The following is a 72,089-nucleotide window of genomic DNA, read 5'->3' on the forward strand; positions in this document are numbered from 1 at the left end:
CTAACCTATTGGCTAGGTTGTTGCTAACCCTTTGGCTAGGTTGTTCCTAACCCATTGGCTAGGTTGTTCCTAACCCAGTAACTAACCCTGCAGTTGATTTACATAAAAAACCTAAACAAACAAGCATTTGATACTTGAGTGAAATACTCATCTATACATTAAGTACACAATACAATTACAGTGAAGTATTTCCACCCCTGAATACAACATCTCCCCTTCTGTGTCTTGTTTCCTAGCAGTGTCTAAATGTTACGTAGGGCTGAGACTCTAGTGTACCAGTCCTCATCAGGCTAAAATTCCCCTGCAGGTCCAGAAAAACATGCTCCTCTCAGGTCCTCTTCCACACACTGGCCTGAATGGACAATGCGCTGCTCCTCGGACTTATCAAAGAATTCCATCAAAGGCTTTTGACACTGGCATAGAAGTGGATGAAAGAGCTGTTTTCCAGCCGTTTATTAAACACTTATTAAATGCTTCATGAATACCAGAGAGAGGAGAAGAAAGAGGTAGAAAGTGCGACTGTGAGATTCGGAACAGTGAGGAAACAAGTGAAAGGAGAGGAAAATAAGAGAAAGAAAGAAAGAAGGAAGTGCCTCGGAAAAGAAACGGCTTTTTAATGTGCTTCAATGATCTCTCTCCCAAATCAGATACTCTAACCTTGTTAGCATCTGCACTGATTTCCATATTAATGACCCCTTCTGAACCTTCAAAGTAATGAATAATTGACAACAAATGAAATGTTTTGATTGTCGTTGGCACAAAGCGTGTTTAATGTTTTATACGTTGCTTCCTAGCTAATTGCGCGGATGATGCGTACGAGCTGAGTGTGGGTCCTGGGTTGCTGGGTTGGGGTGCGTGTTGTGTGTATCCAGAGGCATGGATAGAGACAGAGAGAGAGAGAGAGAGAGAGAGAGAGAGAGAGAGAGAGAGACAAAAGAAATAATACACTGATAGAAAAAGAATGGAAAAAGCAACAATGGAAAACAAGAGAGAGAGAGAGAGAGAGAGAGAGAGAGAGATGGAGTTATAGAAGAGGAAGAGAGAGAGAGAGAGAGAGAGAGAGAGAGAATGAATAAGAGAGGGAAAAAGAAAGGGTGAGTGAGAAGGAGAGAGAAAGAGAAAAGAGAGAGATACCGAAGGAGAGGGAGAGACAGAGATGAAAGAGATGGAGGGAGTGAAAGCAGAGTTCTCGAAAAATGGAAAGAGAAAGTAGAGAGAAAGAAAGAGGGCGAGAAAAAATGTGAAAGGAGAGAAAGAGTAATGAAGTGACACAGAGAGAGAGAGAGATAAAGAAAGAGATATAGAGAGAAAGGATGGAGGAGAGAGGTACAGAAAAGATGTAGAAAGTGCAATAGGAGAGAGAGTGAGAGAGAGAGAGAGAGAGAGAGAGAGAGAACGAGATAGAAAGAGAGAGGGAGAGAGAACGAGATAGAAAGAGAGAGGGAGAGAGAGAGAGAGAGAAAGAGAGAGAGGGAGAGTGAGAAGGAAAGAGCGCAGAAAAAGAGAGAAAAGAGAGAGGGCGAGTAATAGGAAGACAGAAAAAAAGAGAGAGAGAAATAAATAGAAAGAGAGATATAGAGGGAGAGAGAGAGATAGTAAGAGAGATAGAGAGGGAGAGTGAGAAGGACAGAGAAAGAGAAAAGAAGAGAGAGAGAGAAAAAGAAATAGAAAGAGAGATAGAGAGAGAGAGATAGAGTGAGAGGGAGAGTAAGAGAAAAAAAGGAGCGAGACAAAACAAAGGGAGGTATAGAAACAGAAAGAGATGGAGGGAGTGAGAGCGATGGAGGTCTGAACAAATTCAAAAGGCGCGCGAGAGAGAGAAATTGAGTGGGAGACAGAAAAACAACAGAGAGCGAGGGAGAGAGCGAGGGAGAGACAGAGATGGGGGCAGAAGGTACGAGTGGTCAGTGATTAACTGTGTGTGTGTTGAAGCTCACTGACCTGAGTGAAGAGCAGAATGCCGGCTTTAACGGCTGTTTGGGCTTCAGTTAACGGGCTGCTAATGAAAAGTGTGAGGAGTGTGGAGATCAGGGCCTCCTGCTCTGCAGCCTCGGAGCCGACTGAAGGCCAGAGAGCAGCTCTGCTCCGCTTGCTGCTGCTGCTGTTGCTGTTGTTGTTTTTGTTGTTGTTGTTGTTGTTGTTGTCGTCAGTGTTGTTATTGTCGCTCTGTGGGTGGGCTAAACCTGAGGCGAAATGAACCACAGCCGGGGCCCCACCGAAGACACGGAGCAGGTTGTGCATGTGTGTGTGTGAGAGAGAGGGAGAGACACTACCAGGGCCTGTCTCCATAAAGCCTAATAATGACATAAAAGGAGGCCTGTCTTTATTGTCCCTCCTTTGGCTTTGCTCGCAGCCAGCCGGCGTCTGCGCGGTGGTAATTACGCTTTTTGAAGGCGATCACACACAGGTAGCGAGCGCTCTGACACCGCTGACAGAGGAGCTGACATTGACGTTGACTAGACGCAGATTTATTTTTGTCTGTTTATTCTTTTACCTTGCAGGGACTGCAGACTGACTGATAGGAAGCAACAGCATCCATCCTTAGCACTCCTGCTGGGCCGAAGGTGTGTGCGTATGTGCGTGTGTGTGAGTCCGGGTGTCAAAACCTCAGCATGTGAGTGTGTCAAGTGTGTGTCGAGTGTGTATTTGTGACTTTATGTAGGCTGTGGGTCTGTTAGAACCACACTGCCTCCATCATGTACCCGATTCAGATGGCAGTATCAGCTCTTAGCCTGGGTCTGATTGAATGGGTTTACAGCTCCTTGCCTAGGTCCCCAGCACCATCAGGGGCCCCCTTTCGTACTTCATGTATTATATATATTAAACATATTAATATGTATTGTTGACTTTAGATAGAAATTGATAAAAAATAAAGTAATCTAAACAGTAGTAGGAATAACCACCCTTGGCTCGGTTGATACTAGCGAGACGATGCCATGGCATGGACTGTTTTAGGGTAATGGAAGGTGTTTATTATGGAGGTTAGCGGATCGTCGGTTATTCTGTACCACTTGCCGAAGTCGTCTGTTCCCTCTGGAATCAGTGGGCTCCACTGCTATGCCGCTGGGAGGCGCTCACAATGTGCGAGGAGTCCCGCCTCTGTACACCTTTACTACAGCAGTTCTAGAAGTTTAGCGTTTTCTGAAATGCTACCAGCCATCACCCACTGTCACGGTCAAATCCCAATATCATGCCCTTCCCTACTTTAGAAGGAACTCTGGAACCCGGGCTGTAAAGGATGCCACATGACAGGGTTTGCAGCAGGTAAAAACAAATAAGCGGGCACACCAGTCAGTTGTAGCAGAGTGCAATATGATTAAAATGGGTAAATGAGGTGATTTGGCTGATGTACAAAAGGGCATAGTCTAATAGGCTAATGGGGAAGAGCATCTTGGACACCGCTAACTTGGTGGGGAATGTTCTAGAGCAGCCGTAGTGAAGGTGTACCTGGAATTCTGTAAAGGCCTTCTACAGGACTTGTAGAGTCTTGAGAGTTTGTAGAGTGTGTATGTAGGAATTTTCGGGCCTGGCTCTCAATCTCTGTCCTGGTTCATTCCAAAGGTGTTCGATAGGGTTGGGGTCAGGGCTCTGTGCTCAGTCAGTCATGCTGGAAGTCAAGTAAAGTCAAGTCAATTTATTTGTATAACTGTTGTTGTCACAAAGAAGCTTTACATAATTAGTAATTAGTAAAAGACAAAATGACATAAGAAGACATAAAGGATCCAAGACCCCCAGTGAGCAGCCAACGGCGACAGTGGCAGCGAAAACTCCCTCAGAGCTGGAGGAAGAAACCTTGGGAGGAACCAAGACTCACAAGACCCGACCCATCCTCCTCTGGTCAGAACTACTTATAAATTATTGATACAAGTCATAAAAGTCTGTTGAACTGCTCTGATCATAACCATAATATATTAATCATGGTGCAGTAGAACTTAATATAGTCAAGGCAGTGATGGTCAGAGTAATGATAGTTAATAGTGGTGATATTAACAGTGGCAGATAGTCAAGAGTCCATTTAGGTTTGAACATGGTCATAGACTGGTAGCAGTGGTAGGAGGGTGTGCCGCTGGTCTGACATGGGTGGTGGTGGGCAGAAAAGGGCCTTTTTCAAGCTGCTTCCACAAAGTTGTAAGCGTCCAACATTCTCTATACACCAAATCCCCGGAAAACAACCTCATGTCATTATCCCTTCTCCACCAAACTTTGCAGTTGGCACAATGCAGTCAGGCAGGCCATTGTCGACCCAGACTCATCCGTCAGACTGCCAGATACATAATTCCACTGTTCCAGAGTCCAGTGGTGGTGGGCTTTACATTACTCCACTTCTGGGCTGAGTTGCTGAAGTTCCTAAACGCTTCCACTGTTCAATAATAATACCACTCACAGCTGATGGGGGAAGATCTAGGAGGGAGGCGATACATTACTATTACTTTACTATTACGTGCAGAACCACGCTGGAGTTCAGTGAGCTCTTCAGAACCCACACCCGTTCTTTCACTAATGTGTGGAAGAAAGGCAGACTGCATGACTAGGGGCTCGATTTTATACACCTGTGGCAATGAGACTGAATAAAATCTTTGAATTCACTGATTAAGAAGAGTGTCCAAATACTTTAGTCCATTTAGTGTATGTTAGGTCAGATGGGCTCATGTTTACGAAGTGCATCAGATGCAGGCAGATTTATAAGAATGTGAACTGGCCTTCAAAATACCTCTCATTTCAGTCCAGCTGTGCCTAGTGTGTGTGTGTGTGTGTGTGTGTGTGTGTGTGTGTGTGTGTGTGTGTGTTCTAGTGTCCAAACCATAGTTTCCAAGTATGCTTAGTGTATATTTGTTATCTTATGCATATATGTGTATTTAGTATGTCTTTGTGTGTGTGTGTGGGTATGTGTGTGATTTTGATTTGTCTGTGTGAGTGTGTGTGTGTGTGTGTGTGCATGTGTGTGTGAGACAGTTGACAGCCGGTGCAGACTCAGGTCTGTCTGTCCTGAAGTGACTGTCATGCTGGATTGATTTCCTCGGTGCTGATGTGTGTTTAAGTGTCCATGCTTCTGTGTGTGTGTGTGTGTGTGTCTATGAATGTGTGTTTGTGCATGTGCGTGTGTGTGTGTGTTCCCGTAATCCAGCTGGCCGCGGCAAGCGTTACCTTGTCATCCTGCAACACGGATCAAAAACCAGACATGCTGGAAATAAACCCAACCCTGACCTTGAGTTCACACCGGAGACAAGTCGACTGACAGGGCCACACACACATACACACACATACATCAAAGACATACACACACACACACACACATATGAGGGGACGGAGGGTTCATTGCAGTGGTAGGACAGTAGAGGGCAGGCCAGTACTGCGAAAAAGAGAGGAAACTGTACAAACTGTTGAGAGACAAGACCATAAAAAGAGACAGTGGACTGCATCAACAGATCACTTCCAAACAAAAGACTGAATGAAGAAGAACATATGTACACACATATATATATATATATATATATATATATATATATATATATATATATATATATATATATATATAAGTAATTATTTATTTGTTTGTATGTTTGCTCCATTTATGTAGCAGCTTTCACACTCCCAGTGTCACTTTACTAAGAATTACTAATAAAGGAAAACTATAACGAACTATAAAAATGCATAAATCAAACCTAAACATTTTCCTTCTCCTATACCTTTTTCTTCTCCTATATGTTATCCTCATATACCTTTTAAGTTTCCTATTTTATCCCCCTATACCTTTAACATCTCTTACACATGACCCTCCTATAGATTTTTCTTCTTCTACCGTCCTATAGTACTTCCTTCTCTTGTTTTCCTCATATACCTTTTTCTTCTTCTATATGTTATCCTCCTATACATTTCCCTCCTTTACCTTTTATCTTCTGCTATATATTATTCTATATATGTTGCTTCTCTTGTATTTTCCTTCTTTTATACCTTTCTTTTTCTCGTATACGTTAGCTTTCTTTATCAGTATCCTATGTGATCTTTCTATGCATTTTCCTTCTCCTATACCTTCTCCTTCTCCTATACATTATCCATCTATACCTTCTCCTTCTCCTATACATTATCCCTCTATACATTCTCCTTCTCCTATACATTACCCTCTATACCTTTTTCTTCTCCTATACATTACCCTCTATACCTTTTTTCATTCCTACACATCATCTTTCTCCTGTCTTCTGTTATCCTCCTATGCATTTTCCTTCTCCTATACATTTCCCCCTATACATTATCATTATATACCCTTTCAGTCTCTTATATATGACCCTCCTATACATTGTCCTTCTCCTGTTTTCCTCATATACCTTTTTACTCCTCTATAAGTTATCCTTGTACACCTTTTCCTCCCCCTATACATGAGCCCCCTGCACCTTTTCCTTTCGTATACCGATTCCTTCTCCTATATATTGTCCTCCGAAACCTCTTCCTTCTTTCTTCTTCCTTCTTCTTCCGACTGCTGTTTTTCTCCTACACCTTTTTCATCTCCTATTTAATTCTCCTATTCTCTCTAAACTTTTTCCCCCTACACCTTTCCATCTGCTATACCTTGTCCTCCTATACATTTTTCTTCTATAATGTATCTTCTATACCTTTTCCTTCCCATACACCTTTTCACTCCAATACTTTACTTTTTTCTTCTTCTATATTATATATGTATTTTTTCTTATATTACCCCCTTTTGCCATACATTACCCTCCTATACCATTTCTTTCTCTACATTACCGTTCTGGAGATTTCCCCATCGATGACATTTAACTTTGCCACTTTACAGGACAACACTTGAGGTTTTCCTTTATGCCATTTCGGATCAGAACTAAAATCCTGCACCACGACAGTAGCAGTAAACTCACACAGCGAACGCTTTTCCTCTTTCTGAGCTTTTCTTTCTGGTCAGCGTTTGGAGGTACGAGTGTTTTCCTGATGCTTTTCTTTCCTCCCTCCACTTTGGTAAGACAATCGAGGCAGATTTGATCTTTTGTTCGCGCCTCAGCCCTTTACGGACTTTAATACTTTAATGCAAGCCGAGAGACCGGAGTGTGTTTTGGAGAAGGGCTCATAAATAATGAACTGGGGTGAGTCTGCAGCGGCCAAGCGGAATTTTGCGGCTTTTGAAATCTGCACGATTGTTCTTCACTCCCCCCCACTATTGTTTTTTTTCGGACGGAGAGAGGGAATGCATGGAGACCGCTTTGTAGAACAGAGGATGATCTGATAGCTCTGGAAATATGAGAGAAAAAGAGAGAGAGGGTGAGCTAACGAGAGCGAGAGCGAGAGAGGGAGAGAGAGAACGCACACATAAAGAATACACAAGTTGCGTCCACTGAGACATGAATACAATTACAGCTCGTTTACAGATGTAGAATTGTTGCTGGGTTTCTGAAATCTACGAATCACACTCAGAGCTAACGTTTGAGGCTACAGTTAATAATGATCCATGTGTCGTTAATAATAATCCGCTACATATTAACCCATGTACAGTCCCCGGTTTGACCCGGCTTATTATTCACTCATTAATCTGAATGCAGTTATGATTCAGTAACTGGTGTGAATGACTGGGTAATTACTGTGACAGTGAGGGATAGAAGCCTTCATCATTTCAGGGGTTTATTTTGTAGCATGGTAAAGAACTTCACTCAGCGCTACTGAGTGGAGAAGGTGAACACCAGCTTTCCTCTCTTCTCTTCTCCTCTCTTCTCTTCTCCTTTCCTCTCTTCTCTTCTGCTCTCTTCTCTTCTCCTTTCCTCTCTTCTCTTCTGCTCTCTTCTCTTCTCCTTTCTTCTCTTCTCTTCTCTTCTCTTCTCTTCTCCTCTCATCTCTTCTCTTCTCTTCTCTTCTCCTCTCATCTCTTCTAATTTCATCTCTCTTCTCCTCTCATCTCTTCTCTTCTTTTCTCCTTTCATCTCTTCTCTTCTCTTCTCTTCTCTTCTCTTCTCTTCTCTTCTCTTCTCATCTCATCTCACCTCTTCTCATCTCATCTCTTCTCCTCTCTTCTCATCTCATCTCTTCTAATTTCATCTCTCTTCTCTTCTCCTCTCATCTCTTTTCTTCTTTTCTCCTTTCATCTCTTCTCTTCTCTTCTCTTCTCTTCTCTTCTCTTCTCTTCTCTTCTCATCTCATCTCACCTCTTCTCATCTCTTCTCCTCTCTTCTCTTCTCTTCTCTTCTCCTCTCCTCTCTTCTCATCTCTTCTCTTCTCTCATCTCTCTTCTCTTGTCTTCTCTTCTCTTCTCTTCTCTTCTCATCTCTTCTCTTTTCTTCTCCTTTCATCTCTTTTCTCCTCTTCTCCTCTCATCTCTTCTGCTCTCTTCTCTTCTCCTTTCCTCTCTTCTCTTCTCTTCTCTTCTCCTCTCTTCTCTTCTCCTCTCCTCTCCTCTCTTCTCCTCTCCTTTCTTCTCCTCTCTTCTCTTCTCATCTCTTCTCTTTTCTTCTCCTTTTATCTCTTTTCTCCTCTTCTCTTCTCCTCTCCTCTTCTCTCTTCTCCTCTCCTTTTTTCTCCTCTCTTCTCCTCTCTTCTCTTCTCTTGTCTTCAGTTCTCTTCTCCTTCATTCTTTTTCTATTTTCTTCTTCTTTGTTCTCCTTTATCTTCTCTTCTCGCCTCCTTTGTTCTCCTCTTTGATCTTCTTCTACGGTCACATTTTTTGCCTTTCACATTTTCTCTTTCCTCTAATCTCTACTCTTCTCATCTCTCCTCATCCTTCTTCTCTCCTCATCTCTCCTCATCCTTCCTCTCTCCTCATCCTTCTTCTCTCCTCATCTCTCCTCTCTCCTTGTCTCTCCTCTCTCCCTTTCAAAGTTTAACCTCTTGAATTCTTAATTCCCCCCACTCTTAGAACTTAGGGACAACTCCACAAAAGGCAGTTAACAGTTACCTATCTTTAGTAATCCTTAGTCCCAGAGCACAAGGAGTTAAAAAACCTTTACTTGATGTCAACTGAAGGCTTTTACCCCATGTTGTTCCCTTTCTCTCTCTAGGAGCAGTACAGGCCTTCAGTCTCTGGTTTCGCTGAGTGCCTGCTAGGCTTCTAGCCCCTCCCCTCTCCTCCCCTTTCCTCCCCTCTCCTCCCAGGACAGGTGGCCAAACTCACTCAGCCTGCTCGGCCGTATCCACGACAACAGCCTCCGTCCTGTCACATGGCCAAGCCTGGCAGCCAATCTGTGACCCCGCAACCCTTTTCACTCGACCGTACGTGCACACATACAGTCGCTCGCTCGCACGCACACTCACATACACACACACACACTGCTCACAAACACACACACACACACACACACACTCTCGCAAATAAACTCATTCCTCCTCCCCAGCTTCTCTGCTTCTTCTCCTCTGACCTATTTTGTGGAAGTATCTCTTAACAGAAGTATTAAGTCTGTTTAATAGTAGGTGACAGAGCAGTATCCTGCAGTGCTTTCTCCCTCCTAATCCCCCCCCCCCAATACAAACACACACACACACACACACACACACACAAACACACACTATCTGCCGTAAAAGAGCTTTCACAAGAAATATTGTACTTTTTGGCACAGGCTCCTTAAGGGAAGGCAAGATTGTCAGAGTGCATTTTTCCCCTCCTCCCGAGCGCTTCCCCAGGAGAGACACCCACCCAGCCTGCCCCCGCACACACACACACACACACACACACACACACACACAGACACGCAGTGAGGTAGAGCGGGCCGCCGTCCAGAAGAATTCCACCTAAAGCTCTGTTGGAAATTACTAAATTTTTCTTGTGTATGATTCTGTCACCTTGCCTTAAACACTTCTGCAAACATGCTCTTACTCACCGAGCCAGGGATGGAGAGGAGAGATAGTCGAGATCGAGAGAGAGAAGAAAAGGAGAGAGAGAGAAAGAGAGAGAGAGAAAGCAACAGAGAACGACGGAAGAAGGGAAGAAAGAGGAGAAGTCTGGAGGCGATGGCTGGTGCCGTCAAAAAAAAAAAAACCCCGCAACAGGCCCCGAGGTCGCCTAACTAACCCGACACCAACGCTCGGAACGTCTGGCCAGTAGATGAGCTCCTAAGTCTCCGCAGCCAAGAAGAGACATCAGACAGCGTCCGAAGATGAATACATCGTTTTCAGAGCGATTGTTCTCTGGGAAATAAAAGGGGAAACGACAGTAAAACAGCTTCAAATCTATATTTCATGCTGGAACTTCATCACAGGCCAGACTCACTTTACTCTCAAACTCTCAGCAGATGTGAAAAAACTGACCGTCGCTATTCAAAAGGTAGCAAATATCAGCAATGACAGCAGCTCTAGTCAAGCAGTAAACTTAAAGGTACCCCACAAGTAGAACGGTTAAGGGTTCTTCACTTTTACAACTGTCCAGGAACCTCTTAAGGTGCTTTTCTTAAAGGTTCCTCAAAGCACCTTAAGAGGTTCCTCCACCGTTTCAAATGGAAGAACCTCCAGAATTTTCTCAAGGAACTTATCCTTTCATCAGTGCATGGCCCTCAAGGTCAGATATTCAGGAAGATTTGATTCATCAATGTATTTCTAATTTGACCCCATTGACCCCACACATCATCCATCACTAGGACTAAGACCAGCAGACTGAAGCACAGCTCCCCAGCTCCATACAACAGCTAACAGACGCCTGTTCTGACCAACATCACACTAGAAGTAAGTGACGTGGGTTAGGAAGTGCCATCAGCCCACCCCTTGTTTGTAGCATGTGTTTAATTACCTGTCGGACTCCTCCATTGGCTACAACCATACGTGCGTTTTGAGTCAATGGGTTTCCTTAATTCTTCATATTATGAAGCACAAATAGATATGCTAATATCCTCGGAGTGCAAACAGGCCTCTGTTTATTGATTTCTTTATTGTAGGCAGGTGAAATTAGGGAAGCCGGTGTCTCTGTGTTGTGCTGGATGGCCTCTTCTGCCTCACTGACTCCACAACTGCTCCTCTTTGGCACGTGTTGGCGAGTCCGTGACCCATAAGCGGACGGCGGTCGGAGGTTCTTGAGCCTAATTTGTCCAAGGTTGGCGCCTTTCCTGTTGACCAGATACGCTATTGGAAATTGGGGTCATGTTTACGCAGACACAGGGGTTTGTTAATGCGCTTATTATTTTCCCAGTTGAGTCGAATCAAAGCTAAGCTGCAACTGTACTGGTTTTAGCTGGGAAGAAAATATCAGAGGCAACCTGTCTTTCCTCCAAAACTACAGGACTGGCAGTTGTCCATCATGATGAATGGACCAATAGAAATGCTCCACAGTTTTTTTCGTTTGACGAAGACTTTCATTGGAGGTTAGGCAGGATTTTTCCTTCTGCTGTAAAGTTGCCATTTGGCATTGTTAGGTTTTTGCATGACAGTAATGATATGTATTGTCACAGTAGCAATTAAAGCACAATTAACATATGAAATCAGAAATTGGGGTCATGTTTATGTGGGATGCAGGGTTTTGAAACATGCCTATTATTTTCTCAATTCATTCAAATCAATACAAAACTTCTACTACACTGAATTTATACTTTTAGCTGTAAAGAAGCAGCAACTAACAGCAACCTGAATTTCCGAAGCTCCAAAGCTGTAGTGCTGGCAGCTGTTCTTTATACTGAATCAACATTTCATGATGAATGGGCCAATAGAATTGCTCCACAATGACCTGCAAAATTATGTAATTTTTGCCATTTTTCACTTTCACAATTCAATTTCACAAAACAACAGCTAGCCTTTTCATTATAAATGTACCAATAGAAATGCTCCAACTGACTTGAAATAAAAGCTTTTTCCTTTGACTTCCATTGAAAAGTTATGATTATTTTTCCTTTTGTTATAAAGAAAACCTAAAAAATTCACTACTGTTTTCCTCAAAGTTGTAGGACAGCGTTACCCCTACATACGGGGGCAACCTACATATGGCAATCATCGCCAGCAATAACAAAAGCATTGCAATCCTATTAGTACTTCTTTCTCAATAGTTCTTTCTCATATATATATAATGTCTAAAATCTATAATGTTTTCAAACATGTTTGGTTACACAGGCAAGTATTTATGCATGTGCACAATCTGTTGGATAAACTGGACACAGTAAAAAGCTATTTTTTGTTGTTTAGCTAATCAGTTCCTTTTGGATTGAGCATTTGGATAGACTGTAGCTCAGCCAATCAGCCAGAGTGTGGATAGACAATTCTATTTTGACAGCCAAACAGTCATTAGTGGAGTTCTGAAAGTTATGGAGGAGGAACATGCCTGAGGCCCCTCCTCTTCCCAATCTAACGTCCAATAAGTTCCACCTCTACCTTATTTCCAGGTTCACGAGAAATTCTTGGCAACCACCTCCTTTTAGCTCAGCCATATCTTATATCTTATATTATCAGAGTGAGGTCTGGTCTTCTACCAAAGCAGAAGTCACCTGAACTCCAGCCCAAAGTTCATTAGCAAAACATGCAGTTAGAATGGGATACGTATGAGGCCAGTGAGGAATTAGCCAAAGATTTAGGCATGGCCTTTCCCTCAGACTTAGACGTTACTATCCTGATATGACTATCACTTTAGAGTCTGACATATTTACAGTTTTATTTGTTATGATGACATTAATCAGACCTAAAATTTAGTCATGTGACATAAGTGAAAGTACCCTTATGAGCCCTGCCCAAGGAATTTCACTGTTATAAAAGTCATGTGCTGGCTAGAGCTGGTCTGCTGTGTTATCCACTACCCTGTACTCTACTACCAAGCCTAATGCCCTGTCACAGTTCTGTCCACAAATCGAACCTGGACATCCAGTGGCAACAAACACTGCTGTGTCCATAAACTGCAGAGAAAGAAGGTGAGAGAAAGGGAAAAGAAAAGGGAAGAGAAAGAAAGAAGGCAGCCTTGCTGTGGAATTGTGGGTGAGTTTATAAAAAGAGGGCCCTGGATTACTGGATTCATTTCTGGCCCACCGTGTCAGTCAGGAGATAAGCCTGTGCTTGGCCTTTTAAACCCCATTACCCCCTCAGCTCTCTCTTTCCGAACTCGCACTTCCCCTATCATCAGCACTTCTCTTCCACCCACCCACACCGACCCAATTCAGGCCGGCTCCAGCCCCATGCATCATCCTGCCACGGACCTGAAACCTCCCCGTCCCTGCCATGCCGTATCGCCCTCCGCATAGCGCTCTGCTTATTGGCTAATAACACTCCCATCTGATAACAATGAAAGATAGATGGCGGAGACTGTATTTTGCTTTTTAGATAATGTTGAGGTGGACGGCATTCAGGTTCGAATATCAGTCTATCCACATTCATTCCAGTTGTCTCCTCAGACTCCACAGGCTGAATGCTGCATTGTTTAGTGCAAATTCATGCCTTTTTCCCTTTGATGGAGCAATTTTTATTGATTTATTTAATTTTTAAATACATTTTAAAAGTTTTATTATTCATTTTACACCCATTTTCCCACTAATTAGGATCAACCCATTCAAATTCTCCCCCTATCACATGCAATGCTCTTGACACTGGGAGGGTGAGGGCCGACACATGCCTCCTCCGCTACTTAGCACCTCTTTTTCTGAACTGCCGACGATGCAAAGTTACTGGGCAACCAACGCGCTCTGAGAAAAGCGCTGCGTACCTGGCCAGCAGATGCCAGTGCCAGCCAGAACTGCACTTGAGTAAGGTGATGTGGGAAGAAAGTGCCATCAACCCACCCTGGAGAGAGCAAGGCCAATTGTGCTCTCTCAGACTCCGGCTGCCGATGGCTAGCAGCATGACCGGGATTCAGACTAGCGATCCTCTGGTCAGCGCCTTATTCTGCTGGACCACTCAGGGCCTCTGTGAAGTTTTAATGGGATTTTTATGAGAAATGTAATGGCATACAGCATACTGGGAGATGTGTGGTTTTGACTGGTGTGCACTGTCTCCCAACAATGTTAATGTTGCAGTATTAGCAGTATTGCTAAATCACAGATATTATGGCCATGACAACATTCTATTTTCTGCACAGACAAAAGAAACATGTTGCATAAGTTTCTTTTATGAAAATCTGAAAATGAAACGGTCCAATTACAACCAATTAAGAGTTCTGAAACCATGGAAGCTTGGATTAATGCAAATGTGCAAATCAAATACAGTGAAATTGTGTTGAGCTTGGAAAATATTATGGAGAATGTAATCAAAACCATGCAGTACTCTGTATACGAATACATAATTATATTAATAAACGAGCAGATAATGTGGATATCATGCAAAAACCTTGCATCTCCAACATGTCATTTTTACAGGAGAAGGGGAAAAAACATAGCTTTTTAACTTTCTGTGTAAAAAGATGTTATTCCAAGTCATTTTAGAGCATTTCTATTGGTCCATTCATTATGAAAATGATGCGAGGATCGCTGGTTCGAATCTGAAGTCATGCTGCTTGCCATCAGCAGACGGAGTCTGAGGGAGCACAACTGGCCTTGCTTTCTCAGGGCTGGCTAATGGCCCGTCCTTCCCACATCACTCACTCCCAGTGTGATGTTGGTCAGCACAGGCATCTGTTAGCTGTTATATCCGAGCTGGGGAGCCGAGGTTTCTTCCTAAAAAGGGGCGGTGGCTGGTTTCACATGTGTCGGAGAAGAATCCTAGCGTGCTAGTCTTCGCCCTCCTAGTGTTGGGGGGCATTGCTAGTGATAGGGGGAGTTCACATTGGGCAATTGGCCTTTCAAATTGGGAACAAAATGGAAATAAATAATTGTAAAATGTGAAAAACAGCAAAAAATTAAGATTCCATTCCAATCTACAAGGTCATGTATAATGTTGTTGTCACGCAAAAAAACATTTTGGGGCATTCCTATTGGTCCATTTATCCTAAACGTTTGAAATAAGGTGAAGCTGGTAGATTTAAACCACGTCAAAAAGTAAAAATAGGCAGAAATGTTTCGCTTTGCCTCAGCACTTAGACTGCTGTGCCTCTCGGGTTTCTAAACCTCCCAGCTCATCACTGTTTTTTTTAGCTACCTCTACCTCTAACTCTAACAAACTAACCTAGGAGCTTTGTTTGCGTTATTTCGATCGAGTGTTTACATCTCAGCTCATAATGTAAGATGTCGTAAGATATAAGCTACAATTGCTCGGCTAATGCAGGACGTGCTCCTATAATCCGAATTTGTGGAAAATCTTATCTTCAGCTCGTCAGATCTTAACTTAGGCCTACAGATGGCACTTTTCTAGGTCTCTTGCAATTAAACCTCATACAGAAGGCGCTGTAAATATTCCGATTCCCCTTTTTTATGGCTTGAAAGAGCCCATTAGCTGGCTGGTGAGTGGCTATTCTGAGGTGCTAGGACGGCGAATTTAATGTGAGCGCTATCTGAAGCAGGAGGTTAAGATGGCCTAAGCTGTGATGAATGGGCGTAAGCAGAGCGCGTGGAAGTGCGTTAACTTTTGTTCATCATAATCCGTGCTCTCCGCGAGAAGAGGTCACGACTGTCAAGACGAAACGAAGGGGCGAAGGCGCGCTCTCGCCTTTTCTCCTGGCTTAATTTGGAATTAAAAATACATGCGCTTCCCTTTCCCTCTCATCTCGGCAAAGAGGCGTAAACAAGTATGAAATTAAGCGTCTTTTCAAAGTCTGGGGAGGAAGACGTGGATGGCATGGAGAAACGCAACATTATTCAGGTTACAAACCTCCAACCGAGCAACCCTTCCACACACACACACACACACTACAAAGTGCTTTGGGCCTGCTGGTATGTGACATAAAGGCAGACTGCTAATGTCTAGAGCTGAGACGTTGGGCTGGAATGATATTTAGATGAATGCATGAGTGTATTAGCGCTCTAAAAGAGCACATTAGCCTCTCCTGATAAGTGTTTGCCTGCGTTTCTTGCCTCGCGTCTGCTTCATCTTGATTTGCTCCGTCTTTCCTCATGCTGTGAGAAGCCTCCATTTGCATTGTGGTGCGGATCCGCCTGCGCCCTGGCACTGGTATTAGGTTAGGTGAAATGTGTGCCTTGTCCTGTGTCAAATTTTCAACGTTTTCATCAAGAGCAAACACTGCGACTTTTACAAAATCCACAGCTTTAAAGATATGGTCATCCTCTGTAAAAAAAACAAAAACAACAAAAAAACACTGTCCCATCTCATGCATAGGATTCTTATTAAAATGATCGTTTTTATTCAGACATGGGAGCCACAGTCACAATGAAACGTGACGGGGTGGTAAAAGTCATCTTTAAATGCCAGAAATTGTCCATGTGGTCCAGTCAAGCAGTTTGCATTGCATGCATTTGCAGTGTAAGAATTTTGCGTGACGGGGTGGTTGATTAGGCTGAGCTTGACAGACCCTGTCTAACATAAAAAGGCAACCAAAAAAACATCAAAAAACAAACAAAAAACAACAACAACAATGTAAACAAACATCAGAACATCTGTCTGTTTGATCCCGGGTTGTTCCTAAGAGTCATTATTTATGGACACAACGAGCTATTGTGACGGGGTGGTAGGTCAAACTGAGAAACGCACCCAAATCAGGCTTTTTTCTTTTTCTTTTTTATTTTATTTTTAGGTTATTATTTTGAATACATCGTCGCTGTCCTATGAAAACATATATCTTCAAAATGATAACTTCACTTTAAGGTATTAACTCTGAATGGAAGTCAGTGTAAAATAAGAGTTTAGTCCAAGTCAATTTGGAGCGTTTCTATTAGTCCATTTATCCAGAATTCTTGACACAGGGTACAGAAGCAGCTACAGGGTTCAAACCATAGAGAAAGCTAAAAACGGACAAATGAAAAATGGAGATACATGGTTTTCACTGGACAGCAGCTATATATCATTTATGTAAACATGGACAGACATATGAACCATAGCAATTCTAAAAAAAAGTTATTAGGACATTTTAGATGCAAATGTCATGTTGGTAAAAAGGTAAAGGTGCACGTATTTGTCACTGTACACTGTACAGCAAAATGTGCCCTCTGCATTTGACCCATCTGTGGTAGTGAACACACACATACACACACACACACACACACTATTGAACTAGGGAGCACACACACACACACACACCCAGAATAGTGGGCAGCCAACTCCAGGCAGCACCTGGGGAGCAGAGATGGGGAAAGGCCTTGCTAAAGGGCCCAACAGTGGCAGGTGGCCGAGCCCGGGTATCGAACCCACACCCCTGTCATCAATAGACTGGAGCTCTAACCACTGAAAAAAGATTAAAAATAGCAGGTTACTTTTTACAAAATGGCAATTTCTCATATATCATGTCAACAAGAACACTTCGAATGATTTTTCTGCTCAAAGTATCCCATCAAACCCTGCAGACGCCGGTTTCGTAAAATGACTCCTGTACATTTCTTCCCCCCTGTCTGCTAAAAGCCTTAATGTTTGCTAGATTTCAAGAATCCGCTTCTTCTTCTGCTATTTGTTTACCCGAATCCGAGCCGGAGCGTAATGATATTCTTGGTGCTTTTCCAGTTGTTTGGGGCTGGCATTTGTGCCTTTGTTTGGTCTGTGTGTTGCGTCTGAAAAGCTGCGAGTGAGAACTCTGTTTGTCCTTGTTTTCTGAGCCCGGGGTTCACGCGTGGGTCACAGCCAGTACCTCCAGTTAAAATAATAAACGCACGCCCGCCCGCGTCCCAGAGGCACCGGTGTATCATCATCTGCATATCCAAAGCACATCTGCATCACAATCACAGATTAATATTCATTTTCCGGCCTTGATTTGCATGGCTCCAGCTAATGCCGCTGTTGCCAGTACGTCTCCGAATGGCCAGGACTCCTCCAGTTCCTCGTCTCCTGCTCTACGTGAGGCGTTTACGGGAGCTGTAGCTTGATTTACGGCGGGATCATGATTTAATTCGGTTGGATGTTCGTGGAAGTGGTGGAGCTCCAGGGCAGTGGTGTGCGAAAGTTGGGCAGCCACCGCCGAAATTCAGGTCAAACAGGTCATATTCTCTGCAACAGTTAGGACGTGTTAAAGGGGAATTCCATCAAATATTTTACATTTCTGCATAGTGAAGTGGTTGGGGTCTGTAAGTCATGTAGTTATTTTTGATGTGAAGTGCTGAGTTGTGGAGATATTCAACGAGGAATTGACCTGAAACATATGTTAAAAGCTGTGCAGTGGGGAGAGGTACATGCGGGGTGTTTTAAGGCAAATTAGGAAGGGATGTATCACTATTTTAGCAGTATCAGCATTTTAAATATAATCTCAGAAGACGTATGTAGGTGTTAGTGGTGATTTTAGAGGGTTGAATGGTAAATACATTAGTTTGATTTGCTTTGGAAACTTCACGACTCCTGGTTCCATTCACCTATCACTGCTACGGCATCTGAATTAAGATTTTTTAGGTTTTTCTTCTCTGAATGTCTCTAAATAAATAAAATCTCATCAACTGACTGTAAAACATCAGTAGATTTCTCATTTAAACGGGGCATTCAGTAACATGACACATAACAATCGTAATTATGACTGATTACCTTACCCAGTCACAAATTTGTAACTTGGTTTCTCTTTCGTCACACCATTTGCCAACAAATAGACCAATAGGAATAGTCAGATATCACTTGCATTAGCATACAGCTTGTTATGAAGTTCTCTGCCCTAAAGTCAAAAGGTTAAGCTCAGTGGAAGCCCCAGAATCTCCCTTACTCCATGTTTGCTAGTTTCAACCATTTACACATTCAAATTGAGAATCCACTTTCAGAATTCAGACTTACTGGAACCTTTGGCTAACCACGCCCAAATTGTTTAGAAATGTTTATGTAGTTAGATACAGCACATCTATGGCTGATTTTTATTTATTTACATCTCTTGGACGCAACCGTGGCCTTACAGATGGTCCAATCAAGGTGGATGTCAAACAAATGGCACCAAACCCGTGATACTGAGCAGATAAAATCTCTCAGCCTCGGTTTCAGCTTCCAAAAAGCCTCGTAATGCTCAGAATCTGATCTCTGTACCGCACACAGGTTAGTTTTAGCTAGCTACCTTTACTCGTATAGTCATCAAGTGCAATTTTTATGGACTTGTACTCTTCAAGTGATGGGAGTTTCACATCTACTCAAGTCATATGTCCTCCAGATCCCTTTGAATCTTTTACATTTATTCACTGTTTGCATTTCATTGTAAGTTTCCAGCTAAGCGCAGCACCTAGACTTCTCCAAAAAGGGAAGAAGGTCCTGTCAGACTTCGGAGAAGATGCCAAAACGTGATCTTTAGAGCAAGTCCATAGATGAACCACTCTTCATTCTTCTTTAACACACTCAGGGAAAAAATTGCAGACCATTGAATTAAAATTAGGAACTAAGAATTTGGGTGTAATGTTTTGTTTTTAGGTGCTGAGGTCATTTCTGAGGTGGTTTCTATGGTTTCTATGAGTTACTATGGTGCATTAAGTGATAGAATCACGTCTTTGTGAGGTTGATGCACATCCAACAAGAAACTGCTCTTAGTAAGTACATTTTATAAGAGAGGGCCAATAATCTTGAGATTAGGGGGACTTGTGAGAGACACCTGTGAGAATGGTGATTCCTATAAAAGCTTTCAATGGTAGCAGGCTGGAAGGTTTCAGGTTCAGGGACCGTTAGTTTATGAGATCCTCATAAAAAGCCCACTGGTCTGGTCAATTCATGGGTGCTAGCAGGGCCGGATACAATGTTACGCTGTCGAACCACCAATTTGTAGCCTCTACTTTACATGTTTGCAGTGGTTCGTAGGGCAAACCAGCACATTTTGGCCCTATAAAATATTTCTATAGGTTTTTAATTATTAATTATTAGTTTGGTTAGCAGTTTGGGACAGGCTCCTCCGTTTACCATGTAGAACCAGCTTTGGAGAAAAACTAGAGTTCTTACATCACTTCCTGTGTGCTACTTTTTTTTAGCTATGCCCAAAAATAACGAAATATGTATTTTTTAAATATAAAATTTTCTGTTTCTGTTTAAACACCAATGCAAAGTGGTTCTCTACAGTGACCACCATGCCTTAAAGGGCTAAAGCACAGTGGTCTTCCACCCTTAAGTCCAACCCAACCTGGTCCAACATTTGTTTACCTTCACAAAGTCCTTCATTAACTATAATTAACATGTGCCAGATTTGGGTTGGACGTGAAACCTGCTGGAAGGTACTGTAAATGTCCAACAGGAGTGCTAGTGACCACAGATCATAGTCATGCCAGGCTGGGCTGGGCTTTGATTCTCCACCCAAACAAGCACTCAAGCAAGAATACTAAAGCTATATTCCCCTCCTTCTGTATCAAGATCTAATTGCCAGTTGTTCTAGATATCACTCTGCTAAATGCTGTGAATCTAAATGTACCCTAAAGACCCTAAAACCCTAAAGAACGGTACAAGTTTTTTTCTTTCCTAGAACCGTCTTAGAAAGTCCAAGCCTACAGTTTACCATTTAGGAAACTTTACTTTTTAAGAGCGTACCTCTTGCTCCTCGTTTCCCGGGGTACTGATGGGATCGCTCAGAGGTCGCTGATGGTTTGACCATGGGCTGCTCAGTGAGGAAGACTATGACAGAAGGCAGGAAGCTGGCACGTTTATCAGACGCATTACGCCACCGCTGTGATACGGACAGCGCTGATCCCTATCAGAGTCGATTGGGTCTGGTCATTTCCTCAGCAAGACAAACTGCCCCTGATAGGCCGTTTATTGTGTATGACCCCTGCAAGGACCTTTGGGATTATTACTTATGATCCATTTACCATTTGGGGAGGCCTGACATGTTTGCTGCTCCTCTTGCTCTCTCTCTCTCTCTCTCTCTCTCTCTCTCTCTCTCTCTCGCACCCTTCTGATTGTCCCACCCTCTGATTGAGAGAGTCAGGGTTATTAACTCCTGTGGAGAAGCTGCCCTAGTAAAGGCCAGGCCCTTCATACACAAACACACACCAGACTTGGGCAGTATATCACTCAGTAATCATTACTGCAGTGCTGATATTGCAGAAAACTGCAATGTGCAAACAAAATGGTAATGTTACCAGAGAAGGGGAAAAGCTTCTTAACTTTCAATGGAAGTCAATGTAAGATTTTTTCCAGGTAATTTTGGAACATTTTTATTGGTCCATTCACCATAAAGTTTTGACACAATGTAAAAAACAACAGATTCATATTATGTCAAAAAGTTAAAAATAATTAAATAAGTTATATATAGTTTTATTAATTAAGTTATATATATAATTTTATTTTAATGTATTTATTATTTATTTTAAAAATAATTCACATTTTTCTTTATTGATATTTTAGCTCATTGTAAACTTAGTGTGTTTTTTATGTATTGCAGGACTAATTGTAGTCACATCAGGTAGCAAGGAAACTTATCTATCCATGCTCTGTCCACACAAGTAGAAATTAAAATGAATAAAATCACAAAAATGTTAAATAACCAATATTTTAATGTTTTTATTATTGCATTCTAACTTAGCATTAAACACAATTAAATAAGGTTGTTAATTCAGTTAACTGTTCCTGTTTGTTTTGAATATTAAATATATTTATATAATGGATAACCTATTTTCCTTCCTTTTTTTAAGCATAAAACTTTGATGTAGTATGTAAATATTGTTTGAAACAAACGAACCTATCCGTACAATCCATATGTAAAAGTTACCATATGGACATCCATGTTTTCATGTCACAAACCAATGCATTAACATATATCTGTTGAGCCCACTAGTTAAAGTTATAACGTGTATAACATGTTTTAGCCTTGATTGCTTTTTGAATGAGGTAAAATTCAGGGTAGCCAATCAGAATGGAGCTCCTAACAGAGTAACCAGAAAAGAAAAAAGAACAAGAAGGGTCTGGACAGCGGTTGTATAGAAACAAACTGTTTTCAGTACATAAACACATAGAAGCACCATAAGTGAAGCTCTGAAAGCAACAATAAACATGCCTGCCTGTTTGTCTAATGCATACTTAAACATAACGAGGTCTTATGATGAGGAAATGTCTCTTTTCTTCATCCATGAACTGAAATGAAGCCACATATTGCTATAGCCTGTGGTAAACAGTGTGTGAAAAATGATACACTGTATGAAATTATGCCAGACTTGACTTTGGACTTAAAATATTTAAGAAGCAGGACATAAACAATGATCTAGGTTGCTATACATAATAAAAATAATATTTTTGAGTTATTAAGAGATTTGAATGGAATGTTTGTGTTCCAGAACAGTTGAGTATATAGTGATTATATTATTAAAAATATAATTATATCAGCACATCTGAACAGAAGAACAGTCAAACATACAGTTACTTTTTTATTAATAATGAATGAGTCGTTTTTCTTGCCACTGTTACACTTTGGCCTGCTCATCATGTTGTAAAATGTTTTTGTTAACATTAAAAATAATAATAATTATTTATGTATTATTTATATTTAACTTTTTTTTCAACTGGTAAAATATCATTTCCAGTTTTTTTTTTGCATTCCCTGAACCAGTTTTGTTTTATGCATAACATATTTTGTAATACTTGAACCATAATTAAACCATGATTCCTGCATTCATGAGATATAATTTGTTTATAATGTATTGTACAGTATTATGAATAGCTTGGCATAGATCTGTATGAATGTTATATGAATGTTCATATGAAATTATAGTTACAAACAAAACTTTATTTGGCTTAAAATGTATATCATATATTATAAATTGTTCTATATAATATAATCATGTATACTATGTAATAATAATATATAATATAAAGTATAATAATTATGAATATATTATATGAAAGTATGACATTTATATATATATATTCTTGCTTTATGAAGTAAGTTAAATTGCATATGCTGTTATGCTGTAAGATTTGTTATATAGTTTCAAATTAGCGGTTAAGCTTTTTCACAGAGCAGTTTATTGTGTGTAAAGTAAAGTACAGTAAAGGTACAGTTATTCTTTCTCTTCTATACATTTATTATATTACAAACTGTGTTATTGTCATTTCCAACCTGTTTACAGTACGACTACATAGTCCAGCTTGATAATGTAGTATTTTAGCTCAACTGTATGCAGTTACACTAAGCAAACACTCGAGTGGTTCAATGTAAATAATTTAGATATTCGTACAGAACCAAGCTGTTGGGATTTTTGCCAACATTTAGTAAAATCTGAACCTGTCCGATCTGAGAACGGAAATGTTGCTAATCCCCCCCCCCATACCTTCACATGCACTCACAGGCCCCCAGTTTCCAAACAACATTCAGGAGGACGCCCACTTTGGTGAAACAGTTGTGACTGTACCGCAAGTGAACAGCTATCATTTAAAAACAGATGTGCAGTTTTTTTTTATCCTGTGGAAACCAGCCTTCTAAAAGCCACACTATTTACAAACACAGCCCAGCAGTAGCAGTGCGATAGCCAACTGGGCAAGAAAAAGAGTGGGGAATTTCTACAGAGGAGTCATACTGCTTCCAGGCACAAGCTAATGCATTACCTGCCTCACACTCCAGCGCATGTGTGTGTATACAACTCTGCGGGGCGAAAAAAACACCTTCTGGAAACACTCACGTTAAAGCACCTCTTTAGTGAAGGTATGTCTGGTAAATAGAAAGGGTAGGAAGGGAGAGAGATAGTTTATTCAGTTCCTTAGGCCATGCTGTGAGAAAGAGAGCAATATAGAGTCAGAGAGAGAGAGAGAGAGAGAGAGAGGGTGAAAGTGAGGGGGGGAGCTCCACTGTGACAAACCTATGTAAGCTCAAAGAGAAGCTAAGCAGCGGCGGCAGGCTAAACTCACCTTGTAGCTAGAGCAGAGAGGCTCACCTCTCAGATTGAGCGGAGAGTGGAAAGGGGAGCCCAGCAGCCCTCTAAGTGTGTGTGTATGTGTGTTGATCTGTGTGTTTGTTTTGCATACATTTTCAGGGCAAAAATGTCTTGACTTTGTAGCAAAGTCATAGAAATCCCTGCAGTGTGAGTACCAACAATGTGTCAACTAACAATGTGATGACCGGCACTATGATTACCAACATTGTGAGGACCAGCACAATGATTACAACAATGTGAGGACCGGCACTATGATCACCAACACTATGGGGGATCAACACTGTAAGCACCAACAATGTGAGGACCAACACTATGATTACCAACAATGTGAGGACCAACACTATGATTACAACAATGTGAGGACCGACACTATGATTACCAACAATGTGAGGACCAACAATGAGAGGCAGTGGTGGCTAGAGAGGTGGCTCAGCGGTTAGAGCACCGGGATATCGATAACAGGGTTGTGGGTTCGATTCCCGGGCTCGGCAAGCTGACACTGTTGGGCCCTTGAGCAAGGCCCTTTACCCTCTCTGCTCCCCGGGCGCTGGAGTTGGCTGCCCACCGCTCTGGGTGTGTGTCTGTACTCACTGCCCCTAACACGTGTGTGTGTGAGTGTGTGTTCACTACCAGATGGGTTAAATGCGGAGGACACATTTCGCTGTACACTGTACAGTGACAAATACGTGCACCTTTCACCTTTCACCTTTCACCAACAATGTGAGGACCAACAATGTGAGGACCGACACTATGATTACCAACAATGTGAGGACCAATGTGAGGACCAGTGCTATGAGGATCAACACTGAGTAGCAACAACATGAAGACCAACACCAGTAGAATGGACAGTATGAGCATATTTGACAATGAACGAACCAACCAAATTTCAACAAAATCAAGTACCAACAATCTGAAGACCAATGTGAGGACCAACACTATGGGGGATCAACACTGTAAGCACCAACAATGTGAGGACCAACACTATGGGGGATCAACACTGTGATTACCAACATTGTGAGGACCAACACTATGGGGGATCAACACTGTAAGCACCAACAATGTGAGGAACAACACTACGATTACCAACATTGTGAGGAACAACACTACGATTACCAACATTGTGAGGACCGACACTACGATTACCAACATTGTGAGGACCAACACAATGATTACCAACAATGTGAGGACCAACACAATGATTACCAACATTGTGAGGACCAACACTATGGGGGATCAACACTGTAAGCACCAACAATGTGAGGACCGACACTATGATTACAACATTGTGAGGACCGACACTATGATTACCAACATTGTGAGGACCAACACAATGATTACCAACAATGTGAGGACCGACACTATGGGGGATCAACACTGTAAGCACCAACAATGTGAGGACCGACACTATGATTACAACATTGTGAGGACCAACACAATGATTACCAACAATGTGAGGACCAATGCGAGGACCAGTGCTATGAGGATCAACACTGAGTAGCAACAACATGAAGACCAACACCAGTAGAATGGACAGTATGAGCATATTTGACGATGAACGAACCAACCAAATTTCAACAAAATCAAATTAAATAGCATCAAAGCTAACCTTTGTTTTCTACCTACAAAGTTACATTTATGGAGACTGAATTCTGGCCACATAAAACATGCACAGGACATAAGCATGACCCCATGTCCTGACATTGAATGAAAAACAGCCGTGTGTGTGTGTGTGTGTGTGTGTGTGTGTGGTGACATTGCAGCCTGGGCAGAGAGCAGGAGGTCTGGGGCGAATGACAAACGTGTCCCCCCCTTTCCGTTCCTGCTGTGAGGGATCTGTCAGGAGCTGGTGTGTGTGTGTGTGTATGTGTGTGTTTGTGTGTGGCCCTGCCAGGTCGTATTGAGCTGACGGGGGACTGGGAAGGTACACTGCGAGCACACGTCAGTAGTAATAAGCAGCAAGGCTAGGTGACATGCAGGCTAGCTACACAGCCACAGAGGGGACTTGTCACCTACAGTCGTTTATACAGGAGGTGTGTGTGTGTGTATAAATGTGTGCAGTGGTGAGCATGTGTGTGTGCTGGGGGTGGGGATTACAGGCATTTGGACCAAAGGGGGGGTCTGGGAAGGGGGTTGGTGTATTATGCACTTGGAGAGTAGATCATGGATGATGGTTATTTCGGAGTAAACAAAGTTTCGCAGATTAGGGTTGAGTGATCTGTTCTAAAGGGTTCTAGATATCATGCAGACTGTTTTATTCTGTTAAAAAAAGTTTGGAACCCAGGTTCGTTCTAGGTACATGCACTCTGAAAAATTAGTGCTTTAGCTTAAAAATATTAATAAAAAATCCAAATAAATGAAAGTAATTATTATTGTTATACTTATTATTATAATATAATGATAACAATAATTGATATATATATATATATAATTTTATTATTATTATTATTATATGTCCCTTTTTAACATATTACTTCTAACTTTTTAAATAAAATGTTTGTGTTAAGTGTGTATGTTCATATTATTTATAATATGATATGATATAAGCATATTGACATGTGGTGTCAATTCTCATCATTTTTTATAGGGATTATTTTTTATTGTTCATAAGAAACTTGAGACTTGAGACAAAGACCCAAAGGAGTCACAACTACAGAGTGGAGACTCGACTCACACCCACACCTGGACACTAGAGACTCAACTTAGACTCCTACTCAGAGACTCAACTCAGACTCCTACTCAGAGACTCAACTCAGACACATATCTAAGAGATATCTAGACTCACATCCAGACTTGCAGCTTGACTCAGGCTCATACCCACAGAATCAACTCAGACTCTTATTCAGAGACTCAACTCAGAGACTCAACTCAGACTGGTACTCAGAGACTCAACTCAGACTCCTACTCAGAGACTCAACTCAGACTCATACTCAGAGACTCAACTCAGACTCTTACTCAGAGACTCAACTCAGACTCTTACTCAGAGACTCAACTCAGAGACTCAACTCAGACTGGTACTCAGAGACTCAACTCAGACTCTTACTCAGAGACTCAACTCAGAGACTCAACTTATACTCACACTCAGAGACTCAACTCAGACTCCTACTCAGAGACTCAACTCAGACTCCTACTCAGACTCCTACTCAGAGACTCAACTCAGACTCCTACTCAGAGACTGAACTCAGACTCCTACTCAGAGACTCAACTCAGACTCACACTCAGAGACTCAACTCAGACTCCTACTCAGAGACTCAACTCAGACTCACACTCAGAGACTCAACTCAGACTCACACCCAGAGACTCAACTCAGACTCCTACTCAGAGACTCAACTCAGACTCACACTCAGAGACCTAACTCAGACTCATGCTCAGGGGATCAACTCAGACTCACACTCAGAGACTCAACTTAGACTCACCCTCACAGATTCAACTCAGACTCATAATTAGAGGATCAACTCAGACTCACACTCACAGACTCAACTCCGACTCACACTCAGAGACTCAACTCAGACTCACACTCAGAGACTCAACTCCGACTTACACTCAGAGACTCAAGTCAGACTCACCCTCACAGACTCAACTCAGACTCGTACTTAGAGGATCAGCTCAGACTCACACTCAGAGACTCAACTCAGACTCACACTCAGAGACTGGAGATTTGATTCAGATTCCCACCCAGAGACTTGGGTTCCAGCTTGGACTTTGTGTGTTGTATAGTGAATTATTGATTATTGTATGAGGTATTAATAAATGCAATTACTGTCAATTAAATAATCAAGTGATTCAGAAAGTGTGAAAAGCAGAGTGTAGTTTTTATTTACGCTTCAAATATGATATCATACAATATTGAGTGTATATTTAGGCAAGTGTGTGTGTGTGTGGTGTAGTGCACACTGATACACTATAGATCCTCAGCACCAGAGCTGTTTAAAGAATGATAGGGATCAATTTCAGTTGTCTTGCACTTCCCAGAAAGAAAGTGAGAAAATCATCCTCTGTGTGTGTGTGTGTTTGTGTGTGTGTGTGTGTGTGTGTGTATGTATGTATGCATGTGAGTGCATATGTGTGTGTGTATTCCTGGCACATCCGTGGTTCCTTGACTGACTGACTGCCTGGCGGCACGCGCACACGCACACACACCACACACACACACACACACACCCCCCACACACACAGTCAGTAAGTGGAGAGAATGTCAATAAGGGCCGGCCTGCTCGGATCAATAAGTGACATTTACTCTGTGCTGTGCGACAGCCTCGCTGCTTATGCACAAATTACTGAGCGGCCCTGTTCTGATCATCAATCACAGCAGCGCTGTGCGTAACCTCTCCTCACTGCTGGGTCCAAACCCGGCCTGCGCTGGACGTCCCCTCTTCCTCGCTTACCATCAGCGTCACCCCTTTAACAGGCCTGAGCAGGTCAAAAGGCCGGGACCCTGAAAAGAGTTGCAGAGCTCATTTCCCTCATTACAGACTACAGTCTGCTATCTCAGTTCGTTTGAAGGCAGTGTATGTTTATGTAAACAGTGCTTTTTATTCATGAATTAAAAATAAAATATGAATTAAATGAGCATAAAGAACAAAAGAAGTAAATGGAAGAAGGTGTTTTATATTAAATAAACCAAAAAAAAAAAAAATCAGTTTAAATAGCTTTATTGGCAAGACTGTATGAAGGCCAATACGGTCAAAGTGTCAACACTAACAGCATCATCATCATCAACAACAATAATAACACAAATAAAATAATGAATATCAATAATAAATAATGAAGCATCATATCTAGTTGCGGCAATAGAGAATAACCAGTTCTTAGGACGTTCCATCTGTCAAGTTTTCGGGCCAAGGCGTTGTTTTGAACTCTGGGTCATGCTTTATGCCATCAGCTGCCGGAATCAAAGAGAGCACAATTGGCCTCGCTCTCTTTTAGTCTGCACCCTCCTTGTGTTGGGGGCATTGCTAGTGATAGGGGGAGTGAACATAAACAGGTATTGGGTGATTGGTCTTTTACATTTCGACTTTCTCAGAAGATCATGAATAACATTAAATACACATGTAGAGTAATAACCTGACCAGGGATTGATTAATTATCCTTCATAATTGGATAGAAATGGAGTGAATTTAGACTTACATTACAATAATAACATGAATAACATGCAATAAATGTGTAATAATAACATAAGCCGGGATTGGGTAATTGGGTAAAAAATAATCTAACTAAAGTAACTGGCCTTCCCAACTGGGTAGAACATGGAGTAAAATATTAAAACAAATCATAATAATAACATAATTGTTTTTTTATAATAATAACATGAACAGGGTTTGAGTAATTTACTTTATTTTCAAATTAGGTAGAAAATGGAGTAAATTAGAAAAACATTTTAAATAATAACATGAATAATATGAAATAAATGAGTAATAATAACATGAACATTGATTTGATAATTAGCCTTTCAAATTGGGTAGTACAAGTACGATTTGAAAAAATCATAATAATAACACACATTTCTTTAAAATAATGATAACATAAACAGGGGCTGAGTAATTAGCCTTCCCAAATAGGTAGAAAATGGAGTAAAATTGGAAATAAATCATTGTTTTTAATAAGAACATGGACAGGGATTGACCTTGGCCTTCCAAAATTAAAATAAATAAGTAAAATTATAAATAAATTCTAATAATATCTTGAACAGGGATTGAATAATTGGCCTTCAAAAATGGGAAGAAATTGAGTAAATTAGAAATGAATTTTAAATAATAACATAAATAAAGTGTAATACATGTATAATAATAACATTAACAGTGATTGGGTAATTAGCCTTCCTAATTGGATAGAAATGGAGTACATTTAGATATAAATGATAATAATAACACAAATAATATAAAATAAATGTGTAATAATAACATGAGCAGGGTTTGAGTTATTGGGTAAACCATAATAAAAAGTTCTGACTCTGTATGACTCACCTACAGCTTCTCTCCTTAGCATCCCTAAGCAGTTAAAAGTATTAGGTTGGTCCAGAAACCAGACGTGAACTTTACTTAAGTAACCAAACGTGGAATTATACTTTAATATGCAATTTAAATTCAAGATTTAAATTGCACATCTTTACCCCCCCCTCCTCTAAACTGTTGAATGACTGATATAGCCAATTAATTCTATTGGTGTCAGCCAGGCCACTTCAACGGCTCCAGACATAAAAATGGCCCCTTTAAACAATATCTCCTTAAGTACCTATACCCAGATGGATCTAAATTTGATCCGCCTGCATATAGTATTTAAGTTGACACTGAAATAGTGTTGTTAACCCCCCCAAACCACCTCCTCCCCCATGCCTGCACTGGATTTCCTGCCGCTGTCACGTCCCGAATGGGTAAATTAAGTGTCTTTGATAGTGTGGCCTGGGGCTGATCCCTTCAAAAGACCATCAGGATGTTTTGCGGTGGGCTCTGGGCTGTGGGGGGGTTTAAGAGAGTGATTTTAATCCGCCGAGCTGTGATTCGGCCCTGTCGGTGAATGTGTGTGTGTGTATGTGAGGGCATCATGGCCAAGCATGTCACGTCTTTAATGAAGTGCACTGCAATTATAAGGGCAGCCCTGTATTGATGGGAATGTGTGTGTATGTGTGTGAGTGTTAGGGGTTGAGGTGTTGGTGTGTGTGTGTGTGTGTAAAAATGACACTCAGAAAAACCTTAATTACTGAGCCAAGGCACCATGAATCACATCAAAAAAGCAATAGCCTATCACACACACACACACACACACACACACAGTACGCAGTACACAGTACATAAGGCACATAATAATATATATACAAGCCTCCGCCCTGTCACTCAGGGTTACTGCAGTGCTGTAAATGACCCACCCCCCAAATAATGTCTGCTCTGTGGTGGTCCTGTGGGGTCCTGACCGCTGAAGCACCGGGTGAAAGAAGGTATCCTCTGACAAGGAAATTCTCGTCAGAATTTTGTGGCCGAAAGACGAAACTGACGGACAGTCAACGCAGGTCCTTCACAACCAGTTTCTGAAAGAACACTCTGTAGGGAACTGCAGACCACCAGCATGTGGAGCAGAGTGGTACGCAAGAGTCCTTCACTCACCTCTGCTCAAGAATGAAGAGAATGAAGAGCATTTCCTGTAGACTGTAGGGATTTCTGCCACTGCTGGTAGACCCGTATGACCATACGCTTCCATACACCTGTAGATTCAGCTACTTCTTTCACACTACAGTCTTTGGCCACGCCCAAATGCAGTCCCTCCTTTTAGCCAATCATTAACATCTTGTTTGCGACCTATTTTCCACACATTCAACCAGACACCTACTGCACTGTACTGTACTCTTCTCAAAGTATGAGTCCCGCCACAGAGACAGAGCCTGAGACAGATAGACAGACAGACAGACAGACAGACAGGCAGTTAGATAGACAGACAGACAGACAGACAGTTAGATAGATAGATTGATAGATAGATAGATAGATAGATAGATAGATAGATAGATAGATAGACAGGCAGGCAGGCAGGCAGGCAGGCAGTTAGATAGATAGATAGATAGATAGATAGGAAATCTATATTTATATAATATACGGTTCTGTATTTATACACAGCTTATATACTATAGCTTATATACCTCTCCTATAACACACATACACAATGTGATAACGTGCCGCCATAGTAACCAAACTGGCAGGAAGTCCACGGAAAACCTTTGGTCCCACAAATATGTCCTGCTGGGAATCATTTGAGTAATCAAGTGTGTTTTCTCGCTCTAACTCCCGACGCCATTTACTTCATTAACTTTTGATTAATAATCAAGCAATCAAGTTTGTTTTCTAAACGTGACGAAATATAAAGACCAACTCCTAAATTTACGATACGAAAAACATAACACATATTAATCAGAGGCCCGGCCGAACCCGCAGGAGAGGGGGACTGTTTACCTCAACCTGAATAAAGTATCAACAGTCATTTTCCTGATTATTACAAACCGAGCAGGTAACAAATGACCTTAGAGTTGATCTAAATAAGAGTGAGGAACTCTCTCTCTCTCTCTCTCTCTCTATTTCTATCTCTCTCTCTCTATTTCTATCTCTCTCTCTCTCTCTCTCTCTCTCTCTCTCTCTCTCTCTATCTCTATGTCTCTTTCTCCCCCTTTTTCTCTCGGCCTCTATATATCTCTTTCTCCAACCCCCCCCCCTCCTTTCTCCAGAACTATAACCTTTATGAACATCACATTGTGATCAAAGCAATTAACGCTTTAAGGCAACTTATTAGGAACTGGCAACCCGGACATACGTTTTATTGACAAAAGTAAATGGACACCTGCTCAATCATTGTTTCTTCTGAAATCAAGGGTATTAAAAAGAGTTTATGGAGGAGTAACTGTCTCTACTGTCTATATGCGGAGCAGCTGCTCCCCCAGTCACGGCTGGTATCTATATTTGGGCTGGAACCTCAGTAATACCTCAAAAAGATCTGTCAATCACCTTCTTAAAACCCCCAAAAACTCCCAAAATCCTCAAAAAACCTCAAATCACCCAAAACTACCAAAAACTCCAAAAAAAAACCCCAAAACCCACAAAAATCCTCAAAACCCACAAAACCCCCCAAAACTCCCAAAACTCCTAAAACCCTCAAAAAACCTCAAACCCCCCAAAACCCTCAAAAAATCTTAAACTCCCATAACTCCCAGAAATTCCCAGAAACTCTTCCCATTTCAGATTTCTGAGGAGTGTTGGTGTGCGTCACCATGGTAACGTTAACAGTAGTTGTTGGCTGCTGATGGAGGGCTGTCAGTCAGGCATGTTCATTGGAGCATTAAGACCACGGCAGGTCTGATGAGTGCAGCTCGGTGGTTTTGGAGGAGCGTTTCATCATATTTCTACTCTGAGTTTTCTATTGAAACTCTGCTTCACTCAACACCCACATTTAGTTTTCTACAGAAAATTCAATTCAATCAATGTTGGTGTTCCCGGGGGCTTTGAGTTTATACTGACAGAGCTTCAGATCCCTAATTACAGCTAATTGGATATACGGCAGTTCTACATATCCAAGACGTAAACACGACCATTCAGAACCCGTCTGCAAAGTTTAGCTGTTTAACTCCACAGTAATTAATGCAGTGCAGAGATGCACGTGTCAGGGTGGAGGATCTCAGCCCCAGCACCTCTACATCAGTCGGTATGACGTTTATGAATCTTACACACTATGTTATGGCCAAAGCAATTAGCATAAACATAGAAACATGTTTGTGTTAATTGCTTTAATTAACATAAACACAGAAATGGGAAAATACATTATTTACAAGCTTAAATGTTTATTAATTAAAAAAATAAAAATTAGGACTTGATGTCCTTCTCTCTCTCTCTCTCTGTACCTCATCCTTGCATTAAGCCTGTGTGAAGCCTCTAGACGTAAATATTATGACTCTTTAGTTCTGCTGTATCTGAAGTGATGCATTTATAGTCGTACAAAATTTCCTCAGCTCTCGTCATGAAAGCAGGCAGACTGAGTGAGCGGGCAAGCAAGTGAGTGAGTAAGTGTGTGTGTGAGTGAGAGATGGATAAACAAGCAAACCTGCTTATGCTGCAGAAGCCAGGGTTACGCTATACGAGTTTTACCCCGAATTCAGCCTCGATTCTCAGTCTGGCTGAGTCTGTGCTGGTTGGCTGTAGCCTGCGGATTTTTCCGTCAGTCCGAGCCGACAGTTGGAGAGGGAATCGAGTAATGTGTGAGGGGTGTAGACTCAGATTTTTGGACTCCCGACCATGTGTCTCACACCAGTCTGCTTGGCTGAAAAGCCAAAAATGGACCCCACTGGGTCCAGTCCGTAGCTCCCCCTAGCACTAGCAATGCTCCAGACACTCGGAGGGTAAGGACTGAACACATCCCTTGTGTCTTCCAATACATGCAAAGCCAGCCACTGCCTCTTAACCGAACTGCCGCCAGTAGCACACCCGGCTCCACCACACCAGCACACCTCGCTTTTACAAGGAATGAGGGGAGAGAGCGCCCTTTGTGCTCCCTTTGACTCTGGCTGCTGATGGCAAAGCGGCATGGCTCGGGATTCTAACTCATGACCCCCCGGGCCATGCCTGCATGCTTTTAACTATCTACTGCCGCTTGTAAGTTGGAGGGATATGCCTTAGGTACAGATAGACTTGACCTGTATGAGTGCTTGTGACCTGCTTGTGTCCTTCTAACCAGGATGGACACTCATGTTGGACCATTCAGTACGACATGGTCCATACGCTGCACTGTACATATGGTCCATAAATCAGAAACACACAGGTCTTCAGCTTTCAGCAGTGCGTGGATTTATGAGGCCTTCTGCATGAACTGAAGTGGAGGAGGAACGGCAGTTTGGACAGAAGCGGTGCTGCTCCGACTGAGTAACTGATCCTGTGAAGGAGGTTCTCATGCAGTGTGGATTTGTTGCATCTGTGAGGAGAAGAAGTTGTGTGTGTGTGTGTGTGCGGGTGTATGTGTGGTGGGGATGGGTGGGGCGCTGGATGGATGGATGGCAGTGTGTCACGAGAGCTAATTTAGCAAAGGGAGGGAGACATAATTTAATCTGTTCTGGGCCATTCTTTAAGAATTAGACACACACACACACACACACACACACACACACACACACACACACACACATCGTTGCAGGGAACCAGCCAGCCCAGCCTTAACCTTAATCATGTATCCTTACACTTTACAACAAGTATCATACAGGCTGGACATTCAAGCAATTACAAACAATTATCTGTACAAGTCCAGAGCAGCCATACAAATGACATGTATCCCTAGAAGCTACAAGTACCAATACAAGTTACAAGTATCCATAGAAGTTTAAAGTCTTTAGGCAAGTTAAAAATATACAAGAAATTTACTAGTGTCCATACACACTAAAGATATCCAGAAAAGTAATATGTAAAGATTAGCCATATGAAACTAGCCATACAAGTTACAAGTATAGGCAAGAAGCTTCCAGACAAGCTAAGACTTTATATGAATTACAAGTTTCCAAAGTTAAAAGGCATCCAGGCAAAAGTACCCATACATGTCACATATATCCTCACAAGTTGCAAGTAGCCACACGCTTACAAATATCCATAGACACTAAAAGTATCGAGTCAAGTTAAAAGTATCCATACATGTTACATGTATCTCTACAAGTTACAAGTAGCCATACAAGTTAACAATATTTAGGCAAGTTAAAGGGACTGAGACAAATCAAAAGTAGCCATAAAAGTTACAAGAGAGTACCCATCAAAGTTGAAAGTATCTGGACAAGTTAAAAGTATTTATTCAAATCAAAAGTATCCATATATGTTACATGTATCTGTACAAGTTACAAGTTGCCATACTAGTTACAAGTATTTAGGCAAGTTAAAAGGACTGAGACAAGTTAAGAGTGTCTATACAAATCAAAAGTAGCCATACAAGTACCCTTAAAAGCTGAAAGTATCTAGACAAGTTAAACATATTTATACAAAGTATCCATATATGTTACACATATCTCTACAAGTTAACAGTATTTAAGCAAGTTAAAGGGACTGAGACAAATCAAGTACCCATAAAAGATGAAAGTATCTGGACACGTTAATGGTATTCATGCAAAAGTATCTATACATGTTACACGTATCTGTACAAGTTACAAGTATCCATACAAGGTAACAGTATTTAGGCAAGTTAGAAGCATCTAGACAAGCTAAAAGTATCCATAAAAATTAAAAGTATCTATGCAAATTGAAAGCATCCATAAAAGTTCAAAAGTATCCATACGTGTTCTACAAGTTACAAGTAGCCATAGAAGTTAACAGTATTTAGGCAAGTTAGAAGCATCTAGACAAGCTAAAAGTATCCATAAAAGTTAAAAGTATCTATGCAAATTGAAAGCATCCATGTTCTAGCCATAGAAGTTGAATGGATCTAGGCGAGTTGGTAGCATTACGTTAAAAAGTATCCATACAAAACTGTCCAAAAACTCTTACAAGTATTCCTACAAGTTAAAAGTAATAGAAGGCATTCATAAAGGTTTTAGGCATTCATGGTCTTCAATTAATTAAAAATGGTTTACATGCAGTTAGGGAAAAAGAAATATATATAATATTTATTTATTTATTTATGTTTAATTATCATTATTTTATTAATAATAATTAATATAATAATAATAATAATTTAACATACAAATATTGAATAAATACATTTTAATTAATAAATAAATAATTAAAAATGTTTATTAAATTAATATTACTTTTCCTTCATCCAGGACACACTGGGGTGTCACAAAGTGCTAAAGTAACACACACCAACACACACAGACACACACCCCAATAAAATGAGTCAATAGTTTATTTTTCCCTCCAAGCCTATTAATTCACTGGCAGTTCAATAGAAACTGTTGGTGCCAGAATCAGAACCCTCTCTCATCATAAAACGAGTCTTTCAGTTTAAGAGCTAAAGGGCCTTTTTTTAAGATTTGAGAAAAACACTATTGCGCTTTTCAGCGTCTCGCTTTTCCAATTAAACTATCAGTTATTGGAGAACGTTTTGTGTCGGGTGGCTTGAATATTAATGTCATAGTAGATTAAGATTCAATGGACTGAATGGAGGTCATTTAGGCAAATTCTCATTTAACACTTCTGAATCAAAACTACACCAAACACACTGCCTTTCATTGGGCGAGATGGTTTTCATATGGCTTTTGTGATTACACGCCCGTTGGTTTGCTCAGTCCTCCCGCTCATTGTCCGAGTTCTATCTTATTAAAAATTGCCTTTTTTATTCCATTGATTCGATTCCGTCAGCCAATTGAATTAGCCTGAATTAGGATATGATAGGCAGTATTTATACAGCAGTCCTTTGAAACTAGGAAACTGAGCTAATGTGCAATTATAAAGTCCCAAGCGCATGCTATAGTCCGGCCTTTCAGACGTCTCCCTGGCTGAGTACAATGCAGGCCTAGCAAAGGGAAGGTGGAAAGAAGAAGAAGAAAGGAGGAAGAAAGAAGAAGGGGGTGGGGGGTGGGGGAGCAATGCTGAAAACCTAGAGGGGAAACAAACCTTCCCTCTGTGGATGAGATTAATTGGTGTATCACATAGCCAGTGTCTCTTAATAAATGTGGAGTTTATTTCAGCCTACTGGAACGGGCCCAAGCCACACAGAGCTTCAATAAATAAGGCTCTTCAGGAGGAGCGCGAGGGGGCTCTCTCCCAGCCGCCTGGGCTTCTTCCTGTTTATTTGTCCTGAGACGCAGGTTTCGCGGAGAGGTGGGTCTCCCGGCACCAGTCGAACCCGTATAAACATGTCGCCCGGGACAGGCCGAGGACTGAGCTTCCAGAGGATTTTCCAAACCCATTGTTTTTAGAAGAGTGGAATGCTCTCTCAAACATTGGACACTCTTTCCTCGACCTAAAAAGTGTTTTGTATATGTCTATTGACAAAATATTTCTGTATTATGGCATGTGTGTACGGAACCTTGTGTAAACTCGCGAAATACTATTATATTGTCAGCGACGTCTAAATCTCGGGGCATAGTTCCCTGCTAGGTTCTCGAAAGTGTTGAAATCGTAGTTTAAACAAAGTGTTAAAAAAACAAAACAAAAAAAAAAGCTGAAACATCTCCATGTTTAGACCTACAGGACTGAAACCTCATCTTCGAGTTGCTGACCCCTGAACGTCCTGGACACAATGTGCTCTCCACTTCTCAGACGTTGCAAGGCCTTAGGATCGTAGTCAAGCTTTGAGACTCAAATTGTAGCTCCAAAAAAAGGTGTGGAAAGATCTCAAGCTTCTCTGAGACGCCAGATACCAGCCTAGCATTCCCGGTTCTTTGAGGGATAACTTAGAAGAACCACTTTGAGGAACCTCTAAAGCCTCTGAGAACCTAAATGTACCTAAAAGTTCTTTCTAATGAAGTCAGTCAGGCTCCTCAGGACCCCCAGTGTAAATGTACCCCCAATGAAAATGCAGATCTTCCCAAAGTCTAATAGAGATTTTCAAGTTTTACAACGTTAACATGGCTCCGCCCTCCCTCCGAAGTCCGGGCAAACCTGAAGAGCTAATGCTAAAGCTAAAGCTTAAGCTAAACCAGGTGAGCTAAATCTTGGTGGCCCATCGCCCCCCTCAGATCACCGGGTAGATCTGCTGCCTGCCGCCCATGCGTACCCTGCGCTACCGGCATAGCGTGTAGCCTCCAGCAGCGATGGAAGGGACAATGGGGAACGCTGGGCAGCCAGTCGTGAGGCTCAAGCTTGGGTCTATATATGGGTTGGGAACTCGGTTCCAGATATCAGAACCCCAGTAAAACCCTTAACATGTGTGAAATCCGAACCACAGTTCAGAGTAAACAGCTGTAAAACTATACAGCTCTGTGCGTCGCCATGGTAACGCTAACAATTTGTGTTCTCCAGTGAGAGTGAGGGCTGTCAGTCAGGCCCGTTCATTAGAATATGAAGACCACACCCCCAGACAGCAGCTCTCTGAGAGGTGTGAGGAGTGCAGTTGGGTGATTTTATCAAATTTCTGCTTTGAGTTTTGTATGGAAACTTTGCTGAACGCTTTTCACTCAACGCCAACGATTAGTTTTCTACAAAAAAATGAACAATCGTCACTAATTTAAAGGTTCATCTTTAATTTTAGATTTTAGAAAGTGGTTCTTCTATGGTATCACTTAAAGAACAATTCGAAGTGCCTCTATTTTTAAGAGCATAACCAATAAATTCGCTGGTGAGGTTACAAATAGGCCAAGGACTACAATTTTAATTTTGATCAACCACTGTATATCAAGCGAAGGAAAGCGATCTTAAGGTCATTATAACTTCAAATTGCCATGCCAAAAAACTCCAACCAAACTTCCAGAACCATTTGGATCAAACAAGTCAGGCAAAGTCAGTGAATTCTAAGGTCACGCCTACTCTCAAAACCCTGGAAAAACTCTCGAAAACTCTTCCCAGTTCAGATCAAACAAGTCAGGCAGAGGCAGAGCGCTCTACGGTCACCACTGCTTCTACGCTCTATGCCAAAAGCTCGATCGAACTTTAGAAAGCTGAGCTCAACGCTGAGGCCGAACTTTGGAGTTTTCAAACTTCCACATCAGTCTCCTCTTGGCATCCCCCTCCGATCCAGCCCTTTCCGCCTTCAACCTCGGCTCTGAAACATGAGGGACGACAGCACGTCCTGACCGGAGGTAGGCCAGGAGCGAGAGCACAGGAGACGGAGAGCGAAAAAAAAGACAACATACCCGCTTTGAGTGAGCTTGCTTGTGATAGCTTCTCTAGGCTGCCTGTGCACTTTGACCGGCATTCGTGTCCTAGAGGCCCAGTCGTCACGCGCTGAGGGAGAGGGGTTACATGCTGTAGGCTTCTCGGACCAGGAACCCTGCCAGGGTCACATGGTCACATGTCCTTAAAACAAACTGTAACCCAGTTTCCCCTGGCAGCACGTCCCCTGCCAAAGAGAGGGGCGGAAGGGAGCAACTTGGACGTGGGCTTCTGTTCTAAGAGTAAATATGTTTTCATTGTCAGTTCGGTTGCAGTCGAATGGAAAGTTTGAAAGTCTGTAAAGCTTCTGGAAGCAAAAATAAAAAACCTGGAATAAGAAAATTTGGAATAACCAAAAAAGCTGGAAAATAACTAGAAAACGGCCCCAATTCCGAAACCTCCAAACTGTTATTAGGCATTATATTTACACCCCTAAAACGTACATACACCCCAATCCCCAATAGCTTTCTTGTTAAATTTCCTTAAAGGTGTCAAAGAATGCTTTTACTGAGTATTTCAGGTTATTTTCCATGTATAAACAGTAAGTATGTCACTTCGGTTGGTTCAAAAAATGCCCAGATGTTGTTTATCAAGTCCATTTACCACCCTGTTACTGCACCTCAGAATAAAACATGCTAATTTCCTTTTAATAATAAAAGAAAATTATAAGCTCTGATAATTTTACTGCGCTGTCTGGAGTTTTATCACTGAGGATATGAGTAAAATATGTCTTACAGATGTTCCCTGATAAACTAATCCAGTTGTTAAAGCGCAAATTATGATTTATGAATTAAAAAAAAGGATGTTTGAGTTTTACAAATCCATTTATAACCATTTATCTTTTGGTTTCCATAGATATCCACTGAAATCAGGGTATTCCTTCGCTTTCCCACTGCCGTGGAACTGCACTACATGTTTCAAACTGTGGGCCGGGGCCAAGGTCACTGAGCTCCACGTAGCCCGAGCTGAAATAGAGGAAGATGTTCTGTTTGGCTACTTTCAGCAGCCTTCTAATAGAGGAGAGCTTATCGTGCCTATTTCAGCTCCCATTAGCGCCGTGAGTGTGTGAGACACCAGTGGCCTTCAGCGATGAGACAACATCTCCTCCACTTACAATCCTATACGCCTGCTTTTCGCTTTACGCACACACACACACACACACACACACACACACACACACACACACACACACACACAGTACAAACTTTCATCCTCTACACACACAGTACCCATCTCTCCCTATAGCTTGGGGGAGATTGGCCCTGGCTCCAACCAGGGGAGATTCTGACTGAAGACTAGCTGAAAATAAATGTTTCTCCCAGCTAAATGTTTGCCTTTCTTCCCTCGTTGTTCTCAAGCGCCGTCCGAGTCTCTGCAGATCACAGGAGCGTCGGTAATCACATTAGAAGAGATGTTTCAGTCTTTCCGAGCAAATCTTTCTCTTATTCTCCTGTCTCGTCCACTCCAGCCCACCCAGCCCACCCAGCCCCCTCCCCCAAGATCAGCTCGCACACAGCATTCAGTATTCCTGTATAACAGCTTGGCATTTTTTACACAAACCCCATCAGATACTGGTTTGTCTGCAGATACATTTGATGTGTGCTGTCATATCAGAACCATGTGACCAGATTTTTTTATTTAAAAAACTTAAAAACTTAAAATAAATATAAAAAAATATATATAAAAACTGAAATTTGGAATTCATAAGTTAATCTCAACCAAAGTCACATACTTAGTCTTTATATATCAACTTAAAATACTCAATAAATGCTGAGTGACATCAAGCATTATTTATATTGACAACGCCACCAGAGTATAGCACCATATGGCGCACCACAGAAAATATAAGCCACTAGAAACTCTCCTGTACTGTGAGTTTTACTGCATTTCACTGCCGTTTACTTTAGATTCGCATAAAACATGTATGTACATACATACATGTACATATATACATATACACAAATTACAAAGCTTTCATTTTGTGTGTATATATTTTTTAAATGACAGTGATAACATGAAAAATAAATAACTATAAATATATTCAGAAATATATTTAAAAACATATATACAAAAAAAAAACTGTCTATCTTTTAGATATATAATATAAGTTATATATTAGTATATATTATTAGTATTTTTTTCCTTTTTTCTTGATGTCATTCAAAAAAATATATATATATATAATTATCCAAAGCTGAAGCTTCTTAACTTTCTATAGAAGTCAGTGTAAAATTAATCTATTCCAATTCAGAGCATTTCTATGGGTAATATATTTACAAAATATACTGTATATATATATATATATGTGTGTGTTACTGATACAACCGTCTCTTTAAAAATCATAAATGGACTCTTAATATATCCCCAGCAGAAAACACACACATCTGCCCGAATGCTGGTACTTGATTCCGCCGCTGTCTGCATTATGAGCTGCTCGTTGCCAAACATGTGCTTTAATAACCATAAATGTATCATAGCGTATTGAGTGAAAACGAGTAATTAGGAGCATTTTCAGCCAACGTGGTTCTGTCGACATGTCTAATCAAACCCAACACTTGCATGTGGGTTGTTTGGTTCAAAAGATCAATTATTTCCCATAATCCTCGACGCGTAAGAGCAATCTGCATGTTGGGCCCATCAAAGATATTCATGAACGCACAAATGGACCAGCTTTTGGAATGGAATCAAGAGCCAGCGTGAGGAGCCTAAACACACAAGCACACACACACACACACACACACACACACACACACTACATTTCAATGCAGTCCTGATGAAACCTGTTCAAACGTTCATTTAATAATAATAATAATAATAATAATAATAATAATAATATAAAAAAGAAAGGGATGAAACCAGGGGGGCACAAATCAGCTTAGGCTGATCTAGCCTTTATCTACAGGGCTTTTGTTCGGGGTTAAGATGGCCAGCACTTGCGGGTGGTGCCCGTCTCTTAAATTACAAACCACTCCTGCCCCTCCTGGAATGGCCAGGCATTAACGGCGAGCGCTTAATCCCAACGTTGACTGACAATGTTGTCAGAGCGCTGGACGGGTTTGTGCGGTTATTACAAGTATTTCCCTGTCCATGGCACTTTGGATTATTCGAGATTATGTTGTAATCCCTCTAATCCTCATTGCATTAAGATTTCAGTCAAAATACTGAACAGTAAAGTACCACTCATCTGCGCGTCTTAAGTGTGTTGCGAGATTGCAGGCCTGTCTTGGCTCGCCCTCCTTCTCCACCTTATTTACTGAGAGGAAGAAAAAAAAAAAGTCGCCACTGTCACCAAATCAAGCAACAGTTTGAGTCGGCCTTCGCTCAGGAGTGGCCCAGAAGATCAGCGATGCTAAACCAATGTGTCCTTAAATCGGGATGAAGGGAAATTGCTCTTTTCTTCTTCACGCGACCGGTGGCATAATCAAAAAGGAGACACACGTAACCGCGGCAAATTGCTTTCACAGAGCTTCATGAAGGGAGTTTTATGAACGTCACTAAGAGATGAGGAGGATTTCCGAGAGAAAAGTCTTTGGAATTGCGATTTAAAGTCTCTCCAAGATCATTCCTATAAAGGTTCTCAAAGGTTCTTCTTCAGTCTCTGTAAACGTCTCTGTATCCTCGATTGCTCTTGCATTTAGACCTGATAGTCACCCCAGTCACAACGGGAACAATAAAAAGGACCGTCTCGCCTCGTCTAGGCCTCCTTCTAACATTGGTCTCAAATCCTGTGGTGACCTGATAGCACATGTTCCTACATCAGATTGTCCAGCCAGCATGCTCACGCGGGGCTCACATAGGTGAAACCTGGGCTAGATGGGTTCCAGTTGGGTGGGCATGGGCTCACTGGTGGTGACCCATCGTTTACAACCCACCCTAATCTCGCATAGGTCCCATCTAGGCCTCGAATGCAGTGTACAACCAAGATGAGGCACCATGTTGAAACTCTCCTCATCCCATCACCGGCCGTCCATATATGGGACAATGTGAAACCCGTGGGCAAAATTTCCTGGTTCCCAGCTGGGATACCCATACCCAGAGAAGGGTGATGTGGGCCAAAATATGTGAAGCAGATAGAGAAGGACTAGCGGCAACTAACTGGCGCTAGCTTTTACCATCTCTTCTCCCCATTTTCCACTCCCTCGAAAAAAACAAGCTGGACTCCCTCAGCTGAACCACACTGGAGCTAAACTCACATCAGAAGAGACGCTATGGGTTATTTTTTACTTTTCAGACTAGAAAAACATTGGGAAGCTGAGTGTGGGGGCAAGGCTAAAAGCTAACTTGACTACAGTCTCCTCAGCTTGCCTACAGCATATTGCATTGAGAGGACACAATGAGAGGACAGTAGCAATATTGTGCGGTACTGATGACGTTGTGAACATAAATAATGCATTTCAGCATTTATTGAGCATCTGTTGAGTATTTTAAATCGATAGATACATTTTTGGTCATTTCTATTGGTCAGTTTTTAATATATTTCAATATACAGATTTAGCTTGTCAGGGCAACATTTGTAATACGAAGGGGAAGGTGAATGTATACCTTGATTTCAGTGGATCTATGGAAATACTAAAAATGATTATAAATGAATTTGTAAAACTCAAACATCCTTTTTTAAATATATAAATCATAATTAGCCTTTTAACAACTGGATTAGTTTACCAGGGAACATCTGTAAGTCACATTTTACTCATATCTTCAGTGATAAAACTCCGCAGTAAAATTATCAGAGCTTGTCATTTTTTTTGGTCATTTCTATTGGTCGGTTTTTAATATATATATATTGTATATATATTCATTTCCCAATCCATTTTCCAGTCATTATACATTGTATATATTCAATATACATACAATAGCATCTTAAAATGGGATAAAAAAGGATGTCCCACACCACATGTCCAAATGTTTGTGGACACCCTCTTCTAAATTTTGGAGGAGCTTTGCTGTGAAAATTTGAGTGCATTCAGCGACATGAGCGTTAAGTGAGGTCAAGATGTTGAATGATGGCCAGTACCCCAACTCATCACCCCCAACTCCCAACTCAGCTCATCCCAGAAGTATTGGATGGAGCACCATCCAGCATTCCAGAGAATACAGCTCCTCCACTGCTCCACAGCTCAATGCTGGGGGGCTGTATACCCCTCTAGCCCACACCTGGCATTAAGAATTATGCCAATGGGCTCATGTTTATTATCTTCCCCAGAGAGTCCTATTTTATTGGCACTACTTCTCTACAGGGAATAGACGTGCTCTCTCTGTGTGTGTGTGTGTGCATTTGCACATCTGTGTGTTGTGTTTGTTTAGTGGCGACCACAAACCTACAAAAGCCTGCCAGCCTCAGCAGCAGGGCCTTAGCACTGCCATCTGGTGTTTCTGCTGAGCATCGCACGTGCATAGGAAACACACTGGCGTGTAAATGAACGTCTTTGACCCTCTCCGACTCGATTTCTGCTAAAAGATGAAAGCGTTCGCCGCTGCGGTGCGTCACTCACTCTCCCAGGCTACAGGCCGCTTCTCTCGCTCTCTTCTGGCGAAGTCCAGATGGGTTTTTATCCCTCGGGGGGATGAGTGTGATCAGGATGTTATAAACGCCACCGCAGACTGTACCTCTGATGGGCAGAAAGGCAGGAAACCTCTGTCAAACAATTACAGTGAAGAGAATTCCCAAGATTAGAGGGGAAGGGGGGGAGGGAAAAAGCTGTGCTGGATGGAAACGGCTGCTGGTGGAGGTTTACTTTAGGATGTGAGAGGAGGAGCAGGAGGAGACAATTCAGTGTAAGGTATGCGAATCTCATACTTCCGTGGCCATTGTCACGCCGACCGAAAAGAAAGTGCGTGCGTAGGTTTCTGGCTTCTTTCCATAACCACAGTGACATGCTGGGTCAGTGCGCGGAGATGATACGTCTCCTGCCCGTACCTCCAGCAGTCGCTAGGAGAGACGTCCAGAGCGAAAGGAGGACACGATCCGTCTGTAAAAACGTCAGCACTTCTCTCCTCTCTTCCTCTTCTCCTGCCAAATCGCTTCCTCCTCTACCTCCGCGGGAGCCGTGCGGCTGTCCCGCCGGCCCCGTGCTAACGTGGGAACCGGCGTAGGACGGTCGTAAACCTGCAGACTGGAGCGCTAGGTGGAAACCTAGAACCTTAATGCTCCTGACCCACTGACCTGTCTTCTTCTGTTCAAAGCCAAGGTGATGAAAACGTTTCCGATAAAAATTAGGGAAGCCGTTAATGGTTCCAGGAGCTGCCAGGAATCAGGGGAAAGGGATCTTTCCAGAAAAGGTCCCGCCGTGTCGTCTGTGGACCTGCCAACTGCAGTGTTGGACCTGAGCATGTCAGCATAATAAGCTGCAGCTCGTTTGTGGAGCCAGCAGCGATTCTTAGGCCATACATGAAATGCAACGGGAGAAACCCTCGTTCTTGAGGGCCTTGTTCTTGAAGGCCTCGTTCTTGAAGGCCTCGTTCTTGAAGGCCTCGTCTTGAAGGCCTTGTCTTGAGGGCCTTGTTCTTGAAGGCCTCGTCTTGAGGGCCTTGTTCTTGAAGGCCTCGTATCTTGAAGGCCTCATCTTAAAGGCCTTGTCCTTGAAGGCCTTGTTCTTGAAGGCCTCGTCTTGAGGGCCTTGTTCTTGAAAGCCTTGTTTCTTGAAGGCCTCGTCCTTGAAAGCCTCGTTCTTGAAGGCCTCGTATCTTGAAGGCCTCGTCTTGAAGGCCTTGTCCTTGAAGGTCTCGTTCTTGAAGGCCTCGTATCTTGAAGGCCTCATTCTCAAAGGCCTTGTCCTTGAAGGCCTCATTCTCAAAGGCCTTGTCCTTGAAGGCCTTGTCCTTGAAGGCCTTGTCCTTGAAGGCCTCGTTCTTAAAGGCCTCGTCCTTGAAGGCCTCATTCTTATAAACTGCTTGAGACAGAAGAAAGGGAAAGTTCTGAATCGAGACAAGAGTCAAACCACTTCCGTTGGCCGAAGAAGAAGCTGTCTTCGTTGCTGTAGATCAGGAATAGTCTTGGCACACATCCACTTTGTGCAATGTGTCAATTGCAATGGCAGCAAAGCAGCCCCAGAGCATGTTGCTACCATCACCATGCTTAACAGTTGGTGCAGTGCTCTTAGGGCTGAATGCCTCACCTTTAAGGCTCATTAAAGGCAAGCCTGGTTTGGCTAGACCTCCATTGGCTGCATAGTGGCATTTCAACGAAGGGGAGTTGGGGGCTGAAGTATCTACTTGGTTCTGCGCTGTAAAACAACCTCCATTATGTTTCATGTAACATGTTTCCTTGGACCCAGCCTGGTAAAGAACTCAAGCCATGCCCTCAGAGCCTTAAGTCCACATATTTACTCATTTTTAGAGCCGATGACCCAGAGCTGGCCCAAGGCATACTCAAATTAACTTCTTTCAGAAACATTCCTCCAACAAACTTTTACTGGAGCTTTGGAGTAGGACCTTCTTTCTTGGACGGCAGCGTCTCAGTCCATGGTGCTGTAAAACTCTAGCTTGACTACTCTCGTTCTGCCCAATCGTCCCATGACATTTATGCCCGGGGTGAGCCTGATATGCTCATACCAGCTCCAGGTGCCTCAACTTATCACTATCATGCGGCAAAGGACATCTAGTCAGCCGTAGGCCCATGGTGGTCCCTTTCCATCGATGGTCAGGGTGGAGAACTGTCAACCTACAAAGAGTACCTGACTGGTTTCTGATTAACTGGACAATGGTAGGTGGGTGTTGGACAAGCCGGGTGTTTATGACCGTACATCGTCGGCTCCAGCAAGAGAAGATCTCTCCTCCACTCAAAGTGACTCATCTGACACTTCGTCCACAAGGGAGCTGCAGTCATCCTCTCTCTGCGCTCCGCATCTGCGTCGGTGTAAGCAAACAAAGCCGAGAGACGCGAGCTCTCCGCAGTCCTGTTTCCTGGAGCTCTATTGTTTCAGCTCCGCGTTCCATGAGCACAGCATCCCTGCCGGATAGCGCTGTCACCGGGCCTAAGCTTTTATTGCAGTGGGGGGGGGGGGGGGGGGGTGACCCCCTAGCACACTCGGCCTACGTTGAGTTACATCAGCTTGTATATCAAGAGGCCCCCTTCAATGTCCCCAGGCCCTCAAATACGTTCACTTACCATGAGAACCTGGTTAGTTTGTGAGATACACCATGTGGACAAAAGTATTGGGACACCTGCTGAAATCTTTTGAAATCAAGGGTATTTAAAAAAGAGCTGATCCTGCTTTTGTTGAATTCACTGGCTCTGCTTTCTACGAGACTTGCTGTGAGGATTTGATTGCGTTCAGCGACTAAGTGCTGCATTAGTGAGGTCAGGATGTTGGAGAACAGAGAACACAGTTCTTCCACTGCTTTACAGCTCCACAACACTGGGGGGCTCTATACCCCTGTAGCCCACGCCTGGCATTAGGCAGCATGGTCCCAATAGGTTCATGTGACAACTAGACAAGCTGTGTGTGGGTGTGCATTTGCACATCTGTGTCAGCAGATGTCTGGGTGCCAGTTTAACCAGTAAAACCAATACCCTCATACTGGTTTGCTGGGATTGCTATTGCATGTTGGGTGTGTGTATGAAGATGGGGGGGGGGGAGGCCCTGAAAGACAGGCCTTTAAACTAACACACACTCCTAATGAGAGATCTTTGGCCCAGTTTCTTTCTCGCTCATACACACATACACACACACACACACACACACACACACATACAAGCCTCTGACACGCGCCTTCCGAGTCACCCTGGGAGCTCATGTCATACCCTTCATAGCTTTTTTGTCAGAAGTAGCCATCTCTCATTAGCCTTTGCGGCGCTAGCACCATAAAGCTAACTCCGTGGAGCCTACATTTGACACCCGCCAACCCCCTATACCCCCGCCCCCCCGCTTCTCTCTTCTTCGTACACACTCACACACACTCGCTCGCTCACACACACAGTCGTTAGTAATAACGAGGCGTTTCTCTCTCTCTGATGGTTAGTGATGGAGCTCTCTTTCTCATTCTCTCTATCTCTCTCTCTCTCTTCTCTTTTCTCACTCTTTCTCTGAGTCTCTCGCCCTTTAAAGCCCTGCTGCTCGACGGCCGAGCGCCACACCAGAGGCTTCGGCTTCAGCTTCTTCGCTCGTCTCCTCTTTCTCTTTTCTTTTTTCTTTTTTTAGGGCCCGGCCGTAAAGTCTGCCATGGCCGTCGCTCTGCTTGGTCGCCCCGTCAGCGTTTAGCGTGCGGATAAAGACGGAGCGGCGGGGAAATTCAGGGCCCAGGAGGATTCGGTGGGGTGGAGAAGTCTGTGTGTGTGTGAAAGAGAGAGAAAGAGAGAGAGAGAGAGAAAGAGAGAGTTTGCGAGAGTTTTTTTTTCATCTATGTGTGTTTTCCCTCTGACAGCCTTAGTTTAGCACAAAACAGCCAGAGAGAGAGGGTGCGCGAGAGGGGGTGCGCGAGAGAGAGAAAGAGAGAGAGAGAAGTGAATTAGGCCCTGCCTGACATGAAGAATGGAAAGCCTTGACAAACACAATTGGATGCTGCTTCCCTTGGGCTCACACACATACAAGGCGTGCGAGAGAGAGAGAGAGAGAGAGAGAGAGAGAGAATGCGAGCTCACTGGTCACTTGTGGGAGAAACCATCAGAAGCTCAGTCAGAAGAGAAGCGATGGAGGGATGCGCTCTTTGGAGAACGGACAGAGAGGAGGAGAGGGCAACGGAGGGATTCACCACTCCACTCGTTCTCTTTCTGACACCCCGCTGCTAATAAACAGCGAGGGACCCCTCGCCCCGCGCTAATCTGCCCCTCCGAAAAACACACAGGCTTTAGCAGAGCCGTGCTGAGGGGACGGGTTTGAATCGGTCGTAATGCTCCATAGAAAACCAGAAAGCTGTTTATAGATATGGGCAATTCTTCAATTAGGGGAACTTTTATGTCCCACAGGTTATAAAGTCATGTAGAAATACTTTATTAAAAATGAATTTTTCAAGATTTTATTAATTGCACCACCTAAAAGCAGTATGCATCAAAATAACTTTTTGTTAAGTTTAATTTAAGTATAAGCATCATTTTGCAACTTTGGCCTTGTTCCCCACCCAGACGTCCCAGATATCTCATAAAATCATAAAAAGGAACTGATTCATTTTTTAAAAATCACAATATGTGTCTTTTTTTTTTTACATGAAGAGACATAATTTGCATGTTTTGTACATTACTGTCTGCAGCATTACTGTCATCACTGAAACAAGGACTTTTGGCCTTGTCCCCACCCCAGACCTACAAACTTCTAAGCTCCAATAACATGATACAAAAGCAATAAATTACTAATAATATTTTCTTTTTACTTGAAAACACTGAACAATATTACACTGTATAACACTGTCTGCAGCATTGCTGTCATCACCGAAACAACCAGTGATTTCTGTAAGGCATCTTTACTAACTGTTGAGTCGAGTTAGGAAATCCGTGAGGTCCTTTGTCATTACCGCAAAACTGCACTATGAACTACAACACTAAATATACATATCAAATATTTATGTATAAATATAAAATGTATTTCTATATAAACTCAGGATTTTGTTCTAAACTGGCTGTTGCGGTAATGACGATAACGTTGGGGACAGTAATATATATATATATTATATAGTTTTATATTATATAGTATATATATATATATATATATATATATATATATATATATATATAGTAATATATATATATATTATATAGTTTATATATTATATATATTATATAGTTTTATATATATATATATATTATATAGTTTTATATTATATATATATATATATATGCTTTAAAGTATAGTAAGTAAGAAAAAAAAAATATATATATATATACACACATACACACACACACACACACACACACACACACAAACTCTTTTGTTTCTGGCCTGTGTCTCTGGAGTTACAGGGCTACTTCTGGAGTTTACAGGCCTTCTTGCTTTGTTTGGTTTACTAGCGGCACACACCAGTGACCTTTAGTACTTGCAGGTGGGCCTCAGGCGACAGTGCTGAAGCGACAGTGCTCAGGCGTCTCTAAACCGTATGTTATGATGGCATATACAGCCATACCGTCCTGTCATTCCGTACTGTCCTGATATGAAGTAGGGATATACACAGGAAGCCCTGAGGAAAGTAAAGACACTGCGGACAGGCAGGGATAAATATTTACAGGCCGGTGACGTTCGCCCTAATGATGAAATCTGCCCCAAAGCTGGGTTTTGTCAGCACGGCTGGACGGTGATATGTGGGGTATGTGTGAGTGTGTGTGTGTGTGTGTGTGAGGTCCAGGGCAGTTGTAGAAATGCCAGCAGGGCAGTTACAGTAAGATCCATGAATGACTTACTGTCCGGCCGGAATGTGAGCACCGTGTGAACGGCGGCCGTAACAGGGCTGTAATGTGGTGCATGAGACTCAGAAATGCGATGTGTCAAAATACCTGGATAGAGTTTCACAAGCAGGTGTTTCAGACGGACCCTCTGTTTTCCTCTCAGCTAGTGCCACCTGTCTCTCTCTCTCTCTCTCCTTTAGATTTAGATTCAGCAGGCTTTCTGTGTGTGTGTGTGTGTGTATGTGTGTGTTTGTGTTATAGCTAGTGTTGAAGCAAAGCTATATATTAATAGTGATTTATTATTTTAAATCTCTCTCTCTCTCTCTTTCTCTCTCTCACTCTCTCTCTCTCACCTTGTCTCTACTCTTTCTTTCCCTCTCTCTCTCTGTCTCAGCCTTACTTACATTTCTACCCCCCAATCCTCTCTCGCTCGCTCCCTTTCTTTTCCATTCTTATACTCTCACCCTCTCTCCTTTTTTCTCTACTCTTCTTTTACTCTCTCTCACACTAGCTCTCTCTCTCTTTCTGTCTCTCTCTCTCCCTCTGGCTCTCTCTTTATCTCTACTGTCTCTCTCTCTGGCTCTCTCTTTTTCTCGTTCTCTCTGCTGTTCTCTTTCTCTCCCCTTTTTTCTACATCTCTCTCTCTATTTATCTATATTTTGGTGCCTCTCTTCCTTTCTCTCTCTCTCCCTCTCTCTCTCTCTCTCTCTCTCTCTCTCTCTCTCTGTCACTCTTTCCACCTTCCTATATTTTTTCTCCTCTGTTTCTGTCTTTTGCTCTTTGTTTCTTTTCTTATGCTCTCTCCCTCTCCTTGCCCCTCTCTCTCTTTCTCTCTCTCTCTCTCTCTTTCTTTTCTCTCTCTCTCTGCCTCTCTTTCACCTTTCCTCTTTTCACTTCTCACACTTTCTCAATTCAATTAATGTGTCATTGGGATGACAATATTTACAGTCAATAATGACAAAATATCAAAACAGCACAAACATTATTATTATTATTATTATTATTATTAATAATATATATATATTTATATAAAAATATGTTTTAAAAAACAGTGTAAATACCAATCCAGCATAATACCAAGTATGAATACCTGTATGACTCTCTTTCTCTCTCTCTCTCTCTCTCTCTCTCTCTCTCTCTCTCTCTCCTCATTCTTGTTTTCAGAACTTAACAAATAGCCGAGAGCCTAGAAAAAACTCTGTTTCTTTTTCTGTGTGTGAGAGTGTGTATCTCTGTCATGTCAGCTCTCAGTGCACCTCTATTCTGTGTGTGTGTGTGTGTGTGTGTGTATGTGCGAGTGTGCAGGTCGAGCTGTGTTGTCGAGCCTGGCTGCGTCTCTCAGGGTTTAAAAGGCAGCGTGCGCTGCTTGAACGCCTCTGTGTGTCCGCTCTCGCGCCTGCTGCCCCCTAATCCTGCCCACTCTTCCCTAACGCAGCCAGTTAACTTAATCCTCCTCCTTTAGGCCGCGAAAGGGGGTTTTGGGGGGAGTGGGGCGGGGGTTAAAAAAAAAAAAAAAAGAGAAAGGGACGGGAGGAAGAATAGGGTGAGTGACACTTTCAACCGCTGTGACATCCCCTCTCTTTTCCCTTTCTTTTTTTCCCCACTTTTTCTTTCTGGCTCTCGCGCTCTCGCGCTCCTGTGCTCGCAAGCTCACAACTGAATAATCAGAGCCAGAGAGTTTACAGAAGGTGTACAGCATATACTCCTGATCTATGAGTGCTTTTCTTTATATATAGTCATATTTTGGTATCAGGTGATATATCAGTTGCCTTGGCAACCAGTTATTGATTATCGAACCCAAGTAAAGCCAGGTTTTCATGGCTTTGATTCCACGAGAACGTTGCGTTAAGATTCTGGTCCATGATCATGAAATTCCTGCTGATTCCTGATTTCCCAGGAGCCTCGTCATGCTCTGAATCTCCAGCTCCACCACATCCCGGAGAAGTTCTACTGCATTCAGATCCGGAGACTGAGAGCACCACTGAGGAACACCGACCTCTGGCAGTAGCTGTTTTGAGAAGATTTGAGAAGATCCCGTGGCCAAGAAGAGATGCTCATGGTCAGCAACAGTCCTCAAAATAGGCAGTGGTATTCAAACCATGATAGATTAGTGATAACAGGCCCAGAGTGTGCCACAATTACCCACCCCCACACCATTACACCACCACCTTCACCAGCCTGGACTGTTGAGACAGGGCGTAGACATGCTGCCAGCACCAAATTCTGACCCTACCATCAGACCAGGCTACATTTCTCCAGTCTTTCCCTGTCCAGCTGTGGTGCACCACTGCACTCCACTGCAGCCTCAGCTTTCTGTTCTTGGCTGAAAGAAGTCTAACCTGATGTGGTCTTCTGCTGGTGTAGCCCATCTGCCTCAAACTTTGACGTATCCTGAGACGTATCCTGAGGCTTACTGTAGCCTTTTTGCCAGCTTCATGGCCACCAATCTGGCCATTCTTTGTTGACCTCTTTTGTGGACAAGGTGTCTCTGTCCACAAACTACTACTCTATGCTACTGGATGTACTTATGAGAGACTGTTGACACAAGGCAGGTTGGGTCCATGGATTCAAACTGCCAACACCAAATTCTGACCCTACCATCTGTGTGCCCAGAAATCGAGATTCTTCAGACCAGCCTACATATTTCCAGTCTTCAACTGTCCAGTGTTGGTGAACCTGTGTCTACAGCACTTTGGCCAGCTCCCACCAGTCAGGCCATTCTCTGGTAGTGTGTGGGCCCACCTTCATGCTCATGCTATCCTTTGCTTTTCTGGCGACTGCGGCAGTTGTTGTACCGATGTAAGCCACAGCACATAAAAGCCCTGGATATCTGGCCCTCTGTCACTGTGTGTGTGTGTGTATGTGTGAGTATGTGTGTGTGCTTCCCCCATGCTTCTGTTTTAGAGCCCTAACGATGGCACTGAGGGTCAGAAACAGCCCAGTTTACAATCTGCATCGCCGTCTGAGCCACTTAGCCATGAAATCTCAAACAGCTCTGATGTGTGTGCATGTGTGTGTGCCTGTGTGTGTTCGAGAGAGAAAGAGAGGGAGTGGGGGAGTTAGACAGTTCAGTGGAGGTAACATCCTCCCGGTTTCTTCGCCTCCATAAGCGGCAGTAATGGCCTTTGATTAAATCAGGGGAAAGATAGCGCAGGGCTGCTGACAAAATGCTCTGGAACCTTGTCAAGAGGAGGTCAAACACGCAGACAAATAAGGCAGAAATTACTCCCCCAGAGCCCCCTCTCCGGCCCCCCACCCCGCCTCCCACCAGCGCTACCTTAAGCACTAAAAGGTATTTATCCCATTCGCCCTGCGGGCTGCTTGGCCCGCGTTTTTACCCACAAGTCCTTTCTGCTCGGCAGCCTCTAATTGTACTGCGGGTCTCTTGAGCTCGCTTGGTGGAGTGCAGGTGCAGCGTCCAAGAAAAATAATTGAACAAACAATTAAGCCCTGCTGGAACTGGAGTCAGTTTACCTGGGGAGGCTGTTTCTTGTTGTTGTTGTTTTTTGGGGCATTTTTAAACATTTACTGACAAAATCCAGTATGAATCTGCAGAGTCTGTAGCTCTCACAGCACTGACAGTGGTAATTCCTGAGCGAATTACCTTCTAACGCACTATTCATGCTGGAGTAGTTTTACCAGAGGAGGTTCTGTAATGTAATTTGTAAGGAATTTGACTGCACAGTTTGTTTCTCTGTGTAATTCCCCCCTATTCCCTATTCCCAGAGACGGCCTAGCTTCAGACCCCAAACATTCACATCAGTGTTACGCAATACACACTGCTTTCAGTTACAATAACAACAACAACAGCCCCAGGTACAGTCCATTACTACACAGTAATCATTCTCTTTACAATTATTACTATCAAACTGCAAAAAACACACACAATTCATACTGGATTTAACCTTTCTGCAAGTGTTTCTGTCAGATTATGCAGACTACAGTTTCATACTGGATAAAAAATGTGACTACAATTATTATTACAATTAATAGTCACACTGTAAAAAACACCAACACAACCAATTCATACTGGTTTCAATTTAAGACAGAGGTATTGCTGTCAATCTATACAAACTATACACACTGCAGATTACTACTGGATCAGAAATAGTCAATAATTCATAAGTTTACAATTATTACTATCAAACTGCAAAAAAACACAATTCATACTGGATTAAACCTTTCTGCAAGTGTTTCTGTCAGATTATGCAGGCTACAGTTTCACACCGGATTAAAAAATAACACCACAGTTATTACTGTCAGACTGTAATAGCTATATAAACTCCAGATTCATACTGGTTTGAAATCACACCTTAATTGTTACTGTAGGACTGCAAAAAAAAGACAAACATTGCAGATTCATACTGGTTTGAAATCACACCCAAATTGTTACTGTAAGGCCGCAAAAAAACAAAATCACAAACATTGCAGATTCATACTAGATGGAATACCGTCCACAATTATTACTGTGAGACTGTACAACCTACACACCCTGCTTATTTATACTGAATTAATTTTTTTCCTTAGCGTCTGACTCTCTACAAACTATATACACTGCAGATTCATACTGGATAAAAAAGTCACAGCACAATTATTACTGTCACACTGTAAAAACTACCAGTGCAACTGATTCATACTGGATTAAATTCAACCCAAAATGATTGCTATCAGACTGTTCAAACTACACACACTGCAGATTCATACTGGATAAAAAAGGTGACTCTACAATCATTATTACAATTAATAGTCACACTGTAAAATACGTGAAACCCAATTCATACTGGACTAAATTTAAGCCAGAGCTATTACTGTCCGTTTATACAAACTATACACATGGCAGATTCATACTGGATCAAATATAGTCCTCACAGACTGTATAAGACACACACTGCAGATTTATACTGGATCAAAAATAGTCAATAATTCATAAGTCAGACTGTTTAAAAGACACACACTGCAGATTCATACTGGATTAAAAATAGTCCATAATTAATATGGTCAGATTGTATAAAATGACTATTGTTTGTTTCTAAAAACTATACACTACATTTCATACTGGACTACAATGTTTTGATCCCATAATAATTCTGAAAGTTAGACCAACATGTATTGTCTGTATCAGCCAATCAGCAACAGGTCCCCTTAGTGGAGGCCCCTGAGGGCCCAGGGACGTCCTGATTTGTTCTGTCTTGATCATTGACTGTTTAGCTTCTTTGGTCCAAAGTATACTGCACATGCCCACGCCCAGTCTGGGCGATGAAAAGCAGGCGAGGTACGGACTGAGCCGTGTGTATATTTTGGCACCCTGCACCTCAGGAGCCTCATAGGGCTCCCCTGGAAGGAATCCGAGCAATGTCCAGCAAGGAATGAAGCATTTTCTCCTGTCAGCGCTGGGAAAACAATGAGAAAGTGCCACCTCACTCTTTCCTCCAGTTGTCCCCGGCGGTGGCCAACTTTCCTCACGCCCTGAAAAATACGAGTGACCCTCTGACTCCTGAGACAGCGGCACGCTGACAGAAGTGACCTCAGCTCCAAAAGGCCATCCGAGTTACAGTGGCCTGTCAAACTGGACAGCATGTCAGTCCACAGTCCAATGTTTTCTGACCAACCCCGGTCACATTTTCCCAGGCCTGTACTGTAAATAATGAAATAGTACTGTTCACAAGCTTAGAGTCACTCAAACTAATACAATGTTGTTATTTTATTTTGTAATAATTCATATTGAGTATATTTTTATGTTAATTTATGTTATATTTCAATATAAATATTATATAAAATATTATTTTGTGTAAAATTGCTGGTAAAATATGTATTTTAACAATGATGATAACTTGCAATTACATTTTTTAACTTTAGTTAGTAATGTCTTGTCGGGTTACCTCACATTTTCATCAACACAAATATAGAGCATTCTGTATATTCATTTTATTGTGATCAAATTGCAATTTTCTACAAATTCATACTGGATGAAAATGACTCCAGAATTTTGATTCAGACAGTAAACATTTTTTTTATATTCATACTGAAAAACAATTGCTCCACATGTATTGCAGCCAGTATGCAAAAAAGTACCATCATTGCAGATTCATACTGGAATAAAATCTATGCATTATTGTTAACATCAGTAAGTAAAACCTACACACATTGGAGATTCATACTGGATCACAATATGCATGTGAGCATTACTGCCAGTATGTCAAAAACACAAGTATTGTAGATTCATACTGGATCACAAATCACTACATGATTATAACTGTCTGTGTGTAAGAAATAGACACATTGCAGATTCATAATGGATTGAAGTAATTTCACCATTACAAATTTCAGAATGTAAAAACTACACAAACAATAGATTCATACTGGATAGAATCATTTTTTAATCACTTCAAAAAACTGCACACATTTCAGATTCATACTGGATTTAAACCACTGCACAATTGTTACTGTTAATGTTTAAAGACTATACACACTTCAGATTCATACTGGAATAAAATCAGTGCATGATTATTTCTGTCAATATGTAAGAACTAGAGGTTTTAATCTATTTTTAATAATTTGTGATAATTTTATCATTTTAAAAAAACAAGGATTTATTACTGTAAGTGCATAAAACTGCACACATAGCAGATTCATACTGGATTAAACTCACACTACTATTCTAACTTTCAGAATGATCAAAACTACATGCATTTCAAATTCATACTGGAATAAAATCAATGCATTATTACTGGCAGGCCTTAAATATTAAATAAAATTTAAACCACTGCACAATTCTTACTGTTAGTGTTTAAAGACTATACACACTTCAGATTCATACTGGATTTAAATTCAACTAAAATGTCTTTATGTTTTCCAGATTCTTAGAAATGTGCAGCCTGTGAAGCTGTAGCGCACCACCAGCAGCACCATCGTCCCATGCACCCGTCTGCGACATATATATCTAATTATTCATCTAATATTCTCACTTGTGTAACTTATGGAATTCTGTTCCGAGCGGAATTTACTTTCCACAGCCTTTTAGACGTTTTCAAAGGCGCACGGCGCTGCTCAGCGTGTATCAAAGCCAAGAATCAGAGCTAACAACTTCAACCAAGCCCTCAATTACTCACAACCGCCTCCAGCCACGCTGCCATGCCCTAATACTCACTTCTGTCAAGCTTTTCCTCTCCCTTCTCCCATCCTTCCCTCCTTTCTTTCCCTCCTTTCTTCTGCCTCTTTCTTCTCCGTCTTCATCATGGAGACATTGGCAGTGATTATGTAATAACAGATGGAGGACGAAATTAACACGTTTACTGTGTGTGTGTGTCTGTGTGTGTGTGTGTGTGTGTGTGTGCTGTACTGGCAGACCGGCTGCACCTGTCGGCAGAGTGACGGCCGGAATACGGCAGCACTAATTAGCACACCAGGAATTCTGATCGGGAGACGCGTCCGAACTGTGGGAAAGAGGCAGAGCAGGAGGAACTGTTGGCATGCACACACATGCATTAACACACACACACACACATACACACACACACACACACACACACACACACACACACACACACACACACATTTACTCACTCATCCCACTCACAGTGAGAGCTAGTCACCCTGCTACTGCTACTGCTACAAAAACAACAATACTATCATTATCATCAATCATCCTCATTATTATTATTATTATTATTATTATTATTACTATTGTTACTGCCACTAATAATAATAACAGTCAGAACTCCTCACAGGAGACAGGAATCATTACAGAATTCCTCAGGATTTGGTCAACACTTCTGAAAAATTCATACTGGATTATAATCACTCAATTATTACTGTCAGTATGCAAAAAAAAAGTACCATCTCAATAAATTCATAATGGATCAGAAGCACTCACAATTATTACTGTCAGTATGTAAAAATACCATCACTATAGATTCATACTGGATCAGAATCACTCACAATTATTACTGTCAGTATGTAAAAATACCATCACTGTAGATTCATACTGGATCAGAATCACTCACAATTATTACTGTCAGTATGTAAAAATACCGTCACTATAGATTCATACTGGATCAGAATCACTCACAATTATACCTGTCAGTATGTAAAAATACCGTCACTATAGATTCATACTGGATCAGAATCACTCACAATTATACCTGTCAGTATGTAAAAATACCGTCACTATAGATTCATACTGGATCAGAATCACTCACAATTATACCTGTCAGTATGTAAAAATACTGTCACTATAGATTCATACTGGATCAGAATCACAATTATTACTGTCAGTATGTAAAAGTACTGTCACTATAGATTCATTCTGGATTAAAATATTGGCACAGTTACTATTGTAAAATGTGAAAAGAACCCTGACTATTCATACTGGATTCAAAACATTGCAGTTATTCTGGTTAGTATGTAAAAAGTACTGTCACTATAGATTCATACTGGATTAGTCATTGCACAGTTATTATGAACAGTATGTAAAAACAACCTCATTATATATTTATACTGCATTGATCGTTTCACAAATTAATATGGCCAGTATGTAAACATTACACTCACTATAGATTCATACTGGATTAAAATCATTACACAGTTATTATGGATAGTACATGTTCACTATCCTCACTATAGATTCATACTGGATTATGATTATTACACAATTATAACAATATTATTGTCAGTATATGAGAAGGACCCTGATTGTAGATTCATACTGGATTAAAATCATTGCACCGTTATTATGGATAGTATGTGAACACTATTCTCACTATAGATTCATACTGGATTATGATTATTACACAATTACAACAATTCATACTGGATTAAAATTATTGCTCAGTTATTATGGATAGTATGTGAACACTATTCTCACTATAGATTCATACTGGATTATGATTATTACACAATTACAACAATTCATACTGGATTAAACTCATTACACAGTTATTATGGATAGTATGTGAACACTATCCTCACTATAGATTCATACTGGATTATGATTATTACATAATTATAACAATATTATTGTCAGTATGTGAGAAACACCCTGACTATAGATTCATACTGGATTAAAATCATTGCACTGTTATTATGGATAGTATGTGAACACTATCCTCACTATAGATTCATACTGGATTATGATTATTACACAATTATAACAATATTATGGTCAGTATGTGAGAAACACCCTAACTATAGATTCATACTGGATGGTCCAAAATATCTTGATTTTCATAAAATCTCATTACCAGAAAGGTTCTCTTTCTCCTGGTCATTCTCTGGAAAACGATCATTGCGAAGATTTAAACATTTAGTGGTTCTGACGCTGACAGTATTCTTAATATAATACAATACTGTGCATCTCAATATTATACTAAGTGTTTGCATCGTGCAGCACTTCCTGACATGTCGTAACCTTCTGCTCTCCACATCTTACACAGACGTTGCTCTTGCTTTCGGGCAGGAATGATTTTTCACCTCCAGTAGGCTGCCTGTCACACCCCGAGCTTGTCTGACATGGGAGGCCATTAGAGTAGAGACGGGGGTGAGGGAAAGGATGGGAGACCGTCAGCTCAGAGTTAAAGGTTTTTAAACCCACCACAGTCCACTGAACAACCTTCCACACACACACACACAGACTCTGACAGGTTAAAAAAAAGCTCAGGATGATGTTGGGAATTTGTGAATAGGTTTGGCTTACAGATGACTGTTAGCTCCCCGCTAGCTTTGAGCTAACTCGTGGTGTACTGCTTCCCTGCCAGGTGCTTTTCGTTTCTGGTTGTCATCTGATTACCGCCCTGTTTTCACACTAGTTACAGTCCATAGCAGTCTATAACAGTATATAACAGTCTACAACAGTCTATATTAGTTCATAATAGTCTATATCAGTCTATAACAGGCTATATTTGTCTAATAAAATACACTATACACTTAAGACATTTAGCTAGTTGTCATTTGATTCCAGCCCTGTTTTCACACTAGTTGCAGTCCATAGCAGTCTATAACAGTCTATATCAGTCTATAACAGTCCATCTCAGTCCATCTCAGTCCATAACAGTCCATATTGGTCTATAACAGTCTATCAGTCTATAACAGTCTATATTAGTCTATAAAAGTTACAGTCACTCACACTAGATACAGTCCATAGCAGACTATAACAGTCTATATCCAGCCATAACAATCTAAAACGGTCCATAACAGTCTATACCAGTCTATACCAGACCATAACAGTCTATACCAGCCCATTAGTCTATTTCAGGCTATAGCAGTCTATTATAGTCCATAACAGTCTATACCAGTCCATATCAGTGTATAACAGTCGATATCCATCCATAACAGTCTGTCCATAACAATCTATAACAGTCCATAACAGTCTATAACAGTCCATGAGTCTATTTCAGTTTATAGCAGTCTATATTAGTCCATAACAGTCTATATCAATCCATAACCGTCTTTACCAGTCCATAACAGTTTATAACAGTCCATATCAGTCTAGAACAGTCTATACCGGTCCATAATAGTAACAGAGTAATAGAAATGATTTGTTGCTGGTTACGCCTCTTCTAGAGTCTCATATTTGGCACCAGTGCACTCTTAAATGTGCCAAAGAACACATTGGAAAATGGACAAAAGTGTTGGGACACCTGGTTTCTCCTGCTTTTGTTGGAGTAACTATCTCTACTGTCCAGGGAAGAAGGCTTTCTACCAGATCCAACCCACAACTCCCCATCCTATACATCCCAAAAGTAAGTAGGGCTTTACACCCCTCTAGCCCACACCTGGCATTAGACAGCATGGTGCCAATAGGCCTATTTTATCGGCGCTACTTCTCTACAGGGACTAGACGAGATATGTGTGAGATATTTGCACATCTTTGTCAGCAAAGGGTGCAACTTAAAGTAGCTGAATGCATTCATCAGAAGGGGTGATTCATTACAAGAGTCTACTTTAAAAGCCTCTTCGCCGACACACCAGATCTCTTCTTTAAACGCGATTCTTTAAGAAACCGGAAGTGCTTCCCTCTGAGGCCGCTTTCCTCTATGATTTCCACAATCCACACTGACAATCAGAGAGTCCGCGAAGGCCAAGAATCATTTATGACCTTGAATTTTTTAACAGCCGTTTGTCTTTGGTGTCCACTCTCCAGTTCTTTGAGTGCTTAGCTCAAAGCAGGCTGAGAACACTGCTTCAGATATGGGACCACGTCCATATCAAAACGCTGTCCAGTCTGAATCCCACTCCCCTTTATTCCTCTGAAGTCATAAAGTTTGTTTGGGGAGTGCTTCAAGTTGCCCCCATTGAGACGTAGGCTGTAACGTACGACGTATATGTATGTGAAGAAATAAATTCGGAGCAACTTCTGAGTCACGATCCATCCTTTCCTTTATTGTTGTCTTTCATGGTCGGACGAGAATCTGGCCTAAGCTCTGGGACTTTCTCATTAAAGCGCTATCAAAGGCCGTGTCTGAGGCTCTGGAAAGCAAGCCCTGAAATGAGGTCCTGCTGAACGGCCGTGACAGGTTCCAGCCATTCCCTTTGAAAAGGCGGGGTGAGTGCGGCCTTTTGTGACGGGGGGGTAAAAAAAAAAGAAAAAGGCCCCATCTCTGATATTTATCATTTATTAATCAAACCCATGTCCGCAGTCTGATAGGGGCAGAGGAGTTGAAACGATACGTACGCCTCCTTAGGAGGCGTACGTATCGTTTCAACTCCTCTGCCCCTATCAGACTGCGGATATATATATATATATATATATATATATATATATATATATATATATATATATATATATATATATTAATAAATAAATAATTTTAAAAGAAAAAAAAGAAAATCACACAAGAAATACACATGACTTTTTTTTTTTTTTACGACGGCTTCGGAAATCAAAAAGATAACCGTTTGACTCTCCTCCCGCTCGCTCGCTCACATACCCAGGCTCACATATCTGACTAAAAGGGAACAAATGGCTCTTTCATTTTTTCCATGCATACATAAAACCTCTTGCCAAAAAAAAAAAAAACCCCGAAACTTGAAAAAAAAAAAAAAAAATGGCAGAAATGAATAAAACAAAAGAAGAGAGGATAAAGGGATGCGGCGTGGCCTTTGTAGACGGAGGAGAGAAGAAGAATATGTGTGGCGTGGAAAAGGCTGCATGTTTTCCCTTTCTTTTTCTTTTTCTTTTTTTTTTTTTTTTTATCGGCCGGCCGCAGCGCCGCTAATGCGTCCGCGCGTCTTCCTCTTCAATTATTGAGCAGAGTTTGAGCAGCACCTGCTGGGAGCAGAATCATGGATTGACTTTCAACAAACCGCTGTGACATTACTGCGCTAGGCACGGGCCAGCCAGCCATGCCCAGAGAGACAGTGAGAGAGCGAGAGCGAGAGAGAGAGAGAGAAAGAAAGAGAGAGAGAGAGAGAGAGAGAGAGAGAGAGTGATGGGTACGCTAGCGCTAGCGAGCCAAAGAGTGCCTCGGGCTAGGAAGTAATGAGTGCTTCTCCGCCGAGGGTTCGGACCCACTATTTGAAAATTGTTTCGTGTCTTAATAAATCCTAAAAGTGTAATTTACTCGTGAAAGAGAAATAACAAAGGCACCGGCGTTGCGTTTGATAAAAAACACTTGTTAGGGCTGATGTGTCGACGAGGGCCTCAGATGGCTTCTTCGTCTTTCCTTTTTTTTTCTTTTCTCTTTTTTTTTACCCTCTCTCTTTTCTCTTCTTTCCTCAGGTGGCGGCGGTGGCTCCTCTGATCTTTACCGAATGCCTTATTCACGGTGTCGGGGTTTCGTCGGGAGGCCTCTCTGAAAATTAGAGGAACCTTCCGATCCGATTATAGCGCTATTGCTAGAAACCTCCATGCTTCAGACATAAAGGAGCTGGGGCGTACACCGGGCCGGATCCCAGAGCGACGAAACCCGACTAGTTCAATTTAAAAATTTCGCTCACGCTACGTGACGTCCCTCTTACCTCTGAGAGTCACACCGTATACTTAGTACAGTAATTGCCGTACGTATGGAACTAGTCCAACCCATATGGGGCGCTCTGCATGAATCTAGCGCTGCATGCAATCTATGCAATCACTGGAGATCCTCCAGTGGAGGTCCTTCTTGATCTGGCTGCGGTCTTAAGCAGGAAGCCAGGTTGGATTCAGGATTGTTTTGTTGTGCGGTAGGTGAACTGTTTGTCCAAATAGTTGTGGACACCACTTCTTGGTAGACTAGGCAAGCATTGCCGATAGAATAGAGCTCTCCGGAGCAGGTAAATATGAACCTATTTGCATCTTATGAACCTACGTCTGAGCCGTGAAGCAGTGGGACTGTTTTCTCTGGAAAGATGGATTTGTTTAGTGATGATTGCCCAACATCATCCTGACCTCACTAACCCTCTTGTCACTGAATGCAATCAAATTCTCACAGCAATTCTCCAGAATCTGGTAGAAAGCCTTCTTTCCTGGACAGTAGAGACAGTTACTCCAACAAAAGCAGGATCAGCTCTTTTAATAGCCTTGATTTCAGCAGAAACAATGAACGAGCAGGCGTCCCAATACTTTATTTTTTTTTTAGACATAGAGAGTAGTTCCTTTAAAGATCCTGAAGTAAGGAAGAGTAACTTTCAAACTCCACAGATTGATCGTTTAAAATATTCTAATTTTATGGAATTCCTGATGTAAAACTTTATAGACCGCACTGTGAAATCTACTGGCCTTTATATATGCCAGTGTTACACAATACTTCTTAAATGCAACATGATACATGCTAATCTAACTCTACATGGGATCATCTACTGACCCCTTAGACTCTGTATGCAGGTCCACACTTCAGTTCTTCGCTCTCGAGGGTGCTCTGCTGTCAAATTTAACAACAACTTCATTGGCCCTACATTAAAACCCTGTGGGACGCCACAAACGGTTATCAGATAATTCACAATAGTTGCTGCATTAGAATGAATTAGAAACTGAGCAAACTCAGGTTTCGAAGGGTTAAAGATGCTAATATTACACCTTACTGAAAATTACCAGTACTAGTCAGCTGTAATGTCCCAGTAATGGCGGAGGTCAAAAGCCGATCTGCACCAGGAAACCCTTCGAGCTTCAAGTACGGCCTGGCTCGACCCGCCATCCTTTAAGATCCACGGAAGTGGTGGAACGAACGTCCCCAGCGAGAAACGCAGACTGAAGACCCACCAGTATTGTGGTCTCCATATTGACCTCTGAGTTTAGTAGCATCTAAGCTTAGGGGTATCTTTTGGATTCTAGCTGATACAAACTAGCTACGGGTATTTTTTTGAGTGAAGGACTTTTGTGAGTCGCTCTGGAGAACAGCGTCTGCTAAACGTCTTAAATATGAGTTTAAATTAATGTGAAATTTATCGAGTTTACCAATAAATGTCTTCTGCTGCACCTTTAAACGTGCTGTTTTATAGAAAGCTGAACATAAGGTCACTGATTGCACCTTTAAACGTGCCAGAGTTAAAATGCCACTAGGCCTCACCTTTAAACAAGCTCTTTTATATAACACTGGCTGTGAAACTGCTCTGATGGCACCTTTACATTCTACAGTTAAGTGTGGCTTTAATACGGTCCTGATCCCCCTGTGCTCTGAGGGTGTTTGCAGCATGGGTGTGATGAGCGAGCTGATGGCGTCATTACTGCTATGTAGTGCCTGAAGGCAGCGCAGTGCAGTACAAGGACGGGCAGCTCGGCCCCATCTCTTAATCCACCTCTCTCTCTCTCTCTGTCCCCTGTCCATTACACAGCTCCTGGGGTGGAAAATACGACATCATTGTTAGTGTTTACAGCGGTTCCCCGACAGCTGGAGGTGAAATAGCGAAGGCTTTATTTTTAAAGGGAAACCCAGTGAATGTTTGTAAGACGTGAGAAAAGCTGCTCTGAGAAAATAAGGTCTGAAATGAGCCTGGTTTGTCAAATTGGCTCCGCCGAGTCTAGGACTTTTCTAATTTCTTTCTAATTTTTATAAATCAAAAAACACCTTTTCAGGACTTTAAAAACATGATTTGTATAAAAATTAACAGCAATATGTCAGCTTTTAAAGAGAAATTTTACTGAAGGTTCAAGATTTCAGCACAATTTAATAGTTAATCCATCCATCGTCTTATCCACTTTGTCCTGGTCAGGGTTGCAGTGGGTCTGGAGCTTGCCCATAATCACTGGGCGCAAGGCAGGCCATCGCAGGGTACCGCATACACAACTATTCACAGAATGATTATTTCAGGAAATGGTTACGAAGATGCGGCCTAATGGCAACGTTGCTGTTCTCAATATTACATAGCACATCAAATATGACATTCTACCAACCCACTACTTTCCTTTATGTACTGTGGGCACATTAGTGTGCTACAATTCTTCTGACAGCACTTTCAAATGTGCTGTTTAATAGAATCCTGAATGGGAAGTCAAGTCTAGTGGGTTTTTATTGTCATTTCAACTACATACAGAGTACACAGTGAAACACATGGTGCAACATGGACACAGTGCATACAAAACACAAGTGCAACACAGTACAAGTGCGGACAGACAACACAACATAATACAGACAGAGAGTAATAAATAATTAGGGGTAGTGTGCAAATTCTGCAGTGTGCAATAAATATCGGGTCCAGTGAGGTAGTAAGGTTATTTGTGCAAAATGCTTCCCATATTTTTTGGGGTAAATGGAGAGAGAGAGAGAGAGAGAGAGTGTGCATGTAGCAGAAAAGACATCAGATCAGAAGTTGAGTTGTGTTGAGGAGTCTGATGGCTTGGGGGAAGAAGCTATTGCAGAGTCTGGTCGTGTTGGGCCGGATGCTGCGGTACCTTCTTCCTGATGGCAGGAGGTAGAACAGTCTGTGTGAAGGATGGGTGGAGTCATCCACAATGCTGGTTGCTTTGCAGATGCAGCGGGCAGTGTAAATGTCCATGATGGAGGGGTCTACTAACTGTACCTTTAAATGTGCAAATCTCATGTAATATTAAATTCTACTGACTCAGTAATAGAGAGACTTACAGTGGTAGGGAATGGAATCAGACATCTGAGGAGTTTTTAATGCCTGAAATCGTTATTAGTTGATGAATGAGATGAATTTTGACCTAATGTACTAATATTGCATAGTACAAAATATAACGTGTATCCGTCAAGTTGCTACAAATCTTGACAGCGAGACTGAGTGAGTGCCTTTAATGCCTTTAAATGTGCCGATGTTATGTGAGGGTAAATGCCGCTAGGCCTCACCTTTAAACAACTGGCTGTGAAACTGCACTGATGGCGTTTTTAAATTCTACAGTTAAGTGTGGCTTTAGTATGGTCTTGATCCACCGTGTGCTCTGGGGGAGTTTGTAGCACTGCTGTGAAGAGTGAGCTGCTGCATTTTTTTTTATAATAAATAATAGTAATAATTAATAATTAATAATTAAAGTAGCTATATTTGTGTTTCTAGACATTTTGATTCCTAATTTTAATATATATTAAAATATCAAGTAAATAAATGAATAAATGAATACACAAGGATTAGGCTCATAAACAAATATTATAAATAAATATCAATATTACATTCAGGCCAGTTATGCATGCATACATATGGGCGTGTATGACCAACAATAAGTCTGTGTGTGAGTTCATATACGTAGGCAAGAATTAGATGGAAAGTGAGTGTGTGTGTGTATGTGTGTGTCATTGTGGGCACTTGTAGTCCGTTTGTGTGTGTGTGTGTGGGAGTGTGCTTGGGCCTACGTGTCTCTTGTAATAAACATTAAAGAGCGACGCTGGAAGCGGAGGGGGTGTGTTCTCCTGGTTGATTGACAGCGCTGTGAGCAAACCCTCAGTCTTTTCTACTCCTGCGGCGCATCTGTCTGCCTCCACGTTCGAACCCTGCAGTGCAGCTGCCAACTGTAACCACCTCTTGCAGCACAGTGCGGTCACGGAATTATTTTTTATAAAATAAACCAAATACAACAAATAAAATAAAATAAAATAAAATAATATATCTTTAATTTCTTTTTCTTTTTTTCTGAGAGTTAAAACATATCAATGCATTCTATTTCTCTTTTATATGCACATGCATTGTCTTATCAAGAGTTTAGGGACACTGAGCTTCTCAGAAAGATCCTTTTTTCTTTTCATTTCCAAGAACATAACAAATTAATCTGGATTATTTAATTAGATTTAATATAAACATAAGAAAAAAGCCATTTGATTGATGCTCCTATCCGGAGTGATTTGCATATGGATCATGTTACACAGGTAGGAGAATGAAGAGACTCTTATTGGTGTAGTATGGTGTACCTGCATGGCCATGGAAACAAACCCCAGTCTGCTATGGGAAGGGCAGTGGTGTTATCCACTATGCTATTCCACCTCAAATCTTATGCACCTTTTCACACTTGTCCAGAACACACGAGTTAGTTCTTACCCAGGGCCGATTCTGGGCTCGTTTTGGAAAGGAGAGAAGAATTCCATTCAAATCGTGGATCACGTCACCTTTTTTTGGACATTTTTGGGAACATAGCAGGACCTAGGTTCATACACACTGAACAGCGCTTTCTGTGCGGAAACGAGGGGCCGTACTCTTAGGAGTGGGCTTTTAGCCCTGCAAGTTGAAGCTGTCACATGACCAAATTAGAGAGCTTCCACACCTGCAATCGATCCCCAGATCCCCAGAGTTTTCGGGATGACCACTTTTCACACTTGACCAAATGCACTGAACTTGCAGAGCAAGCACTAGTGTGAAACCCTAACCCTGTGACAGAACCATTACTGGGAATTAAGCCCACATATTTACACCCCTTGTTGTTCTGTAGGACCGGAGCCTATCCAGAAACACTGGGCACAAGGCAGGAATACCCCCCGAACAGGGTGCGAGTCCTTGTACAGTCAACCCTGGATTTACAGCAATTCTATCTTTGCAGGCCTTCCTTCCCTCTTGCACCATTTCTCCTCCACAGAGCATCCAGAACACTGAAGCTCATCTGGTCCTCTGTTGAGATCACCTCACTGGCTTCCTGTAGAAGCAAGAATCGATCTACAAAGCTCTGGTTCTGATGTTCCTGGCTTCTATGGCTCCATACTACTACTACTACCACCACCATCTACAGCTTGGTTTAGAACTACACACCTACACGCCAGAGTAAGTCTTCGACATCCAGGCTCTTGACATGTTCTAAGCATGCTAGTGAGGTCAGATCTTGCCGCTTTAGTGTTCTCGCCCCTCGGTGGTGGAACAAAGTTCTCTGTGAACTCTGCACTGTGCGGGCTCTCAGTTCTTGTGGTCTGATGACTAACATCTTCAGGCTATACTCGGCTCAACACTTTTCTAACCACTACATTTTATTCTGTTTATATACAACGATCAGCCATAACATGAAAACCAGCCTACTATTGTGTAGTTCCCCCTCGTGTGGACTCCACAAGACCTCTGAAGGTTTCCTGTGGTATCTGGCACCAAGACATTAGCAGCAGATACGGATAAGTCCTGAAAGTTAGGAGGTGGGTCCTCCACGAGCATCAATGAGCCGTCCCCATAGGCGCCCATGACCCTGTCGCCGTTTCACTTGGTTTCTTGGGGGGAATTTTGGTAGGTACTAACCACTGCATACCAGAAGAACCCCACAAGACCTGCCTGATGTTTTGGAGATGGACATTCTTCCTGCTTCCAACACATCAACTTCTGACTAACTGAAGATGTTAGATGCAGGATGACGTATCAGGAGTTGTCTTCCAGACAACATGCTCATATGGGGCTCACATGGGTGGAACGTGGCCTAGGTGGGTTCCAGATGGGTTCCAGGTGGGCATGGGCTCCCCAAATGGGCCCCATTATTACAGCCCCACCTTCATCTCTCATGTCCCCCATGAGCAGTGTCCAACCCAAACAGGGCTCATGTTTAACCTGTCCTGGTGTCCTGGTGGGATCCGGATCTGGGCCTCAATATGCAGGGCCAACATAGGTGGAGCTTTTTGGTTCCCAGTCGGGATAATCGTACCTGTCCCACATGGGCAGTGTGGTTTCCCTCGGCTACATGCCTACATGTAAATGCAATGGCACAGCACTGCTGTTGTTCCAAGGGGGGTTGAGGATGGGGGTTGGGGGGTCCATGAGAGATCCATGGCTGCTTGGTCACTGACCGGGAGAGGGACCTTACCATTGTTCTGGGAAGGATAATCAATAATTTCCATAATTATGACACTCTAAACACGGCATAGGAGAAGCGAAAACAAGGCATGACACCCCTTTCTCTCTCTCTCTCTCTCTCTCTCTCTCTTTCTGGAGCTCTCTCTCTATGTCTCTCTATCAGCACTGGACTAAGCTGGATAGGCAGAAAGAGAGAGAGTGTGCAAAAAAAAAAAAAAGAGAGAAGAAAGGAAAAGCGTGGGCTGCAGCTGGCGACACAAATGCGTTTTTGGAGGCCGTGGGCCGGCGCGAGCTCTCTCTATTTTTTATTTTTTTACCCCCGACAAATGTATGGAATCAGCCGCTCACTAAAAACTACAATTACAGGTGATACACAGATTCAAATCACAGGGCTGCCTGTGCGCGAGCTGGGGAAAATTGTCCTAATGACGGGTTTGGAAGCTCACGGAACTCGCGAGCGCGAGAGGAGAGAAGGACGAGTGTGGATGGAGGGATGGGGAGGGGGCGTCTCTCTCTCTATCTCTCTCTCTCTCTCTCTCTCTTACTCTCTATCTCTTTCTCTCTCTCTCTCTCTCTTTCTCAATCTCTTACTCTCTCTCTCTCTCTGTCTCGCTCCCGCTCTCGCTCTCGCGCCCGGTGCACCTGCGCTCGCTCTGTGAACTGCTGCGCGGCCCTTAATGATATAGAATGATATCATTAGCTAAAGTGTTCATAAACAGATGTTGAGCCGCGTGCCTAAATACTGTCAGCTGAGCCGGCGTGCCGTCCTGAAACGGTATTATTTATATCCAACATTTAAAGTTTGTTATGTTAATAACCCCGCTATTAGCCGAGCAGGATGCAGAATATAAATGTCAACGGCGCGCGAGAGCGCAAAAAGAGAAAGGGGGAAAAAAACAAGAGAGAGAGAGAGAGAGGGAGAGAGAGTTGAAGTACATCTTCAACAGCGCGTGCAGGCGGATAGGGGAGGGTGGGGGTGGTTGGGGGTGGATGGTGGAGGGAACAGCGCTATGTTTAGCGCTATTGTTTCAGTGTCTTCTCCAACCACAACCCCAACAACCCCCCCACCCCCTCAAGATCAGCCCCTGACACCCCCCTTTCCCTCCACACCCGCACTTAGCACCTTGGGGAGCGAGGTTGTGCCTTTTGTGCACTCGTATGTGTATGTATGTATGTCTTGTCTGTGGGTGTGTATGTGAGAGTGTGTGTATGTGTGTGTGTGCGTGCGTCATGCGCACCTGCTTTGCCACGCTGTGTTGGTTTAAGTAGAGAGGGGCTCTGACCTCTGACAGATTGGCTGTCTCGTGCAGGATATGCAGGCTTGCAGGGAAATGACTCTCAACCACCCCCCACCTCACTGTGGAGAGAGAGAGAGAGAGAGAGAGAGAGAGAGAGAGAGAAAGACATGCTCGCACGCTCCCTCCCGCCTTTCCCTTCTCATCCCCTCGACTCCTTCCTTCACTCGTTTGCTACTTTCTATCCTTTCTCTTTTGCCAGGCAGATGGAGAGAAAGGGCGAGAGAGAGAGAGAGACACAGAGAGAAAGCATGAAAGAGAGAAAGAGAGAGAGAGAGTCAGGGAGGAAGGAGCGGGACCTTTAGCTAGGCCATGTGGAACAGTGTCAGGATTTTCTGACATCACACCCCCCCAATCTTGCAGCTCAGGGGCATTGTAGCAGTCCGACGCCAGCACCGTTCACCACACACACACACACACACACACACACACACACACACACACACAAACAGCACAAGCTCCTCCCACTAATCACCTCATCAGTGACACCACTGTTTACACCTGGCCACGTCGTCTGGATTGTATCCTTGTAGAATTTTAGCCACACGTGCCTCCCATTAATCAGACTGAATCTGATCGCTGTGTGGGACGGAATATGCAAATTTGCTCATTTTGGTTGTTCTGGGAGGAGTTGTGTTTACACTGCTATGACATGTGGCTCTTAGATCAGACCACCTCCTGATGTGGTCAGAGTGATCGGATTTGGATCTGGTTGAAATGAGTGACCAAGTGTAAAGGGGGTCTCAGTGTTATTAAGACCCCGTTTACGCCTGGTCACATCATGTGACTAGTATTTGGATAGTATTCTGATAAGACTCTAGCCGAATGTGTTTACACTGGTTAGTCAAATGTATCTTCGGTTAATCAGACTGAATCTGATCGCTGTGTGGGACGGGATATGCAAACTTGCTGATTGTGCTTCAAATACTTCTGGTGTTTCGATTGTACTGGGAGGGGTTCTGGTGGTGGATTGCGTCATGAAGTGGTTTGAGGGATCGGATTTGGATCTGGTTTGAGTGCGTTCACACCTGCATTTTTATGGGGCTAAACCAGATCTAATCCTAATACTCAAGACCTGTTCCTGTTAATCAGACTGAATTTGATCGCTGTGTGGGACGGAATATGCTAACTTGCTCGTTGTGTGGCGATTATTACTGGTGTTTTGGTTGTTCTGGGAGGGGTTCTGGTTGTGGAATGTGTCTTGGAGAGCTGGGTGGACTCTTGAAGTCTCCTGAAGTGGATTGAGTGATCGGATTTGGATCTGGTTTATATGAGTCTTGGGTGTGTTTACACTTGCACTTTTATGTGGCTCAAGACACAAGACCAAGTGTAAAGGGGGTCTCAGAGTCATTAAGACCCCTTTTACACCTGGTCACATCATGTGACTAGTATTTGGCTTGAAGTC

The 72,089-nt window shown here is 42.2% G+C and overlaps 1 long non-coding RNA gene across 1 annotated transcript; it reads right to left on the bottom strand.

The window, feature by feature from the left end:
* Positions 1 to 28,353: 28,353 nt before the first annotated feature.
* LOC140559837 (uncharacterized) lies at positions 28,354 to 39,078 on the bottom strand. The gene is made up of 2 exons (XR_011979920.1): positions 38,950 to 39,078; positions 28,354 to 28,672 (listed from the first exon to the last, which is right to left on the bottom strand). It is a non-coding gene; the product is annotated as an uncharacterized lncRNA (long non-coding RNA).
* Positions 39,079 to 72,089: the final 33,011 nt, after the last annotated feature.

Source organism: Salminus brasiliensis, chromosome 7 (assembly GCF_030463535.1).
Source record: "Salminus brasiliensis chromosome 7, fSalBra1.hap2, whole genome shotgun sequence".
NCBI classification, from domain to species: domain Eukaryota; kingdom Metazoa; phylum Chordata; class Actinopteri; order Characiformes; family Bryconidae; genus Salminus; species Salminus brasiliensis.